Below are 72,089 nucleotides of genomic sequence, written 5' to 3'. Positions count from 1 at the left end.
GCTGTGGTATTCTTCACTAGTATTCTTTGTATTTGGTATTCTTTTTTTTTTCTGATATAAACAAAAGAATAGACATCTACCATAGTGAAAGACTAAATAGACACAATATCATACTTTCATTATATCACACATTTAAATGAACAAAGGGTTTTTTTTTTCTTCCTCAAGGAGTACATTATTTACACTGTCACTGTAATATACATTTCTGTAATTTAAATTGGTAAATCTAATTGTGCATTCTGATTTTGTCCTTATATCCATCCACTATTATCAGTGGAAAAAGGAGAATTTCTCTAAAAAAGGGAGTTTTAAATTGAAAATACAGATTATCCCAGTTAGTAATCTGTCATTCTTTTCTGTCTTTTTAGTGCTCTTTTCAAAGGAAACACTTTACATTGCTTTCAACACTCACCTAAAAGTGTGAGAAGTCTCACACCTTTATTCTTTTTTAATAAACCTGTATTTTGTTGAACTTTCTAGCGGACATAAATATATGAAAATCCATTAATCATAAATACATCAAATCTTTTGTTAACTAAAATGTAGGGGGAAAAAAAGCTTAATGCACAGGTCATTAGTATCTATACAGCACTTATGACAACTTTGTTTACACTTTTTTATGGAGCATCTCCTGCATTAGATGGTTAGTGTTACTTGAAAGGAAACTTATTGATTTTTACTTATGAACATACACGCAGCACTTAGGATTCAGACAGCCTTCCAGCTGAATTTCAATAAACGTTTAATGAAAAAAATAAATAATTATTTTTTGATCAGTGTAATTGTTTAGGTATTGGGCGTGCATCATAGATATTCCCATCAGCATCAGTCAGTAAACTTTATGCAAGTAGGAGTCTTTTCTTCCTTTTTTTTTTTTTTTTTAAGATTTTATTTATTTATTTGAGTGAGAGAGAGAGAGGCAGTGAGAGAGAGCATTGGCAGGCACAAGGGAGAAGCAGTCTCCCCGACAAGCAGGGCTATATCCCAGGACCCTGAGATCATGACTTGAACTGAAGGCAGACACATAAGGACTGAGCCCCAGGGGCGCCCCAGGTAGGATTCTTTTCTTACTGAATATTTACTGCTGTGTCATTTTATCTTCTAGTCAAAAGCAAAGCTTCCATTAGTCAAAAGGAATCCTGTCGTTGCATTGTATGTTTTGAAGACTGTAATTTTTTCTGGTACAGAATATAGAATAGTTTTTTTCTTTCCTCCCCTTTGCATTTCTAAAGCTAGTGACGCAGTCTGTAACGCATTCCGCCCTCCGGTGCAGGCAGAGGTATGAGAGCTGCCTGAGGAATGAAGTTGACCTGGTGCCCGCGGCTACATTTTGCACCCCCGCCCACATTCGTGTGTTCAAGTCCTAACCTCCAGTACCACAGAATCTGTTTGTGTACACTGGCCCCTTATAGGGATAATTAAGTTAAAGTCAAGCCATCAGTGTAGCCGTAATAAAGTCTGACTGGAGTCCTGGTAAAAAGAGGAAACTGGGACACACATAGAAATGCCAGGGACATGAGGAGACAGAGACAGGCCACGGAAGGGCAGGGCAGGTAGCATCTGCAAACCCCGGAGAGCACTTAGGGGTACCCTCCGCTGTCCCCCACCCAGATCCTGGCCCTTCAGCCACCGCCCCTGTGAGGGAGCACATTTCCGTGGAAACCAGCCTGTTTGTGAGGCTTTCTTTCCCTCCCCCGGCAAACCAATGCAGATTTCAAAAGCACATAATAGTACAAAAGGTTTTTGACAGACTAAGGATAAATCCACCCAAGATACAAGACGTGAGTCAAAAGAAATTACCCATGCCAGCCTTCAGACAGACACCGCCCTTCCGTGCCACCAATCACGAAGGGTGCCCTGATGACTAAAGTAAGAGAAGCTCTCAGTGTATGCAGGTCTCTAGTGAAAGGATTGTGTCCCCACAAAACTTGATGAATTAGCCAAATTCTGCTAAATAGTGGTTCTAGGATAACAGTTCTCAGATTGGGGTCTGAAGACCTCAGCGGTTCCATGAGAACCATGATGGCATCTTGTCACCTTTCTCCAACTTGATGAACATCCAAAAACATTTCGCAGTGATTCTGGAAGGAGATGTGAGAATTCTGTGCTCTCCTATCAAGGTAGACATGAAAATTTGCAAAGATGTACTACATCACCATATTTCTTATTACATTTTAGAAACAGAGAAATTGTAGCTATTTCCATAAATGCATGTTATTTGTTAACATTAGTATGTTTATTACTTTGAATTATTTTAATCATTCTCACTATTAATATCATTATGATAAATACTGACAGCTTTAACTCATGTAAACAATAGGCTTTTGAGGTTCTTTAAAATATTTGAGAATGTATAGGATCTTGAGATTAAAAAAAGCTTTAGGACTATTCCAGGAGAATTATTCCTTTTTTACATGTCATTGCCTCGCCTTAACATCAGCATAAAAAGTGTGGAGTATTATCTTCAAAATGTATATTTCACTAAACTGAATTATTACTCCAAAATTATAAAGCTGATTCTATAAAAGGCAGCTTTCTAAAAATGGAGGTGTTCATCCTTCACAAAGCATAAATAACTCAATTAGAATCAGCTCACTGATCAGAATGAGCAGCAAAAAACAAAAATAAATGAGACTACATAAGACCAAAGCTTTTTGCACAGTGATGGAAACTATCAACAAAACAAGAAGGCAACCTACTAAAAGGGAGATAATACTTGCAAATCATATGTGATAAGGACCTAATATCATCTACATATAAAGTTCATAAAACTCAGAAGCAAAAAATAAAAAGTCTAATAAATGAGCAGAAGATCTGAACAAACATTATTCCAAAGAAGGCATACAGATAGCCAACACATGAAAAGATGCTCAACATGACTAATCAGGAAAATGCAAATCAAAACCACAATGAAATATTACTGCATATTTGTCAGAATGGCCATTATTAAAACAACAACAACAACAACAACAACAACAAGAAACAATAAGTATCAGCCAGGACATGGAAAAAGGGAAACCTTTGTGCACAGTTGCTGGGTATATAAAATGGTTTGCACTATACAAACAGCATTTTCAAAAAATTAAAAGAACTTCCATATAGTCCAGCAATTGTACTTCTGAGTATTTATCCAAATAAAATGAAAACATTAACTCATAGAGATATACGCACATACCCATTCCTTGCAGCATCATTTATAGTAAACAAGATATGAAAGCAACCTGAGTCCATTAATGGATGAATGGATAAAGCAATTTTATATATAATCTTATATATTTAAAGAAATACATATATATGAACATATATATAATGGATATATATATATATATATATATATATATATATATAATGGAATACAACTTGGCCATAAAACAGAATTAAATCTTGCTATTTGCAACAATAGAGGGTATTTTACTAAGTTAAATAAGTCAGAAAAAGACAAATACCACATGATTTCACTTACATGTGGAATCTAAAAAAAAACCAGACTCACAGTTATAGAGAACAGGCTGTGGTTGCCAGGGGAAGTGAGTCGGGGGATGGGTGAGGTAGGTGAATGAGGATAAAGAGGTACAGGCTCTTTATCCTGGGGATATAATGTACAACACAGGGAATGTAAACAATAATATTGTATTAGCTTTGGTGACTGTTGATAACTTATTATGGTGATCATTTTGTAATACATATAAATGCCAAATCAGTATGTTGTACACCCAATACCAATAAATATTGTATGTCAAACTTCAATGAAAACAGTTTAAAATAAATAAAAATGAAAGTATCCAAACTGAAAAAAAAAATTACTGCTAAAAATTCTCAATCTACAGGGTGCCTGGGTGGCTCAGTTGGTTAAGCGTCTGCCTTCAGCTCAGGTCAAAATCCTAGCTAGGGTCCTGGGTTTGAGCCCCGCATTGGCTCCCTGCTCAGCAAAGAGCCTGCTTCTCCCTCTCTCTCTCTGTCTCTGTCTGCTGCTCCCCCTACTAGTGCTCTCTTTCTCTCTGTCAAATAAGTAAATAAAATCTTAAAAAAGAAAATTTCTCACTCAAAAACAAACAAACAAACAAAAAACCCTCAATCCAAAAACCTAGGATACAATTTTGACTGCTAATTTCCTCATAAACATTCAACAAATTCTAGCAGGGTTAATTTCAGTATACAAACCAGACAGAAATAGTTTCACTATCTGCTACAGCAGAGTCTACGTTACTGTCATTTTTCAGGTAGACTACGAAAAAAGCCCCATTTTTTAATCTTTTCCTCTAGCACCCAGCTCACACAAAATTATTTCTCCATTTAACAAAAAAGGAGAATGGAACTAAAGCAGAAATAAAATCATTCCTTTGCTTATTCAAAGCCATAATAATTTCTTATATATATAGGACAAAAAATTTAAATCTCAGGCCTATGAGATCTTTTTTTTTTTTTTTAAGATTTTATTTATTTACTTGAGAGAAAGAAAGAGAGAAAGCATGAGAAGGCACAGGGTCAGAGGGAGAAGCAGACTCCCTGCTGAGCAAGGAGCCCGATGTGGGACTCGATCTCAGGACTCCAGGATCATGACCTGAGCTGAAGGCAGTCATTTAACCAACTGAGCCATCCAAGCGCCCCACTATGAGATCTTTTAAAAAATTTATTCTATTAAATTTAATTAACTATTATTAAGTAAGTAACTATCATTAGTTACAACCGATTCCGGGATTCATCAGTTGCATATAAAACCCAGCGCTCATAACACCACCTGTTCTCCTAAATGCCCGTCACCACCCTCTACTGCAGCCAGCAACACTCAGTTTATTCCCTAGCGTTAAGTCTCTTACAGTTTCCTTCCCTCTCTGTTTTTATCTGATTTTATTTTTCCTTCCCCCACCATGTTCATGTTTTTTTTTCTTAAATTCCACATATGAGTGAAATCGTATGGTATTTTTCCTTCTCTGACTTATTTCACTTAAGATAATACCTTCTAGTTCTATCCACATCATTGCAAATGGCAAGATTTCATTTTTAATGGGTGAGTAATATTCCATTATATATACATTCATCTTTATCCAGCCATGTGCTGCTGGACATCTATGCTCTTTCCATGATTGGTTTATTGTGGACATTGCCGCTATAAACATTGGGGTGCAGATGCCCATTTGGATCACTGCATTTGTATACTTTGAAAAAAATCCCTAGTAGTGCAATTGCTGGATCATAGGGTATCTCTGTTTTTAACTTTTTGAGGAACCTCCATGCTGTTTTCCAGAGTGGCTGCACCAGCTTGCATTCCCACCAACAGTGTAGGAGGGTTCCCTTTTCTCCGCATCCTCGCCAACATTTGCTGTTTCCTGGCTTGTTAATTTTAGCCCTTCTGGCTGGCGTGAGGTGGGATCTCACTCTGGTTTTGACTTGAATTTCCCTGATGCTGAGTGATAGTAAGAACTTTTTCATGTGTTTCTTAGGCCGATGAGATCTTAATGAATTGGTTCCTGCCATGGTCAATGGATGACAAAAATACCACTAATGCTTTCTCTCTTCTTTTGCAATATACTCCCAAAAAGTGATCACCTATTTCCTTATCCCATAAACCGGGGTTTACCTTGTGATTTACTTTATCAAATACAAGGCAGCAGAAGTGCGTGCATGAAGGTTTCATGGCTAAAAAACAACAGGTCATGCAAGTCTGGCTCGCTCTCAGACCCCCACCTCTGGCACAAGCACAAGCCTCAGCCAGCCCACTGCAGGACAGACACCACGTAGAGTCGAGAAACCATCCTGGTGGAAACCACCCAAACCAACCAGTGAATGCGTGATGTACCAGGTAACCGCAGAAGCATAATCAAGCCCCGCAGAGATGGACAGACCTAGGCTGATAGACTCTTGTGAAGTAATAAATGACACTTTCTTTTAGGCTACTAAAATTGTAGAGTGACTTGTTATGAAACAGTACCTAACTGGTACCTGCGAACACCTTCCCAGCTCATTCCCTACAATGACCATCAGTGTCCTTTTCCTCTAGTCCCAGTGACCTTCCTTGGAGTCACGCCCCATGCCTGTCTCTAGCCTTTGTAGCTCCTTCCTGTTTCCTCTCACAGAGCTCGTAAATGAGATTTTTTCACGGATTTTTCTCGCACTTTGTTCTGCCCTTTTGCATAGATCATCCCCTCAGAGAGGGCTTCATAATCATTACCCTTTTCCCTCAACATGCTATTTTTTTCTATACCAATTATCCCTACCTGATATGGATAGTCTGTTTATTTTTTTCATTTTCCCCATACTAGGGTGTAAGTTCAATGAGTGCAGTGACTTTTGTATGCCTAGGACCTAGAACTTCCTGGCACATGACCTCAATGAATAAATCAAAGAAAACTCTGTATGAAAAGATGCTATATTTGCAAATTTAGAGCCTTGTATTAAAGACATTATATGATTTAGTAGAAAGAGAATCAATTTGTTTTTCTCAACTATATTCATATAATAATATTAGCTCAAACAAAAACCCTGAAGAAAATTCAGATATCACCAAAGACTGCTATGACAGTTTTTTTAAAACAAAGTATTGTGTAAGCTCACCATTTTAGAAGAAAAATGCAGAGACATATCAAAATTGTTGATAACAGGACTGGTAGATAATGTGGGGAACAATCCCATCTCAGAAAGTAATTTAAATAAATACGTAACTGAATTTTTCATCATACTTTTATGATTATTTTAAAACTTACTGTTTTAAAGCAACTTACAACTACCTATGCCACATAGATGATTTCTCCCTTATTCATAAAAATGATGTACAACAGGCCATAGTTACTCAGTCAACAATTCCCAGAGATCACCTTCGGTGTTCAGTCCAAAACAGACCTACGATTGCCTTACTTGGATATGAAGCTTAATGGAGCAGCAACTTCTCATTTGCGTCTACTTTGTATGGAGAGGACAGTGCTGCAGACAGAGAACAGTGCATTTTCGGCAAGCCACCTCAGGAATGGGCAGTGATAGTCTCATTAATGCTTGTAGAAGCTGCTATACTTAATCTCTGAACACATCACTCAGCGTTCCCGGGGTATTCAATTCTCCCAATGCCATGTGCATGACATGACTTGGGATAAAGATATAGGTCCACTTGAAGAAAATGTAGGCTTGTGTTCTAACCAAGTTTAACTTCAGTTTTTCCCCCCTTAAAACTTATAGATTCGTTAACAAAGATCGGCAGCAAGTTTTGCCTTACAAGACAGGCTAAGGAAGCAGGAGTCTAGTTGTTTCCATTTTATGAAGGCAGAAAGACAAATTTTTTTAAAAACAAACCAGCCAATTTAGTTACCTCATCTTCTGAACCTAGTGCCAACACCAAGGAGTAAAGGATGGATTCGGTCATTCCCATAGCATCTTACAATATACTCTTTTTTTTTTTTAAAGATTTTATTTATTTATTTGACAGACAGAGATCACAAGTAGGCAGAGAGGCAGGCAGAGAGAGAGGGGGAAGCAGGCTCCCCGCTGAGCAGAGAGCCTGATGCAGGGCTCAATCCCAGGACGCTGAAATCACGACCTGAGCCAAAGGCAGAGGCTTTAACCCACTGAGCCACACAGGAGCTCCCTTATAGTGTACTCTTGCAAAGGATTTGGAACATCCAGGATGTCAAAACACTGATGATTTTTTTTTTTTTTTTAAGTAGGTTCTACTGCCAGCATAGGGCTTGAACTTGCACTCACGACTCTGAGACTGAGAGTTGTGTGCTCTACCAACAACAGCCAGGCACCTCTCATAACATATTTTTAAATTACCTTGCAGAATCAGCTTTGATTTGAGTACCCCACAATTAATATATTTCATGAAATTTTTTTAGTGAAAGGAATAGTAAGGAACTGTTTCTCCGTGTTAATTCAATAATGGTAGAGAATATAACAGTTTTAAAAATTCAGAGTTTAATTCTTATTACCTTTTCATTTTTCAAGTTAATTATTTTCCAGTCATGTATCATTCAGTTTTTGTTAGCTCGGAAACCATTTATCGACTTGTGGGAGGTAAAAACTGGTGACAGAATGAGGGAGTCAAAAGTAACTCGAAGGAATCTAGCTCCAATGAGTGGATCCATTAACTAAGACCAGAGGACAGAGGAAGGAAAGCAAATCTGAGATAAGCATAGTGCATTTGATTAATTCAAAAGAACATTATGGAATTTTAAATGCCAGCAAGATTCATAGCAAGAGGATTTCGTGCACGGTTGGATCTGTGTAGCAATCTCAGGAAGGCGTTCAGGACAAGAGGTAAAGCACAAGGGATCACCTCCATTTATAGCTGAAAAGGAGGTTCAAGTGCTCAGAGAGAGAGGATGACTGCCCGATGGGGGCTGGGCCCTTATCTGGGGGCAGAAAAGTCCATGGGTGGGAAGTAACAGACACAGCCAATGTAGATGCTCACTTAAGAAGTCTGGTAGTGAAGGCGAGATGACAGACACTTGATAGATTGGCAGAGAAGATCAAGTGCAGTCTGTCCTTGCTTCCCTGCTTGACAAAAGGAGCTTCAGTGAAATCTCAGGTGCCTTGTACCGAGAACTGCGTGTCTCCAGGTATCGCTGGAAACCCCACAAGTGACCACCCCCATTGCTTACGGCGTCAGGAAGACACCCAACCCGAAACACATCAGTCTCTTTCCTCGTCCAAAGTGTCAGGTTGGGTTACAGTTGCGGCTCTCGATCAAAGGGAAAGCGGTCCACAAAAACCATCACAAGTGTGCCTTGGGTCCTTGCCCTTCGCCAGCGGCACGAGCAGGCTCTTGGAAATTTCTACATTGCCCTGATTCCCTGGGCCACTCCAGGCAATCTTCCCCCGGAGCTCTCAATTTCACGCATGGTGATTTTCAACCTTTGATGCCCATTAGGATCCGCTGAGAAGCTTTTTAGAAAGTAGCGATGCCCCAATCTCATTGTCTCTATTCTACTTCTCTGGTCTTAATTTCAGCCTTCATGTTTTTCACCCAGATGACTAAAACAGTCACCTACCAGTGTCCTAAATCCTACCTCTCAAAATCTCAGCTCTGCAGAGTCCCTAGGTAAGCCCTTCAAAAAATATAATCTTGTCACATCCCTGCCGAAAACCTTATAATGGTTTTTTTATATCCTTTGGTGGTTAATTTTATTTTATCTTCACTTACCCATTCTCCTATGATCTCCCTTTCTTTATGGTGAGCCCAGTTTCTGACCCATGTCATTTACCTACAACCTCTCTGAAGGGCTTATTTTCACCTTGCAAGGCAGGCCCACCCGCAACCATTCCCCTCGGTTTTTGTTTGTCTGAGAAAGTCTTTATTTCTCCTTCACCTTTGAAGGATACTTTCACAGGGTACAGATTTCTAGGTTGTTGTTGTTGTTTTTTTTTCCCCCACGACATTGCTTTAAATATTTTGCTCTCATCTTACTGCACAGTTTTTCAGGAGAAGTTGGATGTAATTCTTAGCTCCTCTGTAAGTATTTTTCTCCCTTCTGGCTTCTTTCAAGTTTTCTCCTTTATATTTGAATTTTTTGAAGTTTGGGTCTAATGTCTCTAGGTGTAGGTTTTAGGGTTTCTGGTTTTTGCATTTTCCTCTTTGGTGTTCTCTGAACTTCCTGGATCTGTGGTTTAAACTCTGACAATCATTTGGGAAAATTTTCAGTGATTATTACTGCAAATAGTGCTTCTGTTCCCTTCTTTCCTCTCCTGGAATCCCCATTACACACATGTTACACTTTTGTAGTTGCTTCACAGTTCTTGGGTATTGTATTTTTTCCATTTTTTTTTTCTCTTTGCTTTACAATTTCAGAACTTTCTTTTGTCATATCCTTAAGTGCCAGATTTTCTTCAGCTATTTCCAGTCTAATAATGAGCCCATTAAAGGCATTCTTCATTTCTGTTAGTGTTTTTGATCTTTAGCATTAGTTGAAAAAGAAAAACTCCTTGTCTGATAATTCCAATATCCCTGCCATCTCTGATTCTGGTTCTGATGGTTGTTCACTCTCTTCAAATCATGATCTTTGCCTTTTAGCATGTCTTGTCACTTTTTTTGTGGAGATGGGGACATGAGGTACTGGGTAAAAGTACTGCAGTGAATCAGCTTTTAGTAATGTGGTGGTGAGGCGAGGGGAGGGAAACTCTTCTGTAGTTCTGTGATTAGGTCCCAGTAGCTCCCAGTCCCTTAGTAACCCCGGTGTCCCTGGACTGTGACCTTCACAAGAGCTTCTCAGTTTTCTGCCCATCCCTTAAGTTAGAAAGCGTGGCTACCAAGGGCGGCGGTTGGGCAAATTGCTTCCTCCAAGTCGGTTAGGCTCTGCTAAAGTAGTTTTCCCTGTGATAAGTTCTTGTTAAGAACATCAGAGCACTCTCGTGTATTTCAAAATAGTTCCTTTACCCCTTCCCCTTGTGGAAGCCTGAGGGTGAAGATCTGGTAGAGCTCCTTGAGGTAAATACAAAATTACGGGGGTTCCTGATGACCATATCTGCCTGAAGATTTTATCTCTTGGATGTGTCCACCCTGTGCCTCCAGGAATTTGTCAGCTGTGGTTCAGATTTCCCTGTCCCAGCTCTGCTTTCCAGGTAGGTTTCTGCTCACCAGTTTCTACTCTAGTAAGTCCTGATTCTCGAGACTTTTCCAGTGTTTTTTTTCCTATGACCTTCTCTGATGGATCTAGGAAGAGTGCTTAATTTTTCTCTTTAGCTTTTTTACTTGCTGTTAGGAAGGAGTGGTGATTTATAAGCTGCTGTTAACTTTTGATATGATAATATTTCTTTAAATATCCACTTGCATTTCATATACCCCCCCCCCCGTTTTCTGGATTATTCTCAGATTTTAGAAGTAATTGTTACAATGAAATATTGAGCAAAGTTTGATGGTGAATTAAGAGAGTTGTATTTTCCTTCACACTTTATTTTAAAATGTAGGATCCATTCTCTTCTCTTGGCCTGTCACTACTTTGAAAAACAACATGCTGTGGGAGTGACCAGTATGTCGGAGGACTGGGAGTCTGTCCACTGACTGAGAGCATTTCCGGGTAAGTCTCTGCTGTTCTCCTTGGGTGCTGAGCTACCATGTAAGTTGTCTGAACATTCTGCTACAAAGTTTACATGCAGGGGGCATCTGGGTGGCTGAGTGGGTTAAAGCCTCTGCCTTCAACTCAGGTCATGATCCCAGGGTCCTGGGATCGAGCCCTGCATCCGGCTCTCTGCTTCGCAGGGAGCCTTCTTCCTTCTCACTCTGCCTGTCTCTCTGCCTATTGTGATCTCTGTCTGTCAAATGAATAAATAAAATCTTTAAGGAAAAAAAAAGTTTACGCAGAGGCCCAGGAGGATGAAAGGGGCCCAGATGAATCTAGCCTTCCAGCTGCCCCCAAAGGGCTCAATGCAAGACAGCTGTTGTCTCAGATCCTGCAATCAAGCCTTCAGCCAAATGCCTAGTGACCCCCATCAACATCACTTGAAGCAAAGTCACTCAGCTGAACCCAACTGAATTCCCGATGCACAAAATCACAAGATAGAATAAAATGGCAGTTACACTAATATATTAAATTTCCAGTGGTTTATTACAAAGGACTGAGTAATAAGAACACTATCCCTTTAGGCTGGTCCGTGGGGGGGTCTGCCTCATCATAGCCTGGGGAGGCTCATACAGCTCATACAGCACAGCAGCCTCTGGTTTTCCTGCGTATTTGTCTGGAGTCGTGCAGTTCTAGTATGTGTCTACCTAGGAAGTCCCTTTCTTGGCTCTTTGTCTAGAGAGATGCTCACTTTCGCTGGGTCAGTTTTATTCATTTGTTTTTAATCTATGTCCATTAGCCTCTCTGGTTTCCTGGCTTCTCATCTCCAAATTTGGGATAAAGAAAAAAAAAAAAAAAGGAAAAACTGGGGTATTCACACCGTGTTCTTTGTTGAGTCCCAAGTACGCCTGCTCACCACCCTTCACAGTCCTCTGGGGGTTGTTTTATACATCAACATGCTGAGTTACTCTTTGCACTTAGTGGGAGGAATAGGGAAAGTTTTATATTTGCAAATATTTAAATTGTCAGATTTAGGAGTGCCATTTCTTTTTTCTGATTCTTCTCCTCTGTTTTTCATTTTTCTGATTTCCTTTGTATGCCCTCTTTTGTACTGTTGAAATATTGATGAATCCATTTTAAGTAAATGAAAAACTATTGGTTCTGGGTTTTTTTTTCTATATCTTTGTGTATTTTAGTTGTATCTCTTTCTATCAGTTTTTCTTCCTCCACAGATTATACGTAATTAAACTTCTACTTTTTTTTTTTAAAGATTTTATTTATTTATTTGACAGAGATCACAAGGAGGCAGAGAGGCAGGCAGAGAGAGAGGAGAAAGCAGGCTCCCTGCTGAGCAGAGAGTCTGATGCGGGACTCGATCCCAAGACCCTGAGATCATGACCTGAGCCGAAGGCAGCGGCTTAACCCACTGAACCACCCAGTCGCCCCAACTTCTACTTTTTTGATTTAAAATTATACCACATCAAATAAAATTTAGAAGCTTTATCCCTAGGTAGATATCTTTGATCTCTCCTTTTCACTGTACTTATCATAATTATTTTATATGTAAATTTAAATGTATATAATAAGCTTTTATGTATAGATCACCAGTAAGAAATATAACCTAATTTTTGCTTTCAAAAATTGTCTTTTGAAGAACTCACCTTGACATTTACTGTTTCTGTTGTTATTCCTTCACTTCTGAAAATCCAAACCTCTCTCTCTCTTTAGCTTGATACTTTGTTAGCATTCTTTCAGGGCAGGGCTTCTGGCAACAAACTTTTCAAATTCTCTCATTTACATCTTTATTTTGTCTTTATTTCTGAAATGGAATTTGGCTGAATATAGACATGTGGCCTGACAATTATCTATGACATTTTCCCACTACCTACTGACCTCCATGGTTTCTGGAGTCTTTGACATAATTTTCTTCATGTGTACAAAACGTTATTTTCTGAGTGAATGAATGAATGAATGAATGTTTCTTCCTCTTCCTTCCTTCAAATTTCCCACTCTCCCCCTCCCTTTTTTTTGGTTGTTAAAACATTTGATTTTGATGGATCCTGACTGGTTTTCTTAATTTATCCCGGTGGGGCCTGATGAGATTTTTGAATCTCTAAATGTATATTTTGCTTTCCAAATTTGAGAATTTTTTTTTTTTAGATTTTATTTATTTATTTGACAGAGAGAGATCACAAGTAGGCAGAGAGGCAGGCAGAGAGAGAGGGGGAAGCAGGCTCCCTGCTGAGCAGAGAGCCCGATGCGGGGCTCGATCCCAGGACCCTGAGATCATGACCTGAGCCGAAGGCAGCGGCTTAACCCATTGAGCCACCCAGGCGCCCCCAAATTTGAGAATTTTTATCAAATATTTTTCTGCTCCATCACTGCTACCTCTCCTCACACAGCACGTGTGTTAGAGCTCTTGGTGTCCCTCAGATCCCCAAGACTGTTAGCTTTTTTGTTTTAAATCTTTTTTTTTTTTCTTTCTGATCTTCAGATTTAGTAAATTCTATTGATCTGTCTTCACATACACTAATGTTCCCCTCTCCTTCCCATCCTGCTGCTGTGCCCGTCTAATGGTGTTATTTTTCAGTCTGTTCCCAGATTTCTTTTTGATTCTCTTCTGTAGTTTTTATTTCTGTTTTCAGAACCGTCCTTTTCTTTCATTTCCAGTATGTTTATCTTTTCTTTGTGGAGCACGATTATGAAAGACATTTTAAGGTCGTTTCCCAATAATGTCAACTCATTTTGAAGTTAACATCTGTTGATGGTCCCTTACCTTGAAAACTGGCCACGTGTTCCTCCTTTTTTGTGAGTCGAGTAATTTGGATTGACTCGGCAGTGTTTTGACTATGATACTTAGATTATGGGTCCTGTTATAATCCTCTGGAGAATTTCATTTTTTATTTTTTCAAGCAATTAGCACAGGTGACTTCAAACCACAAGATTGGTCTTAAATTCTTTAAGCGCTGGTTCTAATCTCAGTTCTTCAGAGCCTTTGTATGCTGCACTGAGTCTAATGCGCATGCGTACATCTCATTGGCGAGGTGGATTCCCATATACGATTAGGGAATCCCCTTTTCTAGCTGTCTCCACATTCTCTGACCCACACAGTGCCCTCTGTCCAGTTCCACTGTTTTTTATTGTTTTTCTTAATTTTAGCCTATGGCTTAGCTGTCACTTTATATACCCATGGTACTGGCTTCTACCTTTGAGGCAAAGTTAAAGAGTAAAGAGAACAGTAACAACAACAACAGAGGACACTCACCCCTTTATAGCTCACTTCTGATTTTGGACGACTTTCCACAATCTACCTGCTCTTACTTATTTTTCAGTCTCCTCAGGTAATTGATTGTTTGCATTTTATATAGATTTTAGTTGTAATCAGTGGGAAACATGGCCCATGATGGACATATTGTGCCATGTTGGAAGCATGAAACTTCAGGGCAAAGATTTTAATTTGAGATGAATCATATGGTTCTAAAGATTTTACTTGATCACTTGAAGATACTTTTATAAAATAGAATCAGTTACACTTTATTGAAAATGGCTGAATGACTAAGGAAGTAAATAAAATAAATAAATATTTATTTATTTATAATAATATTCCATATATAATATAGAATATATAAATATTACATATTTACATACAATATTTATATATTATATATAATATGTATTATATTATATATATTATATTATATTTTATATATTACACACACATATATATATAAAATATAAATATTCCCCTTCAATCCAGAGGGGAATTCTACACAGATTGCAGTGAAAGTTTAGCTTTATCCACCAATATTTCATCTTCTGAAAATTATCATGAAGATAGAAATAGAAGACCATCCTATTTTAGAGATATATATATCATTCTATTTGATGATAATGATAAAAATTTGTCCTATTGATTAAAATTTATAAAATACTGAGTCAGAAGGATATTAAACAACATCATAAATACAGTTCCACATTTTTTTTCATTTGCTAATGCACACAACTCATTATAATTCTGAGACTTTTGTTAACAAGGATTAACATTGCCCTTTTTAGATTCCACATGCACATAAAAATTAAATATATGTTCTCATCCATCCTTTGCTTCTAACCCAAACAGAAATAACTTTGCAGAATGTAGAAAAGGTGTTATTACAAAGCTGAACATCCCCTCCAAACAGATTAAAAGAACCTATCTATTATTAATCCTGATGTTACCAAGCATATTAAATGTTGTTTTACCTGCTACAAATAATTGAACTTGTTCAACCACTGTATGTGCAAATACTGAGAATTAGGCACACCATTGATTGATGTGGTAGATAGTTTAAAGCCCCAGGGCCTTAAAGCAGTGCTATTAATCTGCTTATATATTTAAACATAAAAATAATGCATTAAAGAGCCTGTAAGGACTTAGCTTTGTAGTCTCCCTCTACTTAGTTGTTTAGAACATAAACTGAAATTGAATTGTAGATGTAGAAACTGCTTATCATTTTGATTTAGAAAAAAAAATATGTCATTTGTATTTAATAAGTGGTCAACAGAGTTTGAAGTAAAGTTTTTCATTTGTTCATTTATACAGAAAACGGGAATTTGGTAATTACTGTAAGATTTAAAACTGTGAAGTGAGAAAACATATTTCTAGATCTCGAGTGATGTAAAATGTAACTAATATGAAAAGCCAGACTGATATCTTATCACTCAACCGGCAGGATGTGTTAAAATTTTGTCACTTATTTTTTCTCACTTATGAAATGAGTGTGGCTCTACATTTTTCATGCTTCTAAACCAACTGCCAAATTAGTGCTCTGGACATAAGTACTGTACACCAGTATAGGATGCAAGAGGAATAACTGTTGTTCCCATAGCTTTAAAAGGCTTGGTGTGTCCTGGTTAATAGGAAGTTCATTAACAATCAACCAGGTAAAGAGATTATCCCCCGAAAAATAATGATTTTAAAATTATACTTAGCTAATTTTTAATGAAATATACATGTAATATAAACTATATAGAATTAGAGATTTGATAATAATACAGAAACTTATCCTGGCCAAAGTACACCTAAGTACTATAATATCTGTGTTTCATGTAAGAAGAGATAAAAATCTTTATCCACTCAAAATATTTCAAATGAGAAGAGGGCCAAAGGAACTACATTAAGAATGGGCATAATTGATTCTTCATTTAATTGAAGGCTGCCATTGAGAAATTTGAATAAACAAAAGTGATACAATCACAAAGAATCTTTTAAAAATAATGAAAAAAAAGATGTTTATCTTTCTCAGTCAGATATACATGGAGTTGCCCCATCAAATAGTACTTTTTAAAAATGTCTTTTTAGTTAAGAAATTTTAGAAAATTAGAATATAGGGGCATCTGAGTGGTTCAGTTGGCATTGGACTCTTGATTTCTGCTCAGTCCATGATCTCAGGGTTGTGGGATCGAGCCCCGTGTTGGGCTCTATACTCAGCAGGAAGTCTGCTTCTCTCCCTCCGTCCGTCTCCTTCTGCCCCTCCCCCTGTACTCTCTCTATCTCTCTCTCTCACATAAGTCTTTTTAAAAAAAATATGGAATATTAAACACTCTTAGAACTTCTCAGCATATTTGTATATTAAAGAATCTGGGAGTTCCTACCAAAATGAAAATTGTTTAATACTGTTTAACATAGAATTTCTCAAGCTTATGAGGCTGTGGAATGTTTGTATACTTATGGAGCAACTAGGAACATCCTCCAGGGTTAGTATATGTTACAATATTTTGTGAAAAACCTAGAAGTATTAAACAAATTTCAGGTCAAATCTTATTTCTCATTGTTGGACTTGGCCACATGTGCATCAGAAATATGGAGACTTCTTGTGTTGTCTCCATATTTGCTGAGCTGGAAATCTAAGAATGCCAGGTGTTAGGTATTCTCACTTCCTAAATAAATGCACTAGATTGCTGCCTGAGTCACTTTGGGAACCAAAGCCCATCACCCTTGTGGCCAATATATGGCAAATATAGAAAAGTGAGAAAAAAAATAGATGTTTGATTTTTTTTTTTCTTTAGAAAAAATTGTAGGAGTTCTGGGGATTTCACTCCCTGCCACACCTGCTCTTTGTCAGACTAAAGTTTAATAAAACTGGTAGAACTTGACATATGACCCTTTAAGTTCAGATACAGAAAGTGTATCTGGCTCCCATGTAAAAGGTTAAGGGTGAGATTCTGACTGGAGCTTACCTTGGGGGCAAAGGAAAGGAAGTAAGACTCCAGTGGAAGTGACCTATACTTCTCATGTTTGGAGGCTGAAATCAATATCATATGTAGTTCAGAACTCATGCTGTTAGTGAGCTGGAAGGACAGGAGACGTTTATTAATTTATTTCTTCTATTTTTTTTTTTAAGATTTTCTTTATTTATTTGAAAGAGAGAATGAGTGAGAGGGAAACAGAGAGAGAGATTGAGAGCAACCGTGAGGGGCAAGAGAGGGAGAAGAAGGCTCCCCGTTGAACAGGGAGCTGGATTCTGGACTCTATCCCAGGACCCCAGGATCATGACCTGAGCCGTCGACAGAAGTTTAACAGACTGAGCCACCCAGGTCCCCCAGGACAGGAGACTTAATTAGAAGAGTGACTCATATGTCATTTACATGGTGTGGGGTTATAAATTTGTCAGACTGGGATTGAGAGTGACCAGGAAACTTTGTCTTCTGTTCCATACTTTCTCCTACACCAGAGATAAGAAATCCAATATGGCGGGCTTCAAGAAGCATGATGGGAGGAAAAGCAAAATTAGTGCATGATTTCCCCTTTTGTGGTTTAGATAGTTCAATAAACTATTTGCAAATACATTTCAATCCCATAGGAAATTGCCATTCTCACTGTTCCTGCTCAACCTTGCACCTGTATGGGGGGATTATTGTACAGCAGTGTGCTCGGCTCAACTCCTGCTAGAGTCTATAGATTCCTTCCAACTCTGACATTCTACCATCCGGTTTGGATATGAGGGTATCGCTGAGATCTGCAGTGAGGAGGAATTCACAGACCTAGTAACAAGCCCCCTGCACTGCTGTCACCTTGACACTGGAGTTTATACTGCTTTTCTATAGAATCTGAGCTTTACAATCATATGGCTGTGATTAATAGCAAACATTTATATATCATCTACTGTGTCAGAAATATCCCCAATCTTTTTCTATATTCACTTAATTTTCACAATAAACCTGTAAGTTGGATCCAGCATTTTAGTGATGAAGAAACTGATGTGCACTAAGGTGAGGTATTTTCACAAGTTACATAGCCAGAGGTTTTAAAACTGAAATATTTACCCGAGTATATAACTTATCTCCAAAGTCTATGCAGTTAATGCTGTGTTTCTCATCACCAAAAACATATTATGAATGTAAGACCTCTACAGGCTATTTGAAATTCCTCCTTCTATGGTTGAAGCACAAAATTAAGTAGCAAGTTAATGAGATGGGCGTAGTACAGCAACCCACAACTAATGACTACTTTTAAAATGCTCTTTTACTCTGCAATTGTTTTGCAAACTTTTGTTTCAGTTGAAGAGAGCCTTTCTTCGTAAGAGTCCTTTTTGGAATCTTTGCTATTAAAACTGATAAAAGTGTCACGATGCTATTTATCACCAAAGTGGGAAATCTGAGCCTTACTGTCTCCCCAGCACTGATTCTTGTCTTGTTCAATATCTCTGTGTTTTTTCATGTTCTTTATTTGGCTTTTCGTGCAGCATCTGGGATATGGTACACCTCTAATTCTCCTCCTATTCATATAGATAGACAGATAGACAGACAGATATAGATAGATATATAGATAGCAAGAGAGAGAGAGCACACAAGCAGGGAAAGCAGCAGGAAGAGGGAGAAGGAGGCGGTAAGGCAGGGTTAATGCCGGTTATGACGTTGTTGAGGTAAAGAGGGGATTAAATATCTATCGATTAAATAACGTATCTATATATTAAACAACATATCTATATCTATAGATAGGTAGATAGATTAAATAACATATGCCTTTCCCATTAATTAAAATAGTACTTTTACTTTCTTCACTGTCTTTAAAGAGCTATTGCATTCCCAGTGGGCCTTAAAGTCATTTTTAATGAGCTAAAGAATCTCTGAACTTCATTAACGTATTATTAAGAAAACTAGAGAGACTGAAGGATGTACCTAATTTTTACTTGGGGCAGACAGTGGCAAGGGAAACCGACTTGGTGGTTCAGCAGTGGAAGTCGGTACAAATAATAACGGGAAGCAAACAGGAACACTTGCATAGAGTCTTTTCCTCGTGTTCTCAGGCTCTCCTGGGCGTATTTGAAAGGGATTCAATTCCGAGTTTAGTTAATACAGATCGATATGGGGGGGGATGATGGTCACTTTTTTCTTTCCCTCTGCTCACATCTTAAGCTGCTGACAGGAATATTCAGTGACTATGTCCCCAGTATGAGCTACAGGCAAGCATTCTTTCTGATATGAGTAGATAATAACCAGGGAATTGTCAATTCACTTAAATTGATCGGGCAGGTAGGAAACAGGAGGTGATGGGCCTTGCACGGAAGGACAGGACTAGAGCTGTGAATCACGGACCATACATATGTATTTCCTGTCGTCAAACCAACTGAAAATCATATTGGATATATTTACACATCTCCAGATTGATTTATGTTTTTTGGGTCTGAGAATATTAAAAATATAGTCACTAGACATTCTATAATAGAACAATTTTCTATATTACCTGCATATATTATGGTTACGTGGTATAACAATGCTCTGAAGAATTCTTTTAAAAAATTTTATTTAATTTAATTTTTTTCAGTATTCCAGCATCCATTGTTTATGCACCACACCCAGTGCTCCGTGCAGTACGTGCCCTCCCTAATACCCACTGCTAGGCTCACCCAACCCCCCACCCTCCTCCCCTCCAAAACCCTCAGTTTGTTTCTTTTTTAATTTTTTTTTGAATACTTTATTTATTTATTTATTTGACAGAGATCACAATTAGGCAGAGCGGCAGGCGGGGCTGGGGGGTGGGGTAGTAGGCTCCCTGCTGAGCAGAGAGCCCGATGCAGAGCTCCATCCCAGGACCCTGAGATCATGACCTGAGCCGAAGGCAGAGGTTTAACCCACTGAGCCACCCAGGCGCCCAACCCTCAGTTTGTTTCTCAGAGTCCACAATCTCTCATGGTTTATCTCCCGCTCTGAAGAATTCTTTTTTTTTTTTCTTTTCATTTATTTATTTTCAGCATAACAGTATCATTATTTTTTCACCACACCCAGTGCTCCATGCGATTGCATGAAAAATTCTTATCAAGTATGTGAATATGAGAAAAGTCTCTCAATATAATGACTTCCTTCTCCACTCAAAACCATGGGGGCTGTCAATAATGATAGTACAATTACATGTGTGTGTGTCTTTGCATAGGCACACACAAAACATGCTTGCATGCATATCAACAGACATATGGTGTTTTGTTACAGGTATAAGAAAGCTTCATTATGTAATATCTTCTATAAAGCAAATATTATCATTGAAATTTTATTGCTACCAGAAAATTGCCTCTTCCATTTTATCTTATTTAGAAAAGATAGCTTATGAATTCACTCAAGTGCAAAGACATCTTTAAAAAGGTGGTAATCTACTTTGAATAATGAATCTCAGTAATAGCAGTAAGAAAAGTCTCAAAGATGGCAGAATATATATTTTAGCCCTGTATCTATATGTACAAGGTAAGGCACTCTGATCTTAACTGTCAGTATGGATTTTTTTTGTTTCAATTTATAAAGACCAAATCCACTTTTTTGAAGTGAGTTATTATTGCATATCTTCATTTAAGGTCAAGCAAAATTTTGAACATGTTAATCAAAGAGAATACTTATTGTCATATCTCACTTCTGACATTTAAGAAAAACTCTTCATGCAAATTAAGTATGTGACTAAACTGTCAAGAGAATATATCAAATACTTAGCAGAGAAATACAATGAACTCCTCTATATTGACTGAAGTCCTTCATGTGCCTCCTCTCAAGTGCAAATTAGACTTAGATTTCTTCTCTTTGAAGTAGAGTTACCCTTATCCATATGCTTCTTCAAGCATACTGATGTCTATCGTGAATCAAAATTGAAGTATCACTTTAACGTATTTCCAGGCATGGGATTTTTCTTTCTTATAAAAATACATCCAACTCAGAAGGAATATTAAATTCATCAAGGTGTTTTGTGTAACTTATAATTGGCTTTTTTAAAAACTTGAAATATCAGTTCATTTTTCCTTTAGATAATTTCCCTCAAATACTTGACTTTCTTATTGCATCTGATTTTTAATGATTGCCTATTTTGCTCTAATTTACAGTCTCTCTATTTATTATACAAATTGTACTTCATCAGATGGGAACCTTAATTGGATGTAATAAGGATGAAGGTGTTCTCAGTCCTGGTTTATGAATCTTAAAGGCAGGAGATAATAGCAAATAAGCACTGACACCCACACGGCTCTGTGCCCTTCTCCCCACGGCAGCACCTTTGGCCAGGACGCTGACGGTCACACGTCCCAATGTTCACGCTCACCAGGGTTCACGTTGCACTCCAAATCAAGTGCGTATTTTATTTGTCTAGGGGTCCCCTGGCAATCATGCACAGCAGCAAGTAGTACCTTGTTAAAGAAAGGAGTGTTTTCTCAAAACCCAAATAAAAAAAGTAAAACCAGAATCCTAGGCAAGGTTAGAATGATACACATACTAGAGCCTGCTTTCTTCTAGTTGAGTAAATGTTGTTTCGCTTCTGGAATGACCCATCACAACAGTATGCCATTGACTCAAAGGTGCCCTTGGAGAGCCCTAAAATTCTATTTTTATATCCAAGATTTATCTTGGATCATTTCATTTTTTCCTCTCTTTAAATGTAATTGTCCTTTAATAAAATAGCATCACACAAGTTCTACGAATAAAATGTTGCTTGGTTCTGGAGGGTTCTATCGTTAACCTACAATCTAATTTTATATATTATTTATCTCCTATTATGGTCCTATAAACAGGAGAACAATGAAATGTCATCTCTTGATTTAAATCTCACTTTAATTCTCTACCAAGCGCTTTATTTGATCATAATTATTCTGGCATCAGTGTAAACCTGGCTGTTAATATTTAACCTGTATAAGACCAGGAAACACCAGAAAAACTTCTTATGACAGAACAACAGAACACATTTCATTACACTTCTGTGAAGTGTCATACACGTATTGTTGGAGGTCAGGTTCCCGGGAAAAGACTCTGAGATGCAGGTTTGTGTGCTGGGATTTTATCAAGGAGTGCTCTTAGGGTCAATCCCTGGGAGGAAGAGAAGAAAACAAGATGGGGTAGGGCTGCTCTAGTCACAGCAATGACCTCAGCGGACCCTTTAGTTGGTTCTGGAGCTTCTAGAATTGTCCCTGGTTACGTCATGGTGGCTGGATCTTGATAGATCCACAGCATCTAGGGATGGGACACAGATGACTGCAGAAAAGGGAGTATCATCTTGGACAAGCAGATCTCTTCCGCAGTGGGTAGTCCCTGGAAGGCACAACAGTGTGGCACAACTGTCCCACTCTCCCAGCGTCTGGAGAAGTGCAAGCTTCAGTTCTGAAAGGTGGAAGGTAATGGTGTCCTAATAGATCCCCTATAGCATCCCTATATATCTGGCTTGTACAACATTCTTTTTCTTGAATTTTTGGAACTAAGAGGTTGGGATACATTTGTTCATTGAAATCTGCATTTGTTCAATTCAAATACTGCATCTTTGGCATTGCAATAATCCTGGTGCCCTGACAGCACCAAGACCTATAACTCATCCAAATGTTGCGTTGTTTCTTTCATTCCCCGCCCCCATCCTTGATTCTTTAACTAATCTTCTTTGGGCAGTTTGCTTGCAGCTCAGGGAGTAACAACCGCAGAGGAGTTTAGTTAGTCACATGACCCCTGTTACAGGAAGAAAGGTGTTTCCCCAAAGTCAGGAATGGGTGTAACCACAGAGATGGGGAGTAGCTACTGACATTTTGGCGGCAGGATAATACAAAGAGAGAACATGCTGGCAGATGGGATTCCTCTTTTTTCTTTCCAGTTTGAATCCAACTATTTGGGTAGATACAGTGGTAAAGACTGATCAATCCTGATGAATAAGTGGAAGTTATTGTTCATCACGAAGTAAATCAGTGGGATAAAACAAAGGCAGAATCAATGCTGATGGGCTAATTTGCACTCTTGATAATTGGGTTTTGAAAATTTTGAATTGTACCATAAAATATCAAAAAAAGAGTTTGGGAACAAGATAGTCATGCATTAAATAATTGGATTGTATGGAAGTGTTCCTACTTACTACACCATCATTGGATATTTTTTCTGGGAAAGGATTGGATGGGATAGTGAGTAGAGGTAGGCTGGAGACTAGAACCCAGGACCTTGAATACTGAGGCGGAGGTGTGAAATGTATCACAGCCTCACCCAAAGCAGGAAGAATTTAGAAAAGGCAAGTAAGAGTCCAAGAAGAAAATCAATACTTTTCTAGGACTGAATAAGTAAACAGAAGTTGGTGATCAAATATGGAGTGGGTGGATCACAGACCAGGAATAAATCTACCCGCAGGATGAATGGAACGACTAAACACAAGGACATTAATAGGGTTGTGAACCCATGACTCCAATTCAAAAAGTATCTTAACACCTAAGATATCCAAACACTGAGCTATACCACATTGTTTTAGTACTTACTTTCCACATTTTTCAGGGCTTGTCTTCGAATAACAGGGAATGCTGAAGAAGATGTAAGCTGACACATGAGACAGAAAAAATGTTTTTTTATAGTGCTCCTATATGTCCGATATTTGTTAAGCACCCGGTGTAATTATATCCTTTCAGTTTTGTAAAAATGAGAGAGACATAATCATTATTTTATGTGTGGGGGAAGTTAAGTAACTTGACCAAGTGGACACAGCCAAAGAGTAATAAACCTAATTTCAAATCTTCTACTTACGGAATCTAGGAATGTGGTTCATGGTCTATGAACTGACAGCTGTTTTTGTTGTTGTTTTGTTTTGTTTTGTTTTTTCTCTCCATTTCTTCCCCATTTCCTCCAAGAACTGACTATACACATAATATAGTCAATGTCTTATTTCACTCCAAAATTATAAGATAAATTTTGATGCTGTATACAATTGTCAGAACAGTAGTCATTTGTCACAATTTCTATAAATACACACTTGATAGAATTTGAAGAAGATGTATATCTTGATTAGACATGTGATTATGGCATAAGTCTTTATGTATATTGAACCCAGCATCTGTGTATTAGAAAATATGATAGAAAAAACACCAGAAACCATATTTACTCATTTCCATATTTATTTGAAACCAAAAGTTGTTGTACTATTCAAGGGGCATACATGAAACCAGCAAAGCTATAAGAAAATGCGTAGCTTTTCCAGAAGAAAATGGCCCTATTTGCAAGGATTAGACTTTTACCTAAAAGCTTTCACGTAAAATAGCCTTCATGGTAGGTGATTGGATGGCAAAGCAAAAGAAGTCACTTGAGATTGGAGAGAACATGGAAAATCTATATATCCTGGAAATAACTTAGCTATTACATGATTAAAGTAGAAGGAAGACATGGAGGCCTATCTCTGCCAACTGGTGTCATAACTTCTGAATCACTAGTCTTTCTTCAGTGAATTAAAGTAGGTCTTGGTAGATTTTTTAGCTCTGCTACCTCCACTCAGCATGTACCTGCACACAAGAATTGGGGCTTTTCACTAACTTCACTTTCAAGCCTCCAGCTGAGAATATGTTGATTATTAGAGGATAATATCTATTTTGTGATGCTTTTTTGGAAATGAGAAGGCAACTGATTTATTTAAAGCCATGAATCATTTCTTTTCTAAGTAGAACTTTAACTGGAAGAAAAGTCTTCTCTGAGATCAGATGGGAGACACATGGCGGTGTGTATCACTTTTAATTTTGCTACTTGTGTGAAGGGTACAAATCCAGATGTTTTCTGACTCATGACATTGAATGTGAATATCCATTAGCATCAGTGCCTTTGCTAATGAGACCAAAATGTGTTTTTCCCATAGACATGACATCTGATAATCAGGGTCATGAGAAAATACCAATTAAGGAAATTCTTAAAAAAAACAATAAAGAATATTCTTGTCTGACAGGTAGATGGCCGGTGGCTTTTTAAAAATAGGACATGTCTTAAAATGTATATATGTGGGTGGAAATATTAGTTTTGTGGGGAAAAAAAGATTGTTTAATTTCAAGCTAATTCAATAGGAAAGACCTCTTTCAGTGCTTCACTGTCTTGAATAATTTTGACCTCATTTATGGCATCCATCTTTGTTTTTTTAAGACAAAGGTCACCCTTATAGATGCTCCAAAAAGCACCATATGGTGTTTTCCATGCGGCCACTGTGGAAGAGAACATAGCCTAGTCACACAAACTTTGCCAAGTTAGAAAAAGCACTCCTTCAAGATGGAATTGAAAACTACAAAGTCTTGTCAATGTTTCTGTGGACAGAAATCTCCAGGTACCTGAAAACAAAGAACACTTTAAAATATTTCCTTCAGATGACTTTAGAATTAAAATGTGGGTTCATAATACCTTTCTTGCTAATAGAGACAGCATTCGTAATGCAGCCGCTAGCCAAATTCAGTGGAGCTCTAACGATACAGGAAAAAGGAAACATTCTGACATTAATTGAATTCAAGTAGTCATGAAGAATTGTGACTTATTTCACACAATTTTCACTTCATTTGAAAAATTAAATATGAAAGTTCTGAGTATATATTGAAGCTACATTCACTTGTGAGTCTGGTTTTGTATTTCCAAGGTCATAAAACATGCAGTACATTTGTGTTCATTGTTACCAGAAGGAGGAGGTCCTTAGTCTTCGACAATGTAGCCAAGGAAATTGTTACCCAGATGACTTAATTGCTCAATGTGATGATTCTTTCGTAAAAATATATGTAAACGTACAGTAGAATTATAAAAATATGCATTTATGTGCTGTCTTAGGATTAATAATAACAATGCTAGTTCTGTGATTTCTGATTTCCACATTTTAGAAATAAGAAATAAGTGACTCGGGGTTGTATGGGGGCAAGATGAGTGGCAAGATGAGAATTTCAATGAGGATCTTCCACTCCAGGCACACACTGGGCTGTTCTCTTGAAGGGGAGGTAAGGAGGGGTTCACACAGCACTGAGAGGAGGATTAATTCTAACTGATTCCTTAGAGAAGGTTTAAAGGAAGGACACTGTTGGCACTGAGACTTGAATCAAGAATAGAATTTAATGAGTAGGAAAAGGCCACCCGTTTGTAGTACAACACTAAGTAGAGACCGAGAGATATGCTTGTGAGGATAGACTGAGTCACCCAATGCAGCTCTTGATAGGAAATTTTGAAAAATGATTATGTTCATCTATTTTGGGAAATGCGGGAAGGCAGAGCAGATAACCTTGGGCTGGGAAATTTCCTACAGGATATTATAATTAACTTGGTTTGGATAAAGGGAGAAGGTAGAGGGCATATTCTTAGGTTCTAGACATCTTTGGTGTATAGCTTTCTATAAATCAGAGATAATTTATTAGAAAGAGGGAAATGTTAGAATTTAGAACATGATGAACGTTGTGCAATGTAAGAGTTTTGCCGTGAGTTGATAGGCGGTTGAACCCTCATTTTCCCTGCGCTGAATCATCGCTGAGAGGCCCGAGCTCTCCAGTGCTTCCTCCAGCCTGGCCGGACTCCAGCCCCTTCCCCTCCTTCCCCTCTCCCAGCATCTGTGCTCCGTCCCTAGTGGTACAGGCAGTCGTTTAGGACTCCTATCCCTCACCAGCTGTTCATCTTGGCATAATAGGTATTTATTGCAATTTTGACAAAAAAAAAAAAAAAATCCCACCAAAAGGAAGACTATTGCAACCAACATGCCTCCAGGAGGGAGATAAAGCAGCAATGCGGCTCTCAGAAGAGTGGGATGCCAGAGGTTGGTGGAAAACAGGGCCGCGGATGACCTGCATTCACTGAACCAAAGGGCTCCTCAAACCACACTGCCTGGAGAAGGGTTTTTGTTGTTGTTGTTTTGTTTTTTAAGATTTTATTTATTTATTTATTTGAGAGAGAGACAGAGTGAGCAAGGGGCTGAGGGAGAAGCCCACTCTCCGCTGGGCAGGGAGCCCAATGTGGGGCTCCACCTCAGAATTCTGGGATCATAACCTGGGCCAGAGGCAGATGCTTAACCAACTGAGCCACCCAGGTGCCCCTTTTCTCTTTCCTTTCTTCTTTTGTTCTTTCTTTCTTTCTTCCTTCTTTCCTTCCTTTTTTTCATTCTTTCTTTCTTTTCAAGTAGACTCCATTCCTAGTGTGGAGCCCAACACAGGGCTAGATCTCACAACCCCAAGAAAGATCAAGACCTGAGACAAGACCAGGAGTCAGATGCTCACCAGACAGAGCCACTCCAGCGCCCCCTGGAGGAGTTTCATGGGGTAAGCTAAAAGACTTCTTGTTGGAGTGATTGGGTTAGTTATCTGTGTATGCAGAGGAACAGACAATATCAAAGCTGATATATGATCTTAATGGGGTTAACTCTAATGAGATGTAAACCTTCCCTTCTAATAAGAATGTTAAAGCAGAGTGCCATTTATCATCTGGTTCTATCAGAAAGCTTACAATAGGATCGGGAACTTAGTATATATATTAAGGTATAATCACAAAGTAAAGAGAAAAATAAATTTTTATGCTCTGAATGGGAGCTAAGAAGAGTAATTAAGACAAAATTTTCAGTAGTGGAATTGTGTTTTAAGAAGACGGTCCTGACAGAATTTCTGAGAAAAGTTCAAAGTTGGAGAAATGTAACGTATCAGAAATGTTAAGATGACCATAGATTTTCTTGTTGGCACAAGGAAGACAGGTGGTTGAAACATGGCTGCACACTTTTGACACTCCCCGCCTTGTGTGGTTGGACTCTGTTCCCCTTCCACTTGAATGGGAGCTGGCCTGTAATTAATTCTGACCAAAAGAGCATGGCCAAGAAAGATGTTGCCACAATATGGTGGTTCTGAGAGTTGCTTTTAAGAGGACTGGCAGCTATCTCCTTGCTCCCTTGGGGGATTTGGGTGGCCACATCAGAAGTCCACTCTCCTAGTGAGATCACATGTAGAGTCCCTGACATGACCTTAAGAGGGAGAGGGGCCCAGGGAAGCCCATCCAACCAGCTGTCCCACATGTCAGAATATGAGTTAAGCAGTCTTGGACTCTCCAGACAACTCAATGACTAATTCAGTACCAACACATAGTCCCAGATGAAGCCAAGTGGAACAGAATTGCCCAAATTCCTGCCCCACAAAATGGTGAGATAAATGGTTGTTGTTTGACGCCTCTAAATTTGGGGATAGGTGTTTTTGTTTTTGTTTTTTGCTTGTTTTTTGTTTTTTGTTTTTTTTTTGTTTAGCCAGTTTGTTAACACATACACACATACATACACACACAAACCAAATATAGTTGCCAAATCTGAGGTAATTATGTTAATTTAGACACAAATTACCAATGGACTGAATTGTGACATTAAAAATAAAAATATACAAGATATTCAAGAGAGACTGAAAATTGATAGAATTTTGTAACAAATTAAATTTTGAGAGTTGAGTGAAAGAGATGTCCCTGATGAACATTTGGTGTGAATCTAGAAGGCAGGATGCATTTGATCAATTGCCTTAATTAAAACCTTGAAAAACTAAGTAGAAAGCACACATTTCTAGGAGAGAATTATACAAGAATTTTCATGTTTTCTAGATTTAGTTTGAAAATTCAGTTGAACGTCCATGGAAACTTTAGGGGTCAGACATCAAAGAAAACTGGAGGTAAAGTTTGGAAGTCATAGGTAAGAGAGGTTGTTCTAGCCACAGTGGTAGTTGGAAATAGCAGGAGTGTACGCTGAGAAGAGAAGAGACAGGTGGATATAGTTTCAGAGGAAGCTCCATTTCAAGAGACTGCAGGAGTCAAAGTGCTTATGATAATCTGTTTTCCTCATGAAGACAAATACCTGCCTTTTCTTACCATGACTAACTTTTGAGTTATCCAAAGTCTCAAGACTTCCTTATAAAGGTGATGTTGACCAGCATTGTTGGCCAGAAACTTAGAGTTGCCCCTAGACCCTATAAATCCTGAAATGATTTAAATAATTTTGAGCCACTTTTTATTTCCCAAAATGAGCCCAAAATACTAGATTTATTAATGAAGAATTTATTTAGATTGCATATACCTTCGTAAAACTAGTTGAACTATTTTATAATAAGAACAAATAAAAATAGAAGGACAAACAAATCAGGCCATTAATGAATGTCTGTTTCTTCTATGTACAAGAATGTTATCAAGTTACTAACACCCAGGAAATGGAAATAACCATGTCTAAATTCTGTTTCAATGCATGAGTAAAGGATTGGTCAAAGAACTTGCTGCTCTAGCTCATTCATGTAGAAAGCATATGTTTTACTGGGTTTTGTTCAAAATTCCCAGAGAAAGAACTCAGTCTGTATAAGGTCAATTTATTGTATGCATGAAATGGTTTTCTTATTCATCCTTTTGAAAAATAGCTAAAAACAGTGTGGAATTTTGTTATTTTCTGTGCTAACTTATCAATAGAAAAAAAATCACATCCTTCATATGATAAAGTGAAGCATGTAACTTGGGAATATTATTATATCATTAGACTATAAATATGAACTATATAATATGAACTATATTACGTAGTTTGCCTGATTTGTCAGGGACAAGAAGGCCTACTGGGACAAAGAAGTTGCAGTTCTAAAACTGAAAGTGTTAGTGGGAAACTGGAAGTTATTGATCAGCTTAATATTACACAAGTGTTTAACAAGGAATCACAGCTATGAATAGAGCTGGTCCAAGAATATGCCAAGCTGAGCTTCCAGATTGAGCATCAGTTTAAGGGCTGAGATAATCAGGAGCTCTGTCAACCCAGGGCACTAGAAATCAATGTTTAACTGTTAATTCTGTATTCCAGAATTAAGGTTCAGACCTCCAGGTAGAGGTGAGGTCTAAATGTCTGGGGTCCTCCAAATATTTAGACTGAGAATAATACATTAGTCCATATTTCATATGTGAATACCATGAAGTAGAGCCACATATATTTACATTTTGGAATAAGATGTTAGTATGTAGAAATGAATCTGCAGCTCTGGCTCTGAAAGGGAATTAGGTATGAAACAGTTGAAAGGGAGACACACTGAAGAAGCAAGGGCTAGTCCGGGATTTCAGGACTTCCCCAGCTCAGAGAGTGGGATTCAAGTACAGGATGCAGCAACCCCAGGGCTTAAGGCATTAGCCCAGTTGGACTGAAAGTGTATAGGAAGTCAGCCTTGCACAAACTGAGGTATGCTTTGGAGGTATGGAGGCTTTGCATGCTCATGGCAGAATCTGTGAGCAGAAAGAGCTATTAGGAATATCAGGGGGTTTATCACACTCAGAAGTTAATGCAGAGCTACTGAGAAAGCATGATCACTGGCTAAGTGTATGGTGGGGGGAGGGGTGGGGAGCTTTCCTCTGAGGAAACCTCTGAAGTGGCAGAAAATCTTTAGGCTTCAAAGTGACTAGAAATGTCTGGAAAGGAGCTATTGGATGTAATTCAGTGCATTCATGAGGAGAATAGCATTTGTGACATATTTTTCATACAGCAAAGAGTGTTCCTTTCAGACCTTGCTATTTAGGAATCATACAGTTTGAGGCACCTGGTAATGATGAATAAAATATTATAATCATTCTTGACATTAATAACTAACCCTCATGAAGTAAGATAACATCAGAGAGACCAAAATTTTAAAGGAGCAGAATTCCAGAGTAGAGAACTTCAGAAGACCAAGCTCTGACCCTCTAGTGGCATTTGACTCTCAGCCAATCACCTTAACCTTCAGTCAGTTGGGAACTAAGATTTACCCCAGCAAAGCTAAGCCCTACACATGTTCAGTAGAGGGCAGAACTAGGTGATGTATGTGGGTATGGTCTACATACAATGTAACATGGATGTTGTCTCTTGGAAGCTGTGCTCCCGATGACGACTGTATTCCCACTGTCCTTCCTCGCTGGCACTGGGGGTTTGATTTTCATTACTAATACGGTTGTACAAACCACAATCACAAAAATAACTTAAAAGGGTTCACGGGTTGCTTTACAAAAGCCAAAGCAGATCCTCTCTGGATAAACCCATCTCCAACCCCTATCTCCCGTAAATAAAACCTCATAGAATTTGAGCTGACTAACCAAATTCCCAAGCATAGGACAACAAAAGAAGATCACTGAGAGACATTAGGATTAATGAACAGGAGAGTCCTTAAATATTTATATTTTGGAGTAATAAACTAAAGAATATAAAATAGTTATTTTACAATGTTTAAAGACCTAGAGGTTGAAACACAATCATAAATAGTAGACAGATACAAAAAAAAATAGAGCTCTATTAAAAATGAAAAAATATAAATACTAAAATGAAAATTTCAAAAGATGCATTAAACTGCTGATTAGAACCTCCTAAATAGTGACTTAGTCAGTCCAGAAAGATTGACAAAAGCTTAATATCATAGAAAAACTAGAGAAATGCAAACCAGAATATGCATATAGAATATAGGGGCACCTGGCTGGCTCAGTTTGTAGAGCATGTGACTCTTGATCTTGAGGTCATGAATTCAAGCCCCGCATTGGACGTGGAGTCTACTTAAAAAATGAAGAACTTTTTAAAAAGAATATAGAATAGGGGCGCCTGGGTGGCACAGTGGGTTAAAGCCTCTGCCTTCCGCTCAGGTCATGATCCCAGGGTCTCTGCTCAGCAGGGAGCCTACTTCCTCCTTTCTCTCTCTCTGCCTGCCTCTCTGCCTACTTGTGATCTGTCTGTCAAATAAATAAATAAAATCTTAAAAAAAAATTAGTTCTTCTTAAAAAATAATATTTAATTTTTTACAGAAATAATTTTAAAAATTAACATTCAAATTTGGGAAATTAAAAAAAATGGCCACAGATAAAAAGAAATTCACAAGTATATATATATAGTATTAAACCTACCAAATAAAAGTCAAGGAGAATATTATAAAAACAGCCTTAAAAGACAAATTCCCTACAAAGGAATGACAAACCAGAGGGTATAAACCAGAACCTAATGGAATTGTATTCGTAGAATGTGGAGACACTTGCTATTAATCTGCAATAATAAAAATTTCTGATGTATCATTCAATAAAAAGTGGAAAATAAAAACAGATATTAACACCATCCTCGGAAAATATGCTTCTAAATATAGTGCTATAAGAAGATAATAAAACCTGAGTATACCTATTTCTGTTAAATAAATAGAACTGGGAGGTAGAAATGGGTTTAAGATAAGTCCTGACTACTTAAGAAACCAAACAGAGGAACACAGGTGGGAAAAAGAGAGGCAAACCAAGAAACAGACTCAGCTCTAGAGAACAAACTGATGGTACCTGGGGCGGGTGTGTGTGTGTGTGTGTGTGTGTGTGTGTGAGTGAAATAGGTGATGGGAATTAAGGGGCGCACTTGTTGTGTGGAAGTGTTGAATCACTCTAGTGTACACCTAAAACTAATACAACACTATGTTAACTAACTGAAATTTCAAGAAAAACTTGATAAGGAAAAAAAAAAAAAAAGATGATTCTTGGCAAAATGTCAAGAGGGAAAAATTGTAATTTGATACAAAATCTGTTAAAGATAAGAGAAAGAAGAACTGCTCTACAATTGATTTTCTCTTAGTTATGACCTTAAAAAATACATTTAAAAGTTATGTATGAGTAGGTAAATGAGTCAGGTTCATCTGGGCTGATATTGGCAGGATTAAAGAAGAAAAACTGGGGACTAGATACAATAAATGTGATTTTTCTTACTCACGCACAGCCCCCTGAAGCTTTGGTTGGTTTTCCAGGGCATCTATCCTTTATGTAGTCGTTCAGTATTCATGGTCACTTCCAAGATTTGGCTCCCCAACCTGAACTGGAAGGAAGGAAAGAGAATACCAAGAGCTCAGACCCGTTCTTTGATGTTTTGACCTGGAAGTGACATGGATCACATTGGAGCACAGCCCCTTGGCCAGCATTTGTCACACACCCTTGCTAATCTACAAGCAGCCTGAGAAACGCAGGGAAGAGACTGGGGATCTGGGGTGGGGAGTGGTATTACTACCTCTCCCACACCAAGAAAATGCCACACTGGGTGGTGAGCTTAGAAGAAATTATTAATTATTCCTCCTCCAGGAATTATTAATTAATGATGTTGATTAATATTTTCATTTAGGCATAGAGATCCTGCAAGACCAGTAAAAGAAGGAAACATAAATTTATGAGACAGGCACAACTCTGCTGGATATTTTCTTTCTTTTTTTTTTTATTTTTAATTGAATAAATTTGACATGTAACATTTTGTAAATTTAAGCTGTGGAACGTGTTACTCTGATATATTTATATACTGTAATACGATGGCTGATGGCAATATTTATCACATTGCATAATTATAGTACAATATTATTATTTATATTCATTTCATTGGCCACTAGATACCTATGGCTTATTTACTACTCATTACAAGTCTGTACCTTTAAACACCAACACTCTTTTTCTCCACCCCATGCCCCTGTAGGTCCAATTTACTGGGTTTTTTTTTTACAGGTTTAACCTTATTAGATTCCACGTATAAGTAAACATAGAGTACTTGCCTTTCCCTGTGTGACTTACCTCGATTAGCATAACATGCTCAAGTTCCATTCTTGCTTTTACTTTCATTACTGAGTAATATTCCATTGAATGTGTGTGTAGGTGTGTGTGTATGTATATATGCACACACAAATACATACCCACACACACACACACCACACACATTTTCCTTATTCACTCATTTATCCACGGACATTTACATTGCTCCCATATCTTGTCTATCATAAATAAATAAATAAATGTCAAAATATAAGATAGAAATAAATAAATAATATATGTTAAATATTTATATATGTCTATAAATAAAATATATTATATGTAAAGTATGTATAAAGGATAAAATATAAAAATAGTAAAACAAACAAACAAACATGAGGTGCATGTATCTTTTCAAATTAGTGTTTTTGTTTCCATTAGGAGGTTCGGGGGGGTGGGGTTTCTCAGTGGTGGAATTACTGGATTATATGGTATTTCTATTTTTAATTTTTAAAGGAACTTCCATACTGTTTTCCACAGTGGCTGTATCAATTTACATTCCCTTCACCAGTGCACAGAGGTTCCTCTTTCTCCACAACCTCGCTAACACTTGTTGTTTCTTATTTTTTGTTTGTTTGTTTTAGTCATTCTGACATGGATGGTGACAGCTCACTATGGTTTTGGTTTGCATTTCCCTGATGATGACTGGTGTTGAGCATCTTTTCATGAGTCCGTTGGTCATCCAAGATGTCTTCTTTGGAAAAATGTCTATTCATGTCCTCTGCCCTTATTTTAATCAGATTATTTGGTTTTTGGTATTTGAGTTGTGTAAATTCTTCATATATTCACAAATACCTATATTATTCATATCTATATACTTAATGCTTATTAGATTTATCATTTGCAAATATCATCTCCCGTTCAGTAGGCTGCCTTTTTTGTGTTGTTAATGGTTTCCTTGACTGTGTAAAACCTTTTCATCACAGTGGAGTCCCAATAGTTTATTGTTATTTTTGTTTCCCTTGCCTGAGGAGACAGATCTAGAAAAATGTTGCCATAGCTGATTTCAAAGAAATTACTGCTTATGCTCTCTTCTAGGAGTTTTATGGTTTCAGGTCTCACATTTAGGTCTTTAATCCATTTTGAGTTTCCTTTTGTGTATGGCAGAAGACAGTGGTGCAGTTTCATTCTTTTGCATGTAGCTGTCCAGATTAACTGACCATGTTAGCATGGGTTTATTTTATTTTTTTAAAGATTTGATTTATGTATTTGACAGACAAAGATCACAAGTAGGTAGAGAGGCAGGCAGAGAGAGAGGGAGGGAAGCAGGCTCCCTGCAGAGCAGAGAGCCCATTGTGGGGCTCGAACTCAGGAACCTGGGACCATGACCCAAGCTGAAGGCAGAGGCTTTAACCCACTGAGTCACCCGGGCACCCCAGCATGGGTTTATTTATTTATTTTTTAAGATTTTTATTTATTTATTTGAGAGAGAGCGCATAAGAAGGGAGAAGGTCAGAGGGAGAAGCAGACTTCCCAATGCGGGGACAGCCTGATGTGGGACTCGATTCTGGGACTCCGGGATCATGACCTGAGCCAAAGGCAGTTGCCCAACCAACTGAGCCACCCAGGCTCCCAGCATGGGTTTATTTTAAACGCAGAGCCTAGCAAATACTGGACAACCATTAAATGTCATTAATGCATTATTAATGTGTGAACTTTGTATTATTGTGATTTATGCAGTACCATAAATGGGGATTATTAAATATATGTGTATATTTCTATTTCTCTGTATATGTACATATATCTATATAGAGCTCTATATTTATATATAGATATTATATAGATCTATATACTTACAGATCTATATAGATATATGTATTTACCCACATCGAGATAGATGGATTATTTTTCTGGAAGGTTTTGGACCACTAGACCATGTAATAACAACGAATCTTCAATGTTTCATGGACGGGCTACCACTGAGCAAGTTTTGGGCACTTTGTGATCATATTAACATACAATAGATCATATTTACAGTCCCTTTTCAAAGTTTCCTATTTTAGGTAGTTCTGTATGTATAAAACTACAATTTTTGTCTGCTACAAGATGATCTGAAAAACGAAGCCCTTTAAAAGTTACAGGCTATGAAACTGGCGTTATCCTGGACATGACCCTAGAATCCTTCTTTAAATTAGTTAAACTGTACCTGTGACAGAAGTGATGATGCTGTGAAAATATTGTTTTTTATTTAAAGAATTCAGAGTGTTTTTGAAAGAGGTTATATAACGGAAAAACTAGCCCCTCAGAGAGAGTATCTCAGCGTCACTGAGTCCTTAACCTCATTTTTTCAGATCCCACTTCTGATTTGCTCGATGGAAGAATATGTTAAGGTCCCAGGACATAATAGGGAGACTAGAATAGTCTAGTTAATGTAAACCCTTTCTGTTCAGGAAAGGTTTTATAATATTAAAAATACATACAAGACAGATACATCTAATCTAGTAGTATACTAACATTGGCATTTTATGGATTTCTTAAATATTTGGATGCATTTCATTATATGTTCTTAATAACTCTGGTAAGGTTTTTTCAAATAACATTTAGCTCAGCCACTTCCCAAGACCTGGTATTCTGTGCAAATATACTTGACCACCTTTTCAATGAAGAGTAGGTCTTAGAGAATGATATTTAAATCACAGAATCATGCAGAATTAAGAGCTTTAAAGAAATAAATCTGCATCAGCATGATCTGGCCTCCTGTCATTCCTGTTTTGCTGGCTGTTCATTATCCAAACTCTGCGGCCGCGGTAATTATTTATGCTGTGAATTATTGTCATACTGTTAAATACAGCTTTGAAAATGACAAGACCAATCTTTTTTATTTACCAGCAACCAATCATCCTGCCTAGAACCAACAAAAGCAAATTCTATGTCTGTTAAGCATTTATTGAAAACACTGTGTGTTGTCACTCCAGTTCTTCGAAGAGAAGAGCCGAAGTGAGTAAAACAGCTGGGCTCCCCTTTTCTCAAAAACCCTTTGAAATCCATATGAAATAACCTAAATGTAAGATTCCGCGCCACTATGGTGAGAAAGAAGAAATGAAACTCGGATCTGCATCGCAACCACTGCCTCTCCCTCAGATTTTCTCCTACCGGCTTCTCTTTCACTCCGCGATGGGATTCTTCCTCCAAGCATATCTGGTCTCTGACCACTCCTGTCCGTGTCTCTCTCTGCTCTAGCTGCTAAGGTGCGAATCACTCTTGCCTCCGGTCAGATCCTTGTGTAGAAGGACCGTCAGTCACTCGTCCCCCTGCATCTGCTTCTGCTCGTCTCCTATCCATTCTCACTCTGGCAGACACAGAAACTCTCTCCAAACAAAGCCTTTTGGCTCAGAATCCTACAGTGGCTTCCAAAGTCTCTCAGAGTGAATCTAGAGTCAGCCTAGAAGTTTACCAGGTTATAGGGGTGCCCCCTGGGGTCTCTCTCTCCTCCTTTCATACTGTCCTTCCTTGGTTTCCTTCCTGTCCCTCTATTGTGCTGACTTTTACTGCTGTGTGCATTTCTTTCCTTCAGGATAGTGAAGTTCCCTAAGCTCCTTCACCACCCAACCCATAGGATTTCTTCTTCTGAAGACCTCACGTCTCTCTTGCAGATTTCTTGGGCACACCCATGTTCCCTCACTCCCTCTGACCTGGGCACACATCAGCCTCTAGCTCACGGTGACTGTATTTACTTAATTTGCCTTAACGTCCCTTTTCCTATCTTCCGTAACTGAAATGGGAGCCACCTGAGGTGTGTTTCATTCACTAAGGAATGTCCAGCACCAGGGCCTGACACACTACCACTTGACATGTTGAATGAACAATGGCATCCCTGGAAAAAAATCGAGAAAGTCTCCCCAGGATACTCTGATCAGAGCAGCCTGTGTCACTTTCTCCTGTGAAGGCTGCAAGCTTATCCACATCTGGGTCCATCGTCCTGCCCTTACGTCCTGCTTTAGGTTTCCTCCATTCAAAGCCAAACCCTCCACCTCCAGGCCCACAGTGAGTATGCACTTAGCCTAAACAGGAGATTTAATCTTTTTCCATCTGAACATTTTCCCATTTATTACACTTCTTTTCATTTTCCATCCCCTCTCATCCGGCTTGGGTTATTACCTTGTCCCACTTTGGCAAACATTTTGCCAAAGTGGGACAATGTAATAACCTAAGCCTGCCTCTCTGTCTTATATCCATTTAGCGAAATAAGCCTAAATGAACTAATTCCACAAAAGGCTTTCTCCAGGCTTCCATCTCGACGTTATTGAAGAATTCAAAACTCAGTCTTGCTGACAGTCTTACTGCATGATTCAGGTCAATTCGGATCAATTCTGTCCTTGATATTTCAACCTTACGCGTCTTAAAAAGCTTAAACAAGTAAATGATAGGACGGCCAACGGGGCACACTTAAGTTCCTTCCACTGAGTCTGCAGAAGATTCAGAATTAATTTAAAGCAACAGTTGAACAGAGTCAAAATCTACCTGAAAGATATCTAGGACAATAAATTCCAAGGTGTTTCGTGCATGGCTTCTTTCATAGTTGTGTGAGAACTTAATTAGCTGTGGAGCTAACATTTCATGACGGATGTCCTTTAACTGTTCAAACAAACAAACAAACAAAACTGGTAAAAAATCTCAAATGCACTTGTGATGTGGCTTCCGATACAATTTCATCAAAAATACGAAAGCTCAGTTTTAGCCAGTTTATGACTCTCAAATCAGAAAAATCAGAGAATGCATGTTCATTAAAATCTTCAGAACTAACTTAACATTTTAAATACTTCTAACGCTGACGCTGATATTTTTCTTCCCCTGTGAGATCTTTTATGTTTAATAACTCTCCAATCTTCTTCAGTGCCAGATCTCAGAGACTTAACCCTCAGACAGAGGCAATCTCATAAAAATTAAAGGCCAAGAACACAGTGCACTCCAATTGTGTGTCACAACCCCCGAGTGCCTGTGGGTTTATTCCTCAAACCCCCAGCTCATTTTGCTTTTATTGTCACATCTCAAGGGATAAGGGAAAATATATCTGATCAGTAAAATCAGTGAAATGTGTTAAATAAAATCCATCACTATTATGTAGAAAAATGGAAATAAGAACAAATAATGTTAAACCTAAATTTAGAGCTTAATGAAATCTTATTAATTTCATAATAACAACTGATCAATACAACTGGATGAATACCAAATATTAATTAGTAGTATAACTAAAAGTAAAACAAAAATCTATTGGTCTGCTCTAAACTTAGTCCAATTGATATTTTTGAAATGTATTAAAATAGCTCATGCTTTTGGAACTCTGCCCACCAAATTAATAATTGAATCCAACCTGTAATTTAACAATGACACCTCGCCATTCACTGCCTCTGAATTTCTAAAAATGGTATTTTTGAAACTTCCTAAGTTGAATGGTAGGATACATTTTTATTAACTGTATGTTTAAAAATAAAGTAGAATTCACTCAAAGAAGGAAGTTCCTGATCTTCTTAGTAAAAATATAGAAAAAGATCCTTGGTCAATTGAAAGAATTTCCAATTTGTTACACATAAACAGAATCTTAAAAGATTCATGTTTATATTAAGCCTATACCTGTATGAATGTAACTAGAAACACAACTTCATAATTTTACTCTTATTGTTCATAAAGCTATCTAATTTTTGTATATATATATATTATAATTATATACCTGTTACTCCTTACTCTGGCCCTAGTCCTTTATTTATGAAAGATGAGAATGTTTTATGTATACATATATATACATACATATATATACATACACACATACATACATATATATACATATACACACATAGGTTTAAGGCACAGTAATATTACTGTCTTGCATATGCGTGTTCTTTAAGTTTCTTCCTGTTTCCTACAGGCAGTCATGTGCTATATGATATAATGAATCCCTGATCTACATATCTTAGAAGAATGGAATAACATTGCTGCGTGGTCTCCTGCAAAGCATGAAAATTGGCTATAGCCAAGTACTTAAACCCCTTAATGCTGGCGGAGTCCTGATGTCGTGAATTGGGTCACCTGTCAGCCAGGAGCTTTATGTGGCAACCACAAGGCTTGGACACCATGGAGAGGTTGTACTCCGCACGCACATTCGCGGGGACGGTGAGACAGACCAGCCACTGACCTGCCTCATCTCACATCTGTAAGTGCAGGGCCCAGATCTTTGCAGGTGACGGTATGATGCTTGTCCTCCCATGAACGATGAGCTGGCAAAATGGGGCTCGAGACAAGCATTTGCTCCATTATACTGCTGTTCGATTTCAGACGCTGGCACTACCAAGGCAGGTCTGATTCTTCCTCAAGCTCATGATTTAAGATGTGCCTTCTCCCTCTCCCAGAGCTGATGTCCACCGCTGCTGGATCCGCACGCCCTGAATCAGGATGCCGTGTAGGAGAGAAGACCTGCATATCAGCCGCATCTCCTGCTTCCGTCAGTTTATCTCCATAAACATGCCAGGAGGCCCAAGGTGCGTATGGTCAAATAACATCTAATTTTAGTTATTAAGTGGCAACACCATAAGGAGCCATTTCTAAGTTCAGTGGAAGAGTCTGTGCATTACTCAGAGATCCTGGATTTTGACACAAATGAAGTGATTGCATAGACTTTTGATTATATCCCCGAGGAAGGAAGTGAAAAGTGTTCTTGGTGTGAGGGTAGGAGTGGATACTGATCTCCGGGGGCCGGAGACTATGTTTAGCGAGTCCACCAAACTTTATTTTCATATATTTTATGAATATACCGTTGACAGTAGCTGGGAAGGAGCTGCCCATGTAAAAAGTGACATGTCTCCTACCTTTTGTTGTGAGGCGTGGCGATATGACAATTCTTTCCAAAACCAAGGCATGCTTTTCAAGTTGAAGATGCGAGAGTGCCTGCCCAAGTTCTTCTGCCACTTTGCCTCTTGCATGCATTCGATAATGAGGCTTTCAGAGATGACGGGTTCCTATGAAGGAAATCTGGGTGAAAAATAACACAGAGAAGAGCTTCCTTCCCATTGAACGTGAACAATCTTCTAGAATTATTATATAAGCAAGAAAGAAGTCTTTATGGTGGTGCGCCTTTACATATTTGACTGCTATATTCATTGTTTCAACCTAGCTCACCCTGACATGCACAGTAACATTCTTTCCCCCTACTTAATTGAATTAATTAGCATACTATCCTCAAAAACCAGAAAGCACTGGCTGGATGTAAGACAAAGGAAGTAAGCGAATCTAAGTTCAAATCAATTGGAAAAATGTTGGATTGTTTTCTCAAAGGAACAGTTTTTATACCACTTATGATGTGAGACCGGATGCCCCACAGACAGATACGAGAGGAGCAACCTTCAGTCAGGTAAAGTGGGAAAAAATCATAGCATACCCCAAGAGTACAAATCGTGGAAAAAGTTTAGGAGAGAAAGTTAGTATTGATGCAAAGAGGAAATTCTAGGAAGGTAGCTTCTATTAACTGATATTCTGATTTTTGAAAACATTAGTTAGTAGTAATGATGGGATAATCTAGCTAATTTCTTTTTTTTTTTTTTAAGATTTTATTTATTTATTTGACAGACAGAGATCACAAACAGGCAAAGAGGCAGGCAGAGAGAGAGGCAGAAGCAGGCTCCCCGTGGAGCAGAGAGCCCGCTTCGGGGCTCGATCCCAGGACCCTGGGATAATGACCTGAGCTGAAGGCAGATGATTTAACCCACTAAGCCACCTAGATGCCCCAATCTAGCTAATTTCAATGTTAGGTGTACTTTCATATGTGTGCCATTATAAGTCACCAGCTCATTAGTTCTCATGAATATGTTCGACTTCAAAATCTTCGATTAGACTTCAGTCTAGGACAGCTAATCGGTCTGTCTTTTTTTGGAAATACTTTCTTTGATTGGATATTTAGGTGGGTATATGGGTTACGTTTGCAACAGTTCACACATCTAAATGCTTGGAGCTCTCACCCACTTAAATGTTTCCCCACTGATATTCACACAGGATTCTTTTATTTAGCTCCTCGACCAGCCTCCAGCCACAGGGGGACCCAACTCTGCATCACTACCAGACACATCTGCAGCCCCTACCCTCCTGCCCTTGCTTCTCTCCTGATGAGCAGCACTCTCCAAGCCCCTTGTGGCAGCCCGAGACATTACCTGTAACGTTGCTGATGTTTTCCAAAATTTCATTCTTCAGTATATTCATGGATGACTCTTGCTTGGGGTCACCAGTGCCCCCCTTATGCAGACCAGTCATGCCCAGTGCACTGTCCTTTTCTAGTGGGCAGGAAAATTTCTGATAAATCTCTTCATCCACCTTGAGGAATGTCTTTTCAAAATAGAGCTTACAGACTGACACTAAGTATCACAATTTTTCTTTTAGAAAAATCTTTTCCTTCTCCTGTTTAAAAAAGGTCAGGAAAAGGTGGGGAAAGAAGTGAGGTTTGGGCATCAAAGGGCAGTTAAATGTAGCTTCACCTTGCCCACATGACCACTGACCAACATCCAGGATGGACGTTCAGTGTGTCTTGCACTGACATATATTTTTTTATCCATGAGAGCTTTGTTTTGTAAGTCTGTTTCCTCCCTTCCAAAATGAACCTTAGTACATCAGATTGAGATGTACCTGTTTGATTACCAACTATTCAAATAAAGTTCAAGTTCTTGACCTCAGAACTCAGGACAGGATACAGAGGGAGCCACAGATGTGTATGTGATCCAGAGAAGACAAACATTTCTCTTGATTTCCATCCCCATGTCAGCAGGACTGGAAAGTCTCAGACCCAGGAGTGCTCCAAGGAGTGAGGGATTTACCCTCATACCACAACCACATCACCATTGGAGGGACTAAATATGGAGTCCAAAAACTTTGCATGATTTTCAAAATATAGCCACTACTCTGCTGACAGCCCGCATTGAAAGCCTAGGTGCTACCACATACCTGCAAACCTTCAGAGTTTATGAGATTATATCTCTTGTCCCTCTTTGTGTGAGCTCACTACAGCCATTTCTCAATTCTGGGACTCACATCAAGACAAAATTCTACTTTCCTTTTCTAATATTACTTCCAGTCCTTCCCAAATTCCAAAATCTTTCATTAGGCTTCTGGAACTACAGCCAGTCATCAGCAAATGTCCTGTCTGACCTATATCTGACTTTTCCTCTACTTTCCTTCTCTAATAGAAACCTTTCTCCCTAAGGACCACCTCCTGCAGCAGCCCTAACTAATGTGCATTTTCTGTCCCACACCCTGCACACTGCTGGGTCTGTAGGGAAAGTTTTTGGTGTTTTTGCAGTTTTCATTGTTTTCCCAGATCTTCAAATCCATCCCAACAGGTGATAGCACTTACCACATCCCCTTATTGTGCTCATCTACAAAACTATAGTTCTCCCTACTCATTCATAGAAGATTCTAGCCCCAGGATCATTTTCTCTGTCTTCATAGTTCTTTCATTGCTTAGGATGATTTCTGCACCCATTTACTGTATTCTTCTAATATCCTGGCCTCACAGTTTTTGGCCTTGCATCCGCTAATAACTTTGTTCTCCGCTCACCTCAGCTTTTCAGTCCATGATCATGTCTCTTCTCATCACTAATCATCACAACCCCTCTTACCGTAAACAACTACAGACAGCTCAATTTTCAGCCGCCATGCCTGTATTTTTCCAGTTAATTCCCTGGAGTACTCCATTTCTGATTATTCTTCAGCCTTCCAAAGAATGGCATGGGTAACACCGCCCTTTCAACCAAATCATTTTATTTTCATCCTAAAGAGTAGGACTTATGGGACATCACTGTTTTTGCCTCTTGCACGATTCTTGAATTTTCTTGCCTCTCTGTCTCTCTTTCCATATACTTCTAGCACACTTCCAAACCTGACTGAGTCCAACTCACCACAGACTCTAGGCTTGCCATGTGAGGCTACATGGGTGTGTGAAAGCTATACAATCTTCCCAACTTAATATAAATTCCCAGGCAGGGGCACCTGGGTGGCTCAGTGGGTTAAAACATCTCTCTTCTGCTTGGGTCATGATCCCAGCATCCTGGGATCGAGCCCCGCATCAGGCTTTCTGCTCCACAGGGAGCCTGCTTCCTCCTCTCTCTCTGCCTGCCTCTCTGCCTACTTGTGATCGCTGTCTGTCGAATAAATAAATACATAAAATCTTTTAAAAAATAAAAATAAATAAATAGAAACAAATAAATAAAATAAAAATTAAAAGTTAGTTAATTAATTAATTAATTCCCAGGCAAAGACATCAGTAACAATTTTAAAAATGGATGGCAGTGTATCTACGGTTCTCTAGATAATTTATTCCTTTTCTCCTACAGTTGCTTTTGTCATACTTCTAAAAGCTCCTCGATTACCACGTGTGGTGGTTAATTTTATGTGTCAACTGCCCTGGGCCGTAGGGTGCCCAGGCATTTAGGCAAACGTTATTCTGGTGTCTGGGAGGGCGTCTCTAGATAAGATTGACGTTTGAATCAGGAGGCTGAGTAAAGCAGATTGTCCTCCCTAATGTCAGTGGGCCTCCTCCAGTCAACTGAAAACCTGAATAGAACCAAAAGGCTGAATAATAGGAAACTCCTCGTGCTGGATCATGTGAGCTGAGGCTTTTTCTTTCTTTTCTTGTCTTTGAACTCAAACCAAAATATTTTGAAGGTATAATCCTTCTAAAAGGTTTATACCCACTTTCTATCTACTAACCCCAAACCTCAATTATCAGAGTTGCCAATTGCTAAAACTTCATGTTGCTAAAGCAAATGGTCAATTCATGGTTTGCCCCTAATGTCACCACTGATGCTTTTTGACATTGGCGAATCCTGGGCCAGAACGGCTCACACTGCCTTGCAAGAGCTGCTTGGGCATCTCTTCTAAATTCTTGAGACAGCTCTTTGTTTTCTAGGAAACAGCATTCCCATAGCTTTCATTCTCTTGTGGATAGCTACTTCTCCATTTTCTTTGCTGCTCCCTACTTTTCTCCTGATTTTTATGTAGACATGTCCTTGAAATTGTTTTCTTTTTACATTCATTTCCTTGGGTAGAGTGAACTCACAGAGTACATATCTTAAATAATACCTTCTGTATAAATTATCTCCACCTGTGTATCTCAATCTTCTCTGAACTAGAAATTGCTGTATGCACCTGCCAACTGCACATCTCTCTGGATTAAGTAAAGCAAATTTAGTAAGTCCAAACCCCGAATTCTTGCTCTTTCTCACATACTTTCTCCTCACTTGGTCTTCCCTGTCTTGGTCAATGTCAACTCTATCCTCTAGTTTTTCAGACCCCAAACACTTAGTGACCTGCATGATTTATAAGCATTTCTAACCAACCCCACCCTCACACTCTTTCTAAACCATCAACCCCTCTCATCTAATTTGTAGGAATTATCTCTTAACTTGTTTGCCTACTTCCAATCTTGACCACATAATTTTTTTTTTAAAAACAAGCCACAGTACCTTTTGAAAAACCTAAAACAGGTGTTCTCATTTCTTTGCTCCACTCTTGCCAGTGGTTTCCTGTCTCAAAATAAATACTGGTACATTCAGAATATTCTCAGTCTCTCTACCCCACCTTAAACCCTAATGGCCATCAGGTGAACTCTTAGCTCTGGGACTCTGCATTTGCTGTTCCCTCTGCTTAACCATACACTTACGAGCTACCTGGCTTTCTCTCTCACACCCAGGAGTCTGATAAAGTCAACTTGGAGGGTGGGGGCCTTCCTTGAACAGACAGTTTAGGTTTTCAAGTATTCTTCCCCAAACTGCCCATCCCTGTTTCCTGACTCATAGTTGTCTTTAGCACTTATCACCAAATCACTGCTCTATCTCTTTTTTGTCTATATTCCTCACTCAGATTTAAGGTCCGTGAAAGCAAGGTTTAGTTTTTATTTGATTTTGCTCATGCTGCATGCCAGAAACTCAACATAATAGGAACCCACAGCAGTTGCTCCATGAATATTTGTTTGATAAAATACTGCAGGTCAGGTATGTGTTTGCATCTCTTTTAGTATTTCTGAACATTCCTTGATTAACAAAAGTATTTCAAATTTTGTATGAAATAAAGGAAGCTCATATGCCCAGACAGGACATAGGACCTCTTGTTCTCAGAATTTCTTACGTCTTTTAATTTAACTATTGTATAAAGTATCTGGTCTGGAAACTAGCATTATTGAGAACTTGACAGTTACCCTGTGTGCTCTCAGTATATGCTTTTAGAATTGACTTTATTGTGTAAATTAACCAAATTCCTCTGGTTAATATTGGAAAACTTTTTCATTAGATGAATTTTTTTATAATTAACTTATATAATTGTGTATCTTATATATATGTAATTGATTTATTTTTAATGTTATATTTTATATAAATTTTATAATATATAAATTATATATACTGTGTATATAAATTATATAGAATAAATATATATTTAAAATCTATAATAAAATACACAGAAATATATTTTATAAAATATATGTTAAATTTATCATATATATTTTCATATATACATGTATATATTTATGATACCTAAAGTGTATTGTTATAGGACTTTTTCCTGTTGCTCTGGATTTATAAATAGAGCTCTGAGCTGAAAACAGCTGACATTAAGCTTCCCCTAATTGTCAAAAAAGCTACAATGAGCCACATACAAAATCACATGTCTTTGCAGAGCTTGCTTGCTTGCTTGCTTTCTCTCTCTCTTTCTTTCATTCATTTATTTGAGTGAGAGAGTGTGTAGGAGCGGGGAAGAGGGGTGGCAGGGAGAGAATCTCAGGACAGAGCCGGACACAGGGCCCCATCTTAGGACCCTGAGATCACGAGGAACCCAACCCTTAACTGTCTGTTAAGGTGCCCCTTTGCAGGGCTTTCTAAGGGAGGTTTTAGTTGACTTCATTGTATTGACTAACCACCAATGCCCTTCCTAATATTTAGTATAGTTTTAATGGGCAACCTCCAAAAGAGTTATTCATAAAGATTGATCATCCTCTCAAAAATTGACAATTTCTCTTCAGTTGCCAGCCGGGTGCTGTGGGACCACTGTTCCTGTAGGCTGTCCAGCGATGGGTCACACTTGAAACACAACAAAACATGGTTGAGGTTTCTATAGAGAACGTGTACAACTTTTTTTCTGGAATTTTGGGACTAATGTAACTATTTAAATTATATTCCTGTGTATCAAGTCATCCCAAGTATGTTGGCACAAGGCAAAAAATTTCCCTTTTTTAAATCTGAAGCATAATTGATGTATAACATTGTATTGATTGTAGGTATAAGACATAATGATTTGGTATTTGTATATATTGCAAAATGATCACCGTAATAAGTGTAGTTGGCATCCATTCTTATACACATTTACGAATTTTTTCTTGAGGACTTTTAAAATTTATTGTCTTCACAGTTTTCAAATAAGTAATGTAGTTATCAACTAGAATCATCATACTGCACTTTACATCTCCATGACTTTCTTATTTTATAACTGGAAGTTTGTACCTTTTGATCAACTTTACTTGTTTCTTTCACCCGGTACCTTATGCCTCTGGCAACCACTTCTATTCTCTGTATCTTTGAGCTTGTTATTTTTGTTTTATTTTCTTGGCACGTTGTAACAAAATGTCAAGGGTGCATTGTTTTCTATGTCTGAATAACATTACATTTAGAGGGTGTGTGCACCTGTGTGTATGTGCACATATGTGCGTGCATATGTTTATTACAACTTCTTATCTATCACGAGGGGATACTTTGTTTCCATGGCAAAGCTATTATAAATGTTGCAGAGAACATGGCTATGCATCCATCTTTTTATTTTCTCAATTTCTCTTTCTGCTGCTTCATTATTGGTATATGGAAATTCAAAAGATTTATGTATGTTGGGTTTTATTCTGTGAACTTACTGAATTTATTTATCAGTTCTAATAGTTTTTGGTAGCATCTTTAGGGTTTTCTACATATCCTCTGTCACCTGCAAGTAGTAAAAGTTTTTCTTCCTCCTTACCACTTTGCATGCTTTTTATTTCTTGTCTGATTACAGTGGCTAGGACTTCTAGGACTTCCAGGACTGTGTTAAATAAAAGTGGTGAGAGTGGACATCCTTGTTTTGTTCTTGATCTTAGAGTAAAAGTTCTCAGCTTTTCACCATTGAGGATGATGTTAGCTATGAGCTTTTCATATATGGCTTTTATTTTGTTGAGATATGTCCCTTCTAGAGCCACTTTGTTGAAATATTTCTTGTCTTTTTGATAATAACCACTCTACAGGTATTAGAATTTTCTTAAGCTCATAAATTCTGAGGTTAGGAATTCAGATGCAACATAGCAAGATAATTGATATGTGGAATTGCTGAAAGAGGCGGAAACATTTGGGAGCTGGGATTACGTGGGAGCTCCCTAATTCATATGTCTGGCAGTTAAAGTGGGATTAATTGAAAACTGGATTTAGCACTGACAACCAAAGTGCCCACCTATGACCTCTCCTTGTGAGGTATGTTTCCTCACTGTACGGTGGACTCAGAAGAGGCTGAGGGAGACGATCATTGACAGGAATGAGAGAGACAACTTTCTTTAAGGGAGTTTTCAGCCACAGAAGATGTATCCAACAATGGTGTGCATGTACTATACCCAAAATGTGCCTTCCAAACAAAGGAATACAGGAACTTCCAGATCAAACATATTTGGCCATTTTTGACTGCCTCCCCTGCCTCTCTGATCTATTCCCATCCAATCCTTCAAAATGTATATGCATAACATCCAGAGAAAGAAAACACATCTCACATTTCACATAGTCATGTCTGCTGCTCTTGTGGCAGTAGGAATCAGAGCTCCAAGTGCACCGGACAAGGGATGTGTAGTGCCTTGATTTGCATGTGAAATTGGAAGCTTTAAATGATATTTACTGAACTGGACTGGTCCAGAAAAGACCCAAAAGTTGTAAGATACAGGAGTTATATTCTTAAGGAAAAGGTAGAGGGAATTTAACAAATCATCATTTAAAAAAGAAAAAAAAAAGTATGATTAAGAAAAAGAACAATTTATATATTTTTTTAAGTTGAAACTCCTCAAAGGTCAGTGGCTATGTTTCCAATATTATAAATGAAGTTGGGTACTATTTTGAATTTTAAGCTAGTTCATTTATAAGTAATATAAAATATAATCTAATTCCTAGATTTCCAGAAATGGACCCACTGGCTGCTTCAATATTTTGTTTCAATGTTATCTTATAATAATCTGAATGTTATCTTAATTATCTGAAAGAAATGTCAAAATCCAAATGTCTGTAGGAAATTAGCATATGATGTGTGAATTGGATTTAGTATAAGAATTAGGAAATACAAGTAATAAAAACAGCCTAACACAAGAAAGCACATCTATAGTCCTTATTAGAGGGCTAACTCTGGGCATGCCACAATGTAGGGAATAGAGAAGTTTGGATATGACACAGTTATATCTTTTAGAACCCTTGGTGCTTTTCTTGATTACTTAAAAGCATATTTATAGAGATTCAATGAATTGTATTATATACACACATACATATCTATAAATAACAGATATGAGAGAAGGATAGTATTGAATTACTTGAGGGAACAAAAATTAAGAAGGAATATGGAGAAGAATTTACTATAACACTGAACTAATGAAGAAGATACACAAGACTCACCAAAAAAATTTTTTTAATCCATTTAAATTATATGACCAACTAATAAATGAATATGCTATTTATTTTATGATTTGAAAAGCTTCTTTTTCTAACAGAAAAACAAATAACAGTGGTTCCAGATTTGTATTTCAATTTAACACAAAAATCCCTGCATTTCAAACATATGCCTCTTTTATTATTGATCATCATTGTATAATATGTGGTTATAGAACTATCTGTTTGCTCAAAATAACCTTGGATTTTCAAGACTGAGGGAAATAAAAATAAATCACATACTGATAGTAGGTACACATTAAGTGATCTGTATTAACCTACTTACTTGATCCACCCTATGAGCCCATTATTATGAGCCCATAATAATAATTATGGAGTAATATCCTTTGATGCAGAAGGTTCATAAAGATTTTGCAAATCATATAGACAGTAAGTGGCACAGCAGGGATATGAAAGCCAGTTGTCTTCCTCTTCGCATTTTTTTTTTAAGATTTTTTATTTATTTCTTTGACAGAGATCACAAGTAGGCAGAGAGGCAGGCAGAGAGAGAGGAGGAAGCAGGCTCCCTGCTGAGCAGAGAGCCTGATGCGGGACTCGATCCCAGGACCCTGAGATCATGACCTGAGCCAAAGGCAGAGGCTTAACCCACTGAGCCACCCAGGCGCCCGCATTTTCTTTATTTAAATGAAATATTGTGTTCTTCATGAGTTTGGAGGGGACTAGACCATTTTTAAAACAGGTTGTGTAGAATGCATTGTAAAACTACATTTTGAAAAATCAATAATCACATTCATACAAGGGCACTGAGCTTCTACAAGTACTCTGTAAATATATAATTTTCTAAAGAACACCTTTATTAGACATTTCATAGTGTCATTTTAAGTTTTTTTCTAATTGGGAGCCTCTACAGTTTACCACTACCCCTAAGAAACAGATGGGGTAACCACAGGATATTGAAACACCCACAGGATAACTGAAGAGAGATTAATTAGCAGAGTATTTACAGAGTTTGGGGCAGGATTCAGGAACTAACCAGGGAGGCTGAAGAAGGTAGCAACCAGTGACAGAGAGGGGACTTCCTAGGCCCTGAGGCGTGGAGAGGAAGAGGCAGTTTGGAGAACTCGACAGCATTAGTTGCAACCACAGGAAGTGGCCTCCAGACGGTTCTAGCTGTGGTAGAAGAATCCAGCCCCTAAAACCAAGGCAGGAATGTACTGGGGGAAGTAAGAACCTTGGGTCTGTCTGCCTTATCTTCTCCTCTCCGCTTCCTGCATCAGCCAAACCCAATGTCGCAGTTCAAGCTGCCCTAACAAAATACCACCGATGGAGGGGCTTAGAAATAGAATTCTATCCCCCCACAGGTCTAGAGACTGAAACCCTAGAATCAAGGTGGCAGGTTGGTCAGTTTCTCTTGCAAGCTCTCTCCTTGGTGGCAGACAGCTGCCTTCTCCCGGTGTCCTCACATGGCAGAGAAAGCCGGCAAGATTTCTTGTGTCTCTTAAAAGGGCACTAATCCCATTACAGGTCCCCACCCTCATGGCCTCCTCTACACCCGATTACCTCCAAACGGCCCCATTCCCAAATGCCATCACACCGGAGGTTCACTTCGACATGTGAGCTGGTGAACAGTGGGGCACGGAATTTCACCCACAGCACCCGGCTAGCAGCCTTAGGGCGGGGAGCCCCTCTAGAGTCAGCACAGTCAGCTTCCCAGGACACAGACCCAGCCGGAAACCACCAAACTCGCACAGTTTAAAAATCTGCCTTTGTCATACTGATGAGAAATGCAGGTTTCCTGTCCTGTTTAATCAAAGAGCCATCTAAAGCCTTTCCCTCTCTCTCTCTCTTATTTTTTTTTTAATTTTTGAAGATTTTATTTATTTATTTGACAGAGAGAGCACAAGCAGGGGGGAGGAGCAGACGGAGAGGGACAAGCAGGCTCCCTACTGACAGGGAATCTGATGCAGGGCTTGATCCCTGGACCCCAAGATCATGACCCAGCCAAAGGCAGATGCTCAATTCACTGAGCCACTGGGGCAGCCCAAAAGTCTTTTTCACTTTATTTATTTATTTATTTTTTCGCCATGCTCAGCATTTCTAGTTGTGTAATAAGGAAACTTTTAAGGATTTAATATACATGTCGGTACTTCATTGTTACCATTTCAATCTTAAAAGTATAATTTTCACTACTATCTCAGAGATAAAATCTCTAATTTTCAAAAATGAGCATATTTTATAGATGGGTCGTAGGTGCATAAATCTTTGGCTTTTATTAAATTGCATTAAATGATTGATTATGCTGAGTCTTTACATTGGCATCCAGTAGACACAAACTCAATTATACATATTTTTAATGATTTAAAAGAAGTTCCTTAAAGCTATAGATGTAAGAACCCATATTTTACCTGATAGTGTTGAAATTCCAATAGAATAATCATTTCTTTTAATGACTATTATGATATATCTTCCCAGAGGTATATTGGTGGAAAATATCTTTCATTCTTAAACATCTGTAACCAAACCAAACCAAACAACAATAACAACAACAACAACAACAAAAAACCCTAAAAACTCACACTTCACATTATTTTTTCTTTTAGTTATCAGGTTAAAATACAGAAATAAATGTATTTAACATGCATTTCTATACACTTCAAAATCAGATCAATCTACCTTATAAGTTACTATAAAGGGTAAGATGAATATTTTTGGGTTTGAAGCCGATTTAAACAGTACAGCTTAACACTGACTTGAGAAAGAAGATAGGAACATTTCATGCTTGTTACGAAACATAGTTTTGTGTATCTGTGTGTCTGTTTTTGTCGTAATGGTGGAATTCTCTCTTATTTTGATTACTCAGAAGGTACTATTGTAAGACGGTTGGAGGTTAGCAGGACGTCACTTTTTTCCTCTCTAGTTAGATGTCCAGATCCATAAAAACACATGCATATTATTAGATGCTTATTCTCAAGCAACAACAGGTATCTGGTGCTGTGTGGTACTGTGTTAGTAGTTTCTTCTGAGCACCGGTGAATCATTACTGAGAAAATTGCAGCCACACCTTCCATGTATATGGAGAGACACACTCAACCTCAAACCTGATGTTTTCCAATGGTCTAAGAAAACACTGTCAAAATTGTAGATATTTCTTAAAGAAATAAAGGAAACATCATTTCTGTGTTTTTATTATAATTCTGTTGTTTTGTCCAAAGATTTTTTAGAACAGAAAATATATAGTGTCTTAAAACTCTTGTTAAGGCTGTAGTTGTACCATTTTTTCTTATTCCTTTTTACCTCTACTTTCATGCTATCACATTCCATCCATTCCTTTTGTAAAAGGTAATTGCTTTTTGAGCATTAAAATCTGCCTTGATTTAAAAGAAACTTATAAAAATAAATAGGAAACAAAATATGTTGAGATTATATTTGTTATAACTTCAAGTTATCCTAGAGGCATCAATGTGTTAACTAGTAAAAACACTGAAAAACAGTGACATTTATACCAAGATGCTCTTACGTTTCGATGAAGGTAAGCTGAGTGGGGTTTTAGATTTATTCAAGATATACTAGTTAATAGGTGCTGGAAAATAGCTTTTAGCATGTCTCTTGGTGTGTTCTAATAAAATTCTAGAAATGTAAAGTAGGGTACATTATTTTTTCAGAAGATAAAGGAAAAAAGAATTTTCATTTCTCAAAATGAAAAGTGAAAGTAAAGGTTCCCAGTGCAAGTTACACAGAGGGACAGTGCAAAGCATTTTGAATTTAGAATTTGTTTTGTATTAAGAGTCATTGAAAAAATGATCAAAAACTCAAGTTTCCAAGGACAATATCCTCTTCTGTGAAGTTATCAAGGTTGTGAAGAGAACTGGAAAGTTTCCTTCACATTTAAGATTAGTAGGTGGGTTTTGTTTTATTCAACTGTTTTTATGGCTAGAAGAGCTGCTCTACAGAAAAAGAAAATATTTTATATTAAAAATAAAATGCTTCTTTTTTTTTGACCTGATACCTGCTAAATAATTTGGCTAAAAATTTGACAGATTTGTCTGGTCATTTAACTAAACTAGTTAAGTCTGTAGGGTTACATATTCATCCAGTAGGTAATTAAATGGAGAAATGGGTATCTGTGATGGTCCCATTTAGACCAACTAGTTAGACAATTCAATTTTATTTCAATGACAAATGAATAAAACAAAATTTGTTTTTGAAATTTAGTTAAAAAAAAATTACGATCCAGACCTGTGAGCCATCATCACGTTGATTCAGCATATGTATTAGTTTTTGGATTGATTTTGGTTATTTCTGTTTTTTCTGATATGTAAGAAGTTAACAGCTACCTGTCAGTATTTGGCCAATTCATAATTCCTGCTTCTTTCCTTCCTTCTTTCCTTCTTTCGGATCAAGAGAACATGTGCACAAATGGGGGAGGGGCAGAGGGAGAGAGAGACTCTGACGCAGGGACCACATTCAGTGTGGAGCCCAACGCTGGGCCCGATCTCCTGAGCCTGAGATTATGACCTCAACCTAAATCAAGAGTCGGATGCTTAACCGACTGAGCCACTTGGGCGCCCCAAATTCTCATACTTTAAATATGAGTATGATATAATGTATAAGTATACCCAATACAGTATTTGTCATGTGTGAATTAACTTTTTAAAAGTTTCACATACTCCCATTTTTTCAAAAAAGCAATTATAAGAACAAAAGACAAATCATATGCTTATAGTACACTAGTGATATAATTTAGTCTCCTTTCTGATTCTTCACATTCCTCAAGATACAAGTGCCACAGTCATATAAAAATGCGAAAAAAAACCTCTCAGATTTTATTCCTTTACAAACAAACCCTTAAAATGCATAACACCTCAAGTATGGGGGGATTTTTAATTCAACCTTCAAAAAACATATTAAATATTGAGGGTTACCTTGTCTTAATTGAGAGGAAATGTAATACATAAGTTATACATCAAATAAATTTCTTTTTTATTATATTGTCTTATTTTTAATTTCTCTCTGCATTTTCCATATGCATAATCTGCCTGGGTTATGAAGGATGATATAATAAATGAATAAATGATGCATACAAAAAGAAAAGAAATTGTGCTTTCACTTCTGAATATGAAGAGAGAAATGAAATTAAAAGCATTTTTATTGAAAAATAAAAATTTCTACTTAAGACTTCTTGCCATTGGATCCCTAGGTTTTCCATATATCCTAGAAAACACTCATACTACCCTAGAAATATAGAATTATAATGTAATTACTGTTTACTAGGTGCAGAGAATCCATGTTTCTACATTTTGATATAGACAAGACCAATTTCATTAAAATTATGTGGAAAGAATAGAATATTCCTTCATTGAACTATTCAAAACCCTTATGATATAACAATATCATAGTTTTACACTGTTTTATTCCTTGATACATGTATATCATTACTTTGGTCTTCCATTTAGTTTTATAGTTAAAGATCAAGTGATATGAAGATAATGAAAAAACAAATACAGTCATTTCAGTTGTCCATATTGGTAACTTAATTCTACTCCTGAAACTAATATTGCATGACATGTTCCTTAATTACAATTCAGATAAACTTGAAACAAGCAAACAAACCGAAAAATTTGAAGTACTTTCATTTCCTCACAGTCCTTGACCAGTTGGCTAAGTGCATCCTTTATTTAGTGTAAAATGGACAAAAGAGGGGAAAAAAGGTTAGTACAATTTATCACTGTAAAAATTATTGACATTTTCTTGAAAATAGCTTAGGTTTATGTTAATGAAGTAGGACAACAGGGTTTTTCTAATATTTTTTCCTAAAGATTTTATTTATTTATTTGACAGAGATCATCACACGTGGGCAGAGAGACAGGTGTGCGGGGGGGGGGGGGCAGGCTCTCCGCTGAGCAGAGAATCCGACTCAGGGCTGGATTCCAGGACCCTGGGACCACGACCTGAGCCAAAGGCGGAGGCTTTAACTCACCGAGCCACCCAGAAGCCCCGGTTTTTTTTCTAAATTTTTAAAATTTTAATTCCAGTATAGTTAACATACAGTGTTATATTAGTTTCAGGTATATAATTTAGTGATTCAACACTTCTATACCTTACTAGATGCTTATATACCTTATATAGATCATATATACCTTATATACCTTACTAGATCATAAGAAGGGAGCACAATAGGTTTTTGCTGGGTTTTTAATCACAGACTATAAATTTAGCAAGACTAAAACACTTTTTCTAAAAGCTAACGCTTAGAGAGAAGCCTGGGTGGCTCAGTTGGTTAAGCATCTGCCTTCGGCTCAGGTCATGATCCCAGGGTCCAGGGACGGAGTCCTGCATTGGGCTCCCTGCTCCGTGGGGAGCCTGCTTCTCCCTCTTCCTGCTACTCCCCCTGCTTGTGCTCTCTTTTTCTCTCTCTCTGACAAATAAATAAAACTTTCAAAAGCCAATACTTTGAATGAGTATTTAGTATCCAACCTTTTGTTGGATGCCTTGCAAGCAAAACTTATTTTTTTTCTAGAAGTGAATCTGCTCCAGAGATTCTAAGTTTGGGAAATCTGCCTGGAGGCTCACAGTAAGGACAGGCAGTCAAGAGTCCCAAAGGGAACCAGTCCCACCCTGGGAGACACGGAGAGCCTAAGGGTGGGGCTCAAGTCTGTAGGACTATTGCATTGACTTTAGGGAGGAAATTATTCACAGAAGCTCTGGATAATGACCCATCAGATTACACCAAAACAAATTTCAATTTGGAAAGCAGCATCAAAGAAAGTAGCACCTGTAAAGAGATGAGAGTCTCTGTTTTGCTCTCTTCCTAGAACATGGAAGAACTGAGCTCTTAAGACTAACTTGACATTTTTTAACAAATAGGAAGGAGTAGGACATATTTATGTCATTAAGTGTCAGTGGTGCTTAAGTGTTTACTTAGAAAAGTAAAAAAGATAGAATTACGTTTGAATCCTGTGTTCAGGAAATTCTCTATAAGTGCTGTTCTATCATATAAGCTCTCCTGTCATACTAGCTCTAATTTAATTCAGCAAATGTTTATTAAACACTTACCATGTGTCTGGCATTTTAATAATGGCTTAATTGGTCATTTTTCATTGACAAGACCTGCTAAAATGTTCAATGTTAAGCTAATTCATTTCTAAAATGCTTCAAAATATTTTTTGGGTTTTTTTTATTTTTTATTTTTTTCTTCAAAATATTTTAAAGATCAAAATGACTTTTAAATATATTGTCAATTTCTATTCCCTGTGTTACAGAAACTTTAAAATAGCTGTGTTTTGGGGTGCCTGGGAGGCTCATTTGGTTAAGTGCCTGCCTTTAGCTCAGATCACGATCCTGGAGTCCTGCATCGGGCTCCCAGCTCCGTGGGGAGCCTGCTTCTGCCTCTGGCCCTCACTGCACTCGTGCTCTCTCACTTGCTCTCTCGCTCTCTCTCAAATAAACTCTTTGAAAAAAAAAATTAAATAAATAAGATAGTTATGCTTCATTTTTATTATCTTAATAGGAACCTTAGTTTGTCAATATGGTTTCACCTATTGTTAAACATATTTCTTGTACCCTTATAGAAGACACAGTGACTGTGCCCACATGACATCAAATCATTTGGATGAGAAACAAACCACCAAAAAAAAAAAAAAACCACACAAAAAAAAACAACCAATCCCAATTATCCAGATGTTGAGCTTAAATAATACCAAACATCTGGTGTTTCCAAATAAATTTCTCTTGATTCTGCAAAGCTTTAATTTTTAAGAATGGAGACTTAAATGTCAGACCCAAAATATTTCTCAGCCTAAAATTAACACACATGAATTTACGATATGTTGGAAAGAAATTATTTCAACAGGTGGGCTGACACAGAAATGCAAACCCTTTTACTTCACAATCACACCCAAAAGGATCATTCTATTACCATGCAAGCAAAGAGATTTTCACTTAAATGTTCTGACTTTTAATGTTTCTTGTCATTTATTTGACCTATGATCTTATCCATCTGCTCAGCTTCTCAGTGTTAATAACTATTCAATTCTCAAATTACAGAATATCATGTAGTTAGAATGGTCAAGACCTGAAAATTTCCAAATTCACAATATGTCTGTGGTTTATAGATCTAAAATACAAAGAATAGAAAGATTTGAGTAGAAAAAGGCATTTTATACATACGATTTACAATGCAATATGCGAAATAACATATTTTAAAATGTTTTTAAGATGAAAAAAGTTTAATGTTTTGGAAAACCAACTGTTTGATATAAATATATCTGTCACAGATTTGATATACAGTCTACGTACACTTGCTTTTTTTTTTTTTTTTTGGTGTAAAGGTCAAAGCTTAATTTTTTCCCCTGGTGTACTTAGTACCACTTATTGCGAAGATCATTCTTTTCGACTGCTACACAGAGCAATCTCTGTCATAAAGCCAATGTTACATTTAATTGTTCCTGTTCAGGGCTTTTATTTGATCCTTTTGGGCATTTGTCTACCTTTGTGCTATTACCATACTGCTTTAATTACTTTATTTTTTAATAAGCTCAGCTGCATATCAAGAGGGGAATTGTGGCCATGACTACCTTGGTAGGTAGGAAAACTTTATCGCTGATATTATTTAGAATTTCCTGTGCATATTAATTATAATAATTAAAAAAAAAACACTTGGTCACTTTTTATAAAGAACTTTTAAAATCCATATAGACAATTTACTGCTTTATTGCCTGAATCCAAACGTGAATTTCTGTCATCATACCCCTTCCTCCCAACCCAGTTGATTGTCTCTGTATAATTTTTTTTATCTGCTAGAGCGTATTCTCCAGAATTTGTTCTTGAAGGAGGCTTGTCTAAATTTGATAATTCTTAATTCCATGTAAATTTTATAATTTATTTAAAAATAATATAAACAGACCACGACCATAAGATAACTCTCTCTAATGCAATTTGACATTGACATTGTCAGGAATTGATAGAGCATTTTAGAATTAATTAACAACTTTATATTAACAACACATTCCAATCATGTATATGATCTATCCCCTTATATAATTTGTTGTTATTAATTTTTTCCCAATAATAACATATTTTTCTATATAAAGAGCTTATATATTTATTGCTATATTTATTTATAAAGAATTTGATTCTTAAAAAAATTGTTTTGAAGTTTATTTATTTGAAAGAGAGTGCAAGATAAGAGAGCATGAGCAGGGGGAGGAAGAAGCAAGCTCCCTCCTCAGAAGTGGGGCTCGACCTAGGAGCTCAATCCCAGGACCCTGGGATCACGACCTGAGCCAATGCAGATGCTTAACTGGCTGAGCCACCCAGGGCGCCAAGAACTTGATCTTTGGAAGCAATTCCACATGGAATCCTTGGTACCCTCATTGAAATCATTTATTACTTATAAAAATTATCTATAGAATCATTTGAAATTTCTCTCTAGGAAAGCATACTCCCTGAGAATAATTTTGGTGGTAGATATAACTACATAACAAATAGATATAACACCAAGAAAAAGGTAGACTGTTGTACCTTTATGATTTTGACTTAAGGGGATCCTTTTAACAGAACACACAAAGTAAAAATGACACATGAAGTAATTGCTCAATCAAACCATGAGTAAGTTTCTGTTGCTGCATAACAAATGACCACAAACTTGGTGGCTTAAAACAGCACTCATGTAACAGCTCAGAGTTCCATAGGTCAGAAGTTCAGTGATGGTGTGACTGGGTTCTCTCTTTAGGGTCTCGTAAGCTAAAAACAGGAGGTCAGCTGGCCTGAGTTCTCATCAGGAGCTTAGGGTCTGCTTCTGAGCTCCTGTGGTTGTGGCCGATTTCAGTGTGTTTTTGGTTGCCCGACTTAGCTCCTGTTGGCTTGCTAGCGATCTCCCAGACTCATAGCCTTCAGCCCTGGTGATTAGATATACCAAGCAGCCATCTTAAAATTGAACCTACCACAAACATCTAAATTAGTTATGATCTTTCCTTAAAATGCACTGGTAAGAGGATGAAAAATCAAGTAAAGGAGAAGGTTAGGACAAATCTCTAAATATTGGTGGGGAAAAATGGCGAATCTCATAGAAAACAAGGGAGAGCTGAAAAGACTTAAATTGGCTCAGTGGGTTAAAGCGTTTTTCTTCAGCTCAGGTCATGGTCTCGGGGTCCTGGGATCAAGCCCCACATCGGATTCTTTGCTCGGCAGGGAGCCTGCTTCCACCCCCCACCCACCCACTTGTGATCTCTGTCTGTCAAATAAATAAATAAAATATTTTTAAAAATAGGCTTTTTATATTAGAGTCCATCCAACTGTCCATTAAAATATATACAGTTGTCTGCAGACATCACACAGAACCAGACAATTGAAAGTATTCACAGGGTATACCCACATAAAGCTTTAACTACACTTGTAACAGATAAAGAAAGCAACCCCCAGCAAGTATCACTGATGTCTAAGACTTTCAGACCGGATTCTCAGGGCCCTTTCACAAACTCACTGAAGTGAGCTTCATTTGCATTTGTTAACCATCCAGGTAACAAGTTTACATCAAGGTAACAAGTTTAAGGAGAGTTTGGTTACAAGGCTAGAATCGGGCCGTGTAACAGGATAAACCAAGTACAAAACATCCATCAATGCACTTTTAATGAACACTGTATCCACATTTGGTGTCCAGGGCTTTCATGCCCGTTCTGACTTTAAACTGCATAACATAAATCACAAGCTAGTAAGCTCCACCCTCCTCTTGTGGTTAAAAAGCATTACCATAGACATCCCTGCGGAAAAGCCTAGAGTTATCCTAGACTAGCTACAAGTTCACCCTCTGTTTATACCACAGTATAAATTGAATACATTCAGTTTCATTATTGATCAGATACATGTAAATTAAAACTTCCATTGGATATCAATGTCCACCAAATGGGTTGTAATTAAAAGATTGATATTAGCAAAAATTAGAAAAAGGGAATATCAAGAACTCTTACAGCACAGCGTCTTTGACCGTAAATTGGTAGTGCCCCTTGGAAAAAGTAAGTTTTTTATTATCTAGTAAAGTTGAAGGTGCACATATCTTATGACCAAAATTTCTGCCTATATATATATATAGGTTGCTGCATAACAAATGACCACAAACTTGGTGGTCATATATATATATATATATATATATATATATATATATATATATATATATATATATGCCCACCAGAAGTATCTGTGTATGTATTGCTTCTAACACATAAATAAAAATAACTGAAAGTTTTAAGTAATTCAGGTGTCTATCGTCAGGAAAATGTTTAAATAAATTCTGGTGTGTTCAGGCAGTTGAATAGAATATAACAACGAAAACAAACCAACCATTCTGTAAACAAGAGTATAAGAGAAACAAGCATAATTTTGAACACAAGAAATTAACATAAAACATAGACGAGTCTGTTTATACAATCTCCAGAACCAGACAAGCTAAACTGTAGTGTTTAGGGATAAAATGATACATAAAAGCAAGTAAGTGATTATGATAAAACTCTTCAGGGAGTAGAAAGTAGGTGGTCATTGGAGATTGAATGGAGAAATGAGGAAGGCCTCGCACTGGTATTTTAAGGATGTTCATTTTTAAATAATTTGTTCAGCTCTATGCTACAGTTATTAGCACCTTTCTGTTATGTGTTTATGGCTCTCCATTAAAAAGCTATAAAATACAGAAAGAATTCATTTAAATTTTGTAATGTACTGAATGTCATGATTTCATACCAATTGAAAAGATTTTAATTACTCTCTCAAAGAAAGAAAATCATAATATTTAATGCCTAAATAATTAGAGTTATAGCCAAATGAAATCATATAATCAATTCTAGCACCAGAAGTCTGAATTTGCAACACAAGGTTAGCCCCTTAAAAATAATCACCGGTTCGGGGTAGGGGCAAATCACTCATCCTCGCGATGTGTGGCCATGGGCCCTGCAGAAATTAAAGGACAAGATGACACAAGTCACCATTGCAACATCGTACTTGCATTGCTTTACTTTTTCCAAATTAAGTTTCAGCCTGACTATCAAGAGTGTCTCCTACTCAGAGGTAAGTGTCCTTCCTTCCACAAAATTTATGAAACTTGTCAGAACCTGGAAAGGGCTTTGATAGGTATTTTCCATCCATCTGCTCTGGACTGCGCCACTCCCTCCTCACTGGCCCAAGCGAGCCGGCCAGACATCACAGATTAGTCCTCCGGTGCCTGGAAAAATCACTTCATCACTGCCCTGCCTACTCAGGGTAAATCATGAAGTACTTTCACAGTGCTGGTTTAAAAGTTGAGTAGAAATTTTTAACACTTGGCTGTTTGGATGCTTCTCTGGTGTTCCTGTTGAATTCTGCATACCATTTAATGGGATGCGGTAGACTGCGTGTTTGTGTTCCCCCTGGATTTCCATGGTGAAGCCTAATCCCCAGTTGCAATGGCCTTTGCAAGTGGGGTCCTTGCAAGGCTCTGCCCTCAAGAATGGGATTCGTGCCCTTATAACAAGAATGGGATTCGTGCTCCTGACCCCTTCATCCAGGCAAGGATACAGTGACAAGTTCAGTCCAAGGAACCAGATACCCAATCTGCAGGGCGACTTGACCTTGGACTTTCAGCCTCAGGGACCTTGAGAAATAAACAATTGGAGGGTTTTTTGTTTTTGTTTTTTTCTTTTTAATAAGCTCCTCATCTGTGGTATTTTGTTATAGTGGCCTGAGCAGACCAAATATGGAGATATATATGAATTATATACACGAGAACAATTGGGGAAGTTAATGTGATAATTTTTATTCCTGAGTCTGGGTCCATAAAGAGGGGAAAAAAAAATGCTGTGATCTTCTTCCTCAGATTAGTATATTAACAAAACCAATATCCTAAATTTGAATTTTATGTATACGTTGGTTCGTTTTTGCCTATTACATTACAAAGCTATAATTTTGTACAGTGGGGGGAACTGAAAGGGTGAAACCTCAGAAGGCCTTTGGGTGGTCGATTAGTGCTAAGAAGTAATTATTCTGTTGCTGCAGGGAATGAGAGGAAAGAGACACAGTCCCCGCCGAGTGCAGAAGTGTAATCCTTCCCGAACTTTTCCCAGCCTCACAGGAAGGAAGGTACCTCGTTTACTGTCTTTTCCCTAAAAATTTGTCCGACTAGGCATACCTTACTTAATGTTTAAGTTCAATTATCACAACAAATTTAAAATGCCAGAAAGCTAGTCACTCTCTATCACCTTCAATTTCCAAGTCAAAGGGCCATTTCTCTCCTAGTCTAAAGGAACTGCTCACACACACACCCCACCCTGCCCCAGGGCTCCATTTAAATAATCTTTGTGTCCCCTAGAGGCATTTTTGGTTTGTCTCCACTTCACCGGCCACTCCTTGAGAATTCTTTTGCTGACCTGTGGTCTTGTACTTCAACTTTAAAGGTGGAAAGGCTGTGAGCTCCTACCTGGACCTGCTATCTTCTTTTCTGCAAAACAAATCAATGAATAAAAAAGTTGTTTCATCTGGTCCGCTCCCTTTAGATAGTCAATGGAGTTAGTCTATCTGCATATCTAGTCCCAAATCTTCCCCAGCTCTAGCTTGTTATAGGCAAGTGCCGACCTGCCCAGACCATTTTCTGGGACACCTTCAAAATGGAAATTTTGTTCCCTTTTCTGTGTCCCAAATATATAATCCTATTTTCTGTTGAGAGTTCAGGAATGTGTGCTAGGTTCTAAATCACCATTTACCAACATGTAACAATTTTTTTTTCTTTTTCTCATGAAATAGAGGTTAATGACAATCATTCCATAGCAAAAAAAAAAAAGTATCAAAAGACACTTGATCACTTTTTTGCCTGTTTGCTCTGAAGAAGGGTGATTATAGGTTATTCATTCAGGGATCAACTGAATCCATACTGGACCGAATAGAATCCCTAACCTATATACATTTTAAAAAGTCACTTTCTCTGTGCTTTGGGTGAATTTTATGTGTTTTGGTAATTTCTGAAAGTGTCTCCATTTTCCTTTTTCTCTTTGCGTGCAGCCTAGAGGTCATTTAACCTCTTTCTGGGTCATTTAACTCATTTCACAGTACATTGTTCATTTCAAGAATTTTTAATTCATTAGTTTTTTTTAATATTCTTAAGAATACTTTATTATTTATTTTTCAAAGATTTTATTTATTTATTTGACAGAGATCACAAGTAGGCAGAGAGCCAGGCAGAGAGAGAGGGGGAAGCAGGCTCCCTGCTGAGCAGAGGGTCCGATGCGAGGCTGGATCCCTGGACCCTGGGATCATGACCTGAGCTGAAGGCAGATGCTTCATGACTGAGCCGCCCAGGTGCCCCAAGAATGCTTCTTCTTCTTCTTCTTCTTCTTCTTATTATTATTATTATTGTTATGAGATCTATCATCTTAAATGTTTCAGAGTACAGTACAGCTTTAAGTACAAAGCCTGTCACACTGTTCAGTAGAAACTACATATCTGCTTTTCCTTGCTTCATTTCTGGGTTGTTTTTTGTTTGTTGGCTTGTCTAATAGTTTCTTTTTATAAATATTTTGCATTATATTTTGGAAAATGTTGAACACAGGTTTCACAATCATTTTTAGGTTGCTTCCCTCCTTTCCTTCGATTTTAGGGGTTTCGTCTCCGAATTATTATTTTGTGAGCTAACTTTTAAAGTTTTACTACTCCATTTCGGAATTTTGGTTTGCAGACTCGTATGGTGTGAATTTTCTCTTGATGAAAATTCTATGGTGAATTTTCTTCTCTATTGATTTTTGTTTGTTTCTTTCTTCTGGTGCCTCGCTAGGGTCCCCAGGCCTGAGCCGTGTTTGCAGTCCTTCTGGAAACGGTGGCAATATTGCGGAATTAGAAGGAGCTACGACAGCTGCGGAGCCTGGGTGCTCCCTACTCCTGTATTCCTATGGAAACTCAGTGAAATCCTAGTTGCAGGTAGGGCTCACCTGTGCATTTTTCAGCCTCCTTTTTAGGGCAAGGCGCACCCGCCGCGTGTGTTTATTGCAGGCTGTGAATCTGGATTCAGATCTCCCTGCCACATGGTTGATGGAAGGATTCGGGAGGCGAACCTGCAGACCTAGTGCCACTTGTTTTCTGTTTCTTTGCTACTCTTCTATTTCTTCTCCATGTACGTTTTTATTTTTTGACTGTACATTTTTATTCTGTTCATCGTTGCTGTATATTTGAAACAGAGAGAGAACTGTGCGTGTGAACGCGCAGTGCCATCTAGATTGGGAGTTTCCTTAGCATAAAAATTTCATACAAGACTTGGATGACGGTGCTTGCTTTTGGCTTTGCTCCTCACATAGAATTCACAATTACTTAAGGAGCCTGTCACACTGCTCCAGACCCCATGCCTTTATTTTGAAGAGCCTCACCTTTTGTGAAGGAGGTACCCTAAGTTGGTTAATCAGGACTCCTGACTTTTTCTACTATCCAAGATGTCTTTTTTAATGCAAAAAGAACAGAATGGTGGACGCCAGTTATTAGAGGGTGACATTCAGGAAAAAAAAAAATCCAACAGTTATTAACCTAGTCACCTGTTATTTGTTATAGTTCTGTTCTAAATATAAAATTCCTGCTAAGGTTTCCTAAGTTCTGTATTAGATAGTTTAGAGTGTTTTCATGTGTCATTCTTTTTTAACTCAAAAATGCTAAAAATGACCTTAAAGTGACTCCATCCATGTTGCTTGGCTTTGTTTATATGAACAGCCTCAGGATCTGTGCACATTGGAGGTTTTGACAACTTTAATTATTCTACACATTTAACTGGTGAGAACTTAATTATTCTAGTGTTTCCAGAGGGCTGATGACATAGGCGAGATATTAAAAAATAATAAATAAATGAAGGCATGTATAATCTGTGACTCCTTCAATTTGTAGCTAAGAATATTGTAGGACTCATAGAATATACCTTACTTTATTATTTTTTTTAATTAATTTTTTTCAGCGTAACAGTATTCATTGTTTTTGCACCACACCTAGTGCTCCATGCAATCCGTGCCCTCTCTAATACCCACCACCTGGTTCCCCCAACCTCCCATCCCCCACCCCTTCAAAACCCTCAGATTGTTTTTCAGAGTCCATAGTCTCTCATGGTTCACCTCCCCTTCCAATTTCCCTCAACTCCCTTCTCCTCTCCATCTCCCCATGTCCTCCATGCTATTTGTTATGCTCCACAAATAAGTGAAACCATATGATAATTGACTCTCTCTGCTTGACTTCTTTCACTCAGCATAATCTCTTCCGGTCCCGTCCATGTTGCTACAAAAGTTGGGTATTCATCCTTTCTGATGGAGGCATCATACTCCATAGTGTATCTGAACCATATCTTCCTTATCCATTTGTCCGTTGAAGGGCATCTCGGTTCTTTCCACAGTTTGGCGACTGTGGCCATTGCTGCTATAAACATTGGGGCACATATGGCCCTTCTTTTCACTCCATCTGTATCTTTGGGGTAAATACCCAGTAGTGCAATTGCATATACCTTACTTTAAATCCCTATTTATCAGTTCTTTAATGTTACCGTTTTCCAGAGTAGTATCTAATTGTAATGTAATATCGTATATATTATATAGAAATATAGATTCCTTTATGTATAACTTATATATTATAACATAAATATATGTGTAAATATTTTGAAGATTCTTATTTTGGATTAATTTTAGATTTATAGAAGATTCCCAAGAATTATAGGAAGACATTTCATGTGTCCTTCACTTAAGTTGCTTAAATGTTATGAAATATTTGAACGTAAATGGCTGATATGATATCCCTTTATCTTTAAAGACTTCAATAAGTTTTATAAAATAAAAACAATATTTTAACTTAACCAAGTATCAAAAAATTGGTTTACTTAACCAATTATCAAAATCAAGGAATTAACAACAACAAAAATACTGGTGCCTAATCTGCATTCCTTATTCAAACTGTGTCATTTATTCTACTAATATCATTATACATGTAAAAATGTCACAAAATATATTTATATATTTTTTCTTGGTCCAGGATCCAACCCACATGTGACACACAGCCCCTTAATGCCCTTTGGAACAGTTCCTCAATCTTTGCTGTTTCATATCTTTGACTTAAAAAAAAAAAACAGTTTATTATTTGTTGAATGACCTTGATTTGACTTTTGTGGTGTTTCCTCATGATTGCATTATGCATTTTAGGAATGCCACAAAGTTCATGCATATCCTTCTCAACACGTTAGAGCGCCAGTCACGTGATGCCCAATTTTTCTCTTCGCTGGTGAGACTGACTGATACTTGGTTAAGCAGTACCATCACTTTAAAGTTTCCACTTCCTTGTAATTAGTAAATATGGGGGGGAGATACTTTGAGATCATGCAGATATCCCATTCCACATCATAATTTTACCTATTGTATTAACATCCAGATAATTTTTGCTTACCATGATTATTATTATGATCTTGTCAAAAGGCGATTTTCCAATTTCGTCACGCCTTCTGGATTAATTAGTTGGCATTCTACCATGAAGATTTCTCTACTGTCCAATTTAATTATTTACTTAAGCATTTGTAATGAGTGATAATCCGTTACTAACATTATACTGATAATCCAACTGTGTAAGTCGCTCCACGCTGACCCCAGTGTCCTTTGGCACGTCACCATTACTCTGAGGAGCCCTTTCCTCTTTCTGGCATAAAAAGATGATCTGGGTTAATTTTACTACTTTTTTCTCCCAGCCATAGCCCAGGAAATTAGGTATTTTTCTAAGAAGCTTTGATGCTGTGTTTCCTTTTTGTGGAAAATGCATTTAGAAACCAGGTGGTAGGCGCTAGGTCTGTTCACTACTGCTGGATACCGCTGTGTTTGGGTCCTTTCAGCTGATAGGAAGATCTTCAGATCTGCCTAAAGCTCCCCTCGGCCTTTTTTTTTTTTTAAAGATTTTATTTATTTGCTTGACACAGAGAGATCACAAGTTGGCAGAGAGGCAGGCAGAGAGAGAGAGAGGGAAGCAGGCTCCCCACTGAGCAGAGAGCCCAATGCGGGGCTCGATCCCAGGACTCTGGGATCATGACCTGAGCCAAAGGCAGGGGCTTTAACCCATTGAGCCACCCAGGTGCCCCAGGTGCCCCAGGTGCCCCAGCTTTCCCCTTTTCACAGCTGCAAGGTGTTCCATTGCACGGATGCATCATAGGGCATGCGATCCTGCATCATTTCACTTTTTCCCAGGTCTTTGCAATTACAAACCGTGTTGTAATGAAGAATCTGGTTCACATGTATTTTTTAAAGTGTATCTGAGCGGCAAATTCCTCAAAGTGAAATCACCAGTTAAAAGGTAAAAAAATATACTTGTCAGATATTTGCCAAGAGGGTTGTATTGATTTGCATTTCCATAAGCAATTATGAAAGTGTTTATTTCCCACAGCTTTTTCACCAGAATGTGTCCTCATACTTTTTAATTTTTTTTTGCCATTCTCTTAGGTGATAAATGGCATGTCAGGCAGTTTTTATTTCCACCAATGGCAAGACTAACCATATTTTATTATGTTTAAGAGCCATCTTTATATCTTTCATTGTGAATTGTTTGTGGTGCTTTTGCTTATTTTTCTCTAGGAATTTTAGTGTTTTTTTTTTATAACTTTTTAAAGAGTGCTTTTATATGTTAGGAATATAGGCCCTTTATCTGTGATATATGTTGCCATTTTTCCTTCAAGTTCCTCAGTTGTCTTTTGACTATGTTTATGGGGGACTTTATCCAGAAAAATGTCTGTTTCTTATGGTTAAACTCATCAATCTTTTATTTTAACTGAATTTCCAGTTATAGTTTAAAAATACTTTTCATATGCTCAAGTTACACAGTAATACATCCATGTTTTCTTATGGCTTTTGTAAGAGTTCTTTCTTTCTTAAAATTTGTTTTCATTTAAATCTCGGATTTACTTTGAGTTTCTACTTATACATATTATGAGATTTAGAACTAAAAGTACATGATTTTCCAATGGTTATTGTCTCAGCACTCTGTTAACAGTCCGTCGTTACTGCAAGATTCAGATGCTGCTTCTATCAGATCCTGAATTCCACGTGTACTAAGTCTGTCTTTGGGCAGTCTCTTATATCAGATTTCTTCAATTGTCTTCTTATGTATCCAAATGACAGTTTTTCTGTAAAGGACTTAGATATTAAAACATCATGTGGTGTTGATCCTTTCTCATAGCTTTATCTTTTTCCATAATTTCCTGGATATTTTTTGCATACATGTTGCTTTCCCTTTGAACTTCGTTATCAACTTTTCCTATTCATTATAGTTAGTATTCGGGAAGGGGGCTGGATTACATTGCATTCATAACTTAGGAAAGTTGACATCTTTAGGATATTGAGTCATTTCACACAAAAACAAAAATTCTCTACATTTTTTTCATGCGTGCTTTAGGGTCTTTCAAGAGAAATGCACAAAACTTGGAAGTTGTAGAAAATAAGGTTAAAATTGGCATTAGCCCTCACTTTATTGATAAAAGCTAATTTCTAGTTTTATTTTAATTTTACTTTTGCTGTGTGTTATATAAGATATATCAAGCAATTATCTAAAATGCAATAACTAGCCTCTCTTAATTTTTCTGTTTGTTAATAAATGAAAGACTATTTTCTCCATGTACAGAAACTTTCTCTTTCTAATCCAGTACTTTATGCATTTATTGTCATATCTGTGATTCATAGCTTGTGTACCTATTAATGTAAGTTCAGTGAAATCAGTTTCTTCCTTTTCCAGATATTTTAAGATATATAAATGAAAATAGATGGTAGTGCTAGAATCTTTTATGTGTAGATTTGACAACTCTGAAACAAGGTCAAAACTGATACATCAGACACATTCTTGAACTAATCACCTAAATAAATTTGCCACAATAGTGTCCAGTTAGCAGGGGGGTGTATACATTGTGCATTATTTTATGCACCACATATTACTTCCCACACAAGAGTAGTAGCAACCAGAGGGGCCATTTAATTGTAAATTTCCTTTAATTGATAAGAATTTTAAGTATCTTTTTAATGTAAAATGAACTTAGTCTTTTTATTGCTTTAAAAAAAAAAAAACAATAAAGCTATGCCAGTAGGAAAATGTTACTGGAGAAATGCAAATTGTACAAAAAGTGTGTTAGGAGAAAATTATTTCCCCAGTATAGTAGTATTAAAATTTTCTAGTCTACAGCAAATTTGAAAATATTTACACTGGCTCTGTATAGGCTTACACACATGTTACTGTGAATAAGTTACTGTAATTATCACAGATTAGGACATCTATTCAAGCTATATGATATAAGTACATCATATCAAGCTATGTCATTTATGATATGTTTCAAAGGAAATTGGAATCATGATACATTCTCATAAAGACATCAGTATTCATACCATTAATGAAGATTTGGTTAATGATAATGTTATTTCTTATCTATTATATCTATTATATATAATCTATTAAATATTTATATACTTACAATGATAATTTGGTTGCAGTTTTATCATTTGATGTACGATTTGCTCAGTGCAATACACAAAACTTTTACGACGTATTCACTAGTGTCTGAAAACTGTCTGCATTTATGTAACCCACATCACGTCAAGATATAAAACAATATCATCCCCTCAGATTTAATTTCCTTCCACCCTTTCCAAGTCCCCAGTCCACAATAAGTATCTCACTTTTTTACCATAGGGATTAGTTTTTTTTTTTTTCATAGGGATTAGTTTTGTGGTCATAAAAGTTCAAGTACTTAGAATTATCTACCATGTACTCTTTAGCATAAGGTTTCTTTATATTAGCATATCATCTTTGACATTAATCAAAAATGTTGCAAGTATTGGGCACCTGGGTGGCTCAGTGGGTTAAGCCGCTGCCTTCAGCTCAGGTCATGATCTCAGGGTCCTGGGATCGAGTCCCATGTCGGGCTCTCTGCTCAGCAGGGAGCCTGCTTCCCTCTCTCTCTCTCTCTGCCTGCCTCTCTGCCTACTTGTGATCTCTCTCTGTCAAATAAATAAATAAAAATCTTTTAAAAAAAAATGTTGCAAGTATCAATAGTGTGTTATCTTTACCACTGAGTAGCTCTCAGTTGTTTGAATATACTAGCTTTTTCATTGATGGACACTGAAGTGGCTTGTCAAATTGAACTATTACAAATAAAGCCTTACAGATTCTTTGTGAATATATTTTCCATTTCCCTCAAGTATATACTTAGGAATGACAAGTGATGGGGCAAGTGAATGTTTGGTTTATAGGAAATGTTCCAAAATATTTCTCAAGTAATGGTACCATTTTAAATTTCCACCAACAATTTCTGAGAGTTCTGATTGCTTCACATTCTTGCCAACATTGATCTGTCTGTTTTACTTTTAATCATTCTGATGTGTGTGCTGTGACATCTCACTGCAGTTTTAATTTACATTTCCATAACAATAAATAATTTGAGCAGATTCCAACTGTGTAATGGTCATTAGTATATCTCCTATTTTAAAGTGTCTGTTTTTCTTTTATTTAATTGTGGATGTGAGTATATCCTCTATTTGAGTCCTTTGTCAGGTATATGTCTTATGAATGATTTCTTCTACACTAATGCTTGCCTGTATTTTTTAAAGATGTCTCTTAATGGGCAGAATTTTAGCAATTTCGATGAACTCTAATTAGTCACTTCTACGGTTATTACTGTCTGTAACCTAAGAAATCTTTTCTTGCCCTCAAGTTAGAAAGATACTCTATTATTTGTTGTTGTTTTTTAGAGTTTTCATGGTTTTTGCTTATGTATCTAGGAATACTCTTTTTCTGGAATTAATCAGATTATTTTGTGCAGGGTGTATTTCTGGACAGAACTCCGGTTTGGCTGTTCGCTGATCGAAAAGCAGTACCTGAGAGATAAGTCATGGAGAGAAAGGGAAGCTTCCTTTATTCAGGAGGTCAGTACCCTGGGAAGATGGTGGGCTGATGTCTCAAAGACTATCTTGTCCAGCCAGGGGAAGCCAGAGGGTTTAAAAATGGGAAGGTGTGAGGAAAGGGAGTGGGGCTGCCTGTAGGAGAAGCAGGTTCCAGGCTGCTGGTCAGATGTTGACAGACATGACCTTAACAGATTTGCTGGCATCCCTGGCAGCTGTTTTCCAGCATTGTCAGGCCTTACCTTCCGGGAAAGTTTGGTCCTTCACTTCTCAAGGAAAAGAAGTTAGTTTTGCTACAGATCATCAAGGGACTTAGGTCATCCTGCAAGGAATGCATTAGCTTGAAGCAAGTTAACACTTAAGACTGGCTGAAATGCTGTTAAGTGAGGAGAGGTCATTTTATATAGATAGATAGCTAGAGGTACAGCTTTCCAATTATTCCATTGCCTTGCAAAATCATTCTTATACAAATCATGGTTTTCATGCTTTTGTCATAAATACAAAGACCTTATAAGGGTAAATCTATTTCTCAGCTATCAGTAGTTCTCTATTATTGATTGTTAAGCCAATGCCACATTATTTTGCTTATTCTGGATTTATAGTGGGTAATGAAATCAAATAACACGCATTCCTATTTTCATTCTCTTTCTTCAAGATATATGTGTGTGTGTATATATGTGTGTGTGTGTATATGTGTGTGTGTATATATGTGTGCCAAGGTCCTTGGCATTTCCACATACATTTTAGAAATTTTGTCAATTTCTCTTTTTTTAAAAAAGTTCCAGGGATTATAGGTAGGATAACTATGAATATATGAATCAGTTTGGGAAGAAAGGAAA

The sequence above is a fragment of the Mustela lutreola genome, chromosome 18 (assembly GCF_030435805.1).
Source record: "Mustela lutreola isolate mMusLut2 chromosome 18, mMusLut2.pri, whole genome shotgun sequence".
Classification (NCBI taxonomy): domain Eukaryota; kingdom Metazoa; phylum Chordata; class Mammalia; order Carnivora; family Mustelidae; genus Mustela; species Mustela lutreola.
The sequence above is the reverse complement of the archived record's forward strand: the minus strand, read 5'-3'. Positions refer to the sequence as shown.